Here is a 72,089-nt window from a genome sequence, read left to right as displayed (position 1 = left end):
AATTGCTTTCCTCAGTCAAAAGCTCACTTAATGAGAGACACAAGTAATTAGTTTATCGGAACTGGCATTGCAAGGACCAGCTGGGAGCAGGGCAGGGGCAGGAGGGCACCCTGAATTTGGGACATTTCCCCTTGAAATCTTCTGGGCTCATCCTGGCTTGGTCAGCTGCGCTGGTGGCCTCTGCGAAGGTGATGTCAATGCAACAGCGTCATCAGGGAGCATGAAAACAGCACGTGCCCTAAGGAGCAGGAGCTGCTGTGGCTGCGCTGAGCGTATGCAGCTCTCAACCTGTAAGGGGGTGTTGATGTGTGGGTACCACTCACTCGTGGCAGAAATTTGCTGAGGGGGTTGTTTAGCGTGAATATGCAAAGGTCATGTTATAGAGATGCTAGTGCTGGCCTGCCTGTAACTAATCGGGGTCTCCCTGGGAGCAGAAAGGGCTGAGAACAGATGGACAAATGGCCCCGCTCGCTTCCCTGACTAGTGGGCAGAAGGGGGTGTTCTTCTGTTTCTTGCTGGAGCTGGGCCACTGGTTCACCCACTCCCAGCTGCCGCAGCCCCCAGGAGATGCCCGAATGGTGGTGGGACTCTCCCTAGCTGCAAGGTGAGCTGAGAACACACCACAGGGCTTTGCTGTCCTGAATTTTGGAAGATGAGGTTGCATGGGGAAGCGCTGGGTCACTGGGATAACTCCTCAGCCACCGCCAACGGTCCAGCTGGGTTGTTTCTCTGCAGTGATGCTATGAGAGGACCACATGGTGCCAGCCTGAAGGGTATCAGCCAGGGGCAGGTTGGACAGACCTTGTTTCTGAGCTCAGCTAACAGCCTAGAATAAGTAAACCACACTCTACAAAAAGAAAAGAAAAAGCGACATCTCAAGCATTGCCAGAGCATAATAATGAGGAGGAGGAGGAGGATGATGATGATAATAATAATAATGTTGTTAACAGCGCCAAAGAAAATAGTGCTGAAAATATTTGAGTGCTAACCTAAAAGCCCTGCCTTTTAGGTTGCTGCACCCCTGTTTTGGCAGTGTTTCGCAGCAGTGGCATCTCCCCACAGCCCTGCTGCTCTAAGCTCATGATGAACATCAGGATGTTTGATTCAGGCAGGTTTTAAAGCAACAAGACTGAAGTTGACTCTTCAACTATCAAGGCCCATTTGCCTGCTGTTAGCCCAGCTGGAGAAATACATCAACCTTATTACAACCCAACTGACAGAGCTCCAGTGCCAGGAGCTGGGGATGCCCACCCGTGCATTGGAGGAGGTCACAAGAGCTTTATGCTTCTCCTCTAGCAACTCTGGGCAATCACTTGGACCTCTGGGGAAAGCTACAGAAAGGGCATAGACTTGCTTTTCTCTGCCCAGACAGAAACCAATCACTGCCCCCAAATCATCATAATGATTACACCACAGCTAAAAAGAAACTTTCCTACTTAAGCTTTGGTTTCCTTTGGTGTCTGCAGTGTGGTGCGGTCAGCAGGTACCAGGAGCGCAAGGACTTCCCAGGGTCAACCTGGGACTGGTGCTGGCAGAGACAGGATTGAACCTGAGGGATCAAGTCTCTCGGCATAGTACCAAAGCCATCCTCCAGTAACACCAGATGTTTCAGCCTGAGAAATGCCCATTCAAGCCCAGCCAGCTGGCTAGGCACCACAGCCGTGGCACACAAGCATTTTTGCCAGGCAGATGCCTGGTGTCTCCATAAAGCTTTGCTCTGATGTTTGTCCCCTGCCCCCTTCCAGGCCTAGGGAGAAATTAAGCATTTAAACAGTGCACATGGGTGCACGCCTTGTCTCATAGGTGCTGCCCCAAGCTGCTAGGCTGTTGTTCTTTCTATCTATCTATCTATCTATCTATCTATCTATCTATCTATCTATCTATCTATCTATCTATCTATCTATCTATCTATCTATCTATCTATCTAACTATCTATCTAACTATCTAACTATCTAACTATCTAACTATCTAACTATCTAACTAATCTCATTTGTTCCTATGTAATAAATATTAAATTCTGTGTGCCGAAGCCAGATGCTGCTGGTTGGAGGCAAGATTTGAGTTGTGCCCTTTGGCTGCCAGCACCATCCTGCTGTGGCTGTACAGTGGCTGTACACAAGGCTGGGCTGGTGGAGGGAGCTTGTGCTGGGAGGGTTTCAGGGCTCCTGGTGAAGATGGATGTACTGGGGACCCTCCCATCACAGCATTCCCCTCTCCCCTAAATAACCATGCAGAGAAAATATCTCATCATTTTGCAGCAGTCCTTCCCCAAGGCACTGCTGCCCTGGCTCTGAGCCCTGCTTATAGCGCACACTAGAGCCCTGGCCCCCGGGGCTGTGGGCACAGGCGTACCTGTGGTGGGCGAGTGGTGCCGCGGCCCTGGGCATGGGCAACCGGCTAGCGGGGGCACCACCAGGCTGAGCCACTGCCACTACCGCTGTGCCCGTCAGCAGCCGGTGGAGATGAGAAGGCTGTCAGGCAGCCATCAGCTGCGACACCGGAGCCATTCTCTGAAGTCATTCTGAATCAAAAACTAATGATAGTTTTCTTTGATAGCTCGTTTTTGATAGCACAGCTGGAGAAAAACCAGCCACAAAGGGAATTCATTTTTTTTTAAATAATTAATTTGACTCTCTTTACTAGACAATTTCTGGGTATTTTCAGTCGTCTTTGTAATTTCACTCTGTAAAACATGAAGGAAGAAGTCTTTGGCAAATAAAATGATTGTCAAAGTCCTAGGCGAGGGAAGGTGCGAGAATGAAAAATTTCCCAATGTGTTGATCAGCCTTGCTCTCCATGGACAAAAATGGAGCAAGTGGCATTAGACCCAGACAAAGTGTTTGTTTTAAAGACCAAGGCTGTTTTCATGAGGAGGAGGTTGGCTGGATACTTGTGATGAAGGTAAGAAGCAGGATGTGCTAGTGTGCAGGGGTCCAAATATGGCACAACACAGATGGAGACACCTTAACCAGCTGTTGTAAAACAGTTACATTTCCCACTCACAGCATTTAGCATGTATTCACAGGAAATGTGTCTGTCCAGGTGCTTTCCCTTCCCCCCCTCACCTTCTCTTCTCCTTTAGAAGTTGAAGCAACCTGGGGCTGCGAGTAGCAGGCGAAGCCTGTGGCCAGTTTTGGGGCTCTTGCTGGCAAGAGGCAGGGCAGGGGACCACAAATGTCTTATGGGTAGATGGAAAAGTTCACTGGCATGAAGGACAAGCAGAAGTGCCTTTGAAAAATCCTCTCCCCAGCAGCTGATCATTTGCTCACAATAATCAAATCAATGGTTAATTTGCACTTGGCGCTACTCATGTGCACAAAGACAAAAGGAACATGCCCAAGACAGAAGTGTTCACTGTATAAAAGTGTATGGTGGGTCTTCTGATACACATTGTTAGCTTAATGGTGTCTTCTTTTCTGCTGTTCAACTTTGGGATCCCCTAATGGAAAGACCAAAAGAGGTGTGATATGATATGCGTGATAGACCAAAAGCTATGCATATGAAGATCTTGACATGCCACATCTAACGTCAACCCACTCATACTTGACACATAGTCAATTCTCAAATTTTGGGACAGTCAATTCTAGCAGAGCAGCTTTAGCTCTCTGCTGTGGCAGACAGACACTTACACCAATCTGGATAGTCTAATGATCATATTTAAACAGGTTAAGAATGATTTAACGTATTACTGTTGAAATGCTTTCTGTCCAGATCATGTTTAGTCTAAAACCTCCCCAACCCAAACCACTCTGATCATGGAGCATAAGCAGAGTGTGATAGGCATCAGCCCCAGCTGATGAATACTGTGTTCAGTTTTGGGCCCCTCACTACATGAAGAACATTGAGGTGCTGGAGTGTGTCCAGAGAAGGGCAACGAAGCTGGTGAGGGGTCTGGAGAACAAGTCTTACGAGGAACAGCTGAGGGAACTGGCGTTGTTCAGTCTGGAGAAAGGGAGGCTCAGAGGACACTTAATTGCTCTCTACAGCTACCTGAAAGGATATTGTGGTAAGGTGGTGTCAGTCTCTCCTCCCACGTAACAAGCAATAGAACAAGAGGAAATGGCCTCAAGTTGCACCAGGGGAGGTTTAGATGGGATATTAGGAAAAATTTTTTCACCAAAAGGGTTGTCAAGCATTGGAACAGGCTGTGCAGGGAAATGGTTGGGTCACCATCCCTGGGGGTATTTAAAAGACATGTAGATGTAGTGCTCAGGGACATGGTTTAGTGGTGGGCTTGGCAGTGTCAGGTTTGCAGTTGGACTCAATGATCTTAAAGTTTTTTTCCAACTTAAACGATTCTATGATTCTATGTTAGCCAGGTAGCTTTTGTTTCCTTATCTGCCCCATCCTTTCCTGCTCTTCACTGGTGTTGTCCATCATTACTCTTGCGAGGAGGAAGAACCGCCTCTCCATCTCTGCACTATCCATCATCTTCAGTGCCTCGGTGCAACGAGGTTTCCTGTAGGGAAATCGCTTGATTTCTGAGGCAGCCTCAAACAACTTGTCCTCCAAGACGGTGCTTCCACAGCTGGGTTGCCAGTGATGGCCGTGGACGCAGGACATGCAGCGACTACAGAAAATACAGCCATCACGCTGGGAGCAGAGTCCTATTAACTTTCAAGTGGTAATTATACGGAGAAGTTGTGATACTGTGACATGCAGAGAATGGGGTGTTTATTGCCTTCCCGGCAGGAGCATGCTGGGTGTCAGGGTTTGTGAGAGCGCTCTACAAAGCCTCTCATTATTTTCATCCTCTCATTTATATTATTTTGTAAAAGCTCTTTTGGTGCAGAAGGCAGTGATGTTATCTTACTGAATTTTAATGTTATTTTGTAATGGAATGGATTTGTTCTGTCCTTGTGTCGTGGCCACTTAACCGTCAGGGCTGGCAGCGTGCACTCTGGACCCTGGAAGATTTTTGCCGCAGAATTGCTGGGGAGGTCAGTCACGAGCCAAAGATAAGAAATAAAAAATGTATTCAAGCTTCAGAATAGAATGTGGAGATGGGAATAGAATGTAGGTCTGCTAATCCTTCTGCAAAGGTGGAAGTGCTTTGTGATAGTTCGACATCTTGCTTGTGTAGTTGTTTTGCAGCAGCATCAAGTATTCCATGCAGATGGGACTAACATGAAAGCATTCACGGGCTAGTGGCTGCTGCTGTTTGGTAGCCCAGTGAGCACGAGGGAGATCCTGTACTGAGGGAAAGGGAGGAGGGAAGCAAGTCCTCTCTATGACCCCTAACACAGATCAAGGCAGACATCGACACCAGCCCCTGCTTTGCTCAGCTCTACACACGTGTTCAGAGTGGAGAGCTATGCAGCCTGATGAGATGCTGTTTCTATTCTGGGCACAGTTATTAAATACAATATTAGCTTTACTGGACATCAGCTGTGGCTGCGTTCCATGTATGCACCAGTATAGTAGATTTTTCAAAAAAGAGAGGCTGATGAGGAAGGCTGGGAGTGGTGGGGAATATGGAAAGGAGAAGATCTTCCTAACATCTTTTCCCCTTCATCACAACAAGTGTTGGGTTATTAGATATAAAAGGTCAATCTAGTTATCAAAAGCATAACCATCTTTCTGCTTCAGAGATGGAGGAAAGACGATTTGGGCAATTTCACCCACTGAAACGTTGTAATCTGAAACTTCCCCTCAGAACCAAACCTCCTGCAGTTTTGGTTTAGTTTATCCAGCCGCAGAACGGCCACGAGAGCCTTGGACCATTCCTATCCCCACAAAAAGGCAGTGGGGGAATGCATGTGTGCGTGTGAACACCACGCCCCAACTTACGCAAGACTGCAGCTGAAGAAGGACGTAAATGGCAGTAGGCAGAGGATGCAGCTTTGAAGGGGTGGGAAATACATGGCGGGGGGGGGGGGGGGAAAGACAACACTGGCCAGGTGAAGCAGGGGGAGAACACGTTTCTTTGGAAGCTTTTGAAACAGAAAAACTAAGTACCTTACTACAGCCCCTACTATTTTTAGAGTTTTGGGCCAAGAAATTCTTGGGTGAAGTGTCAAAAATCCATCCACCTGAAGACTTTTCCATGACTACTGCAGAAATCCAGTTCAGACACTAAAGATGATGCAGTTTGGTGAGTTTTACAGTTGCTTTTTATTGTCCCATTAATTAAGGGGATAATTTTCATGGCAGAAGAGTAAGAGGCTGTAAACTGCTATTGTGGGCAATTAAAGGTTGAAGTGCAGAAATAATTTGAGAGTACAATTCAGTACTGGGGAACACAATCCATGTAATAGAAAAAACCCCCAAAAGATAGAAATCCTGATTTCATATTAGGCTTGAGGAGGTTGGCATTAATGTCTGGGCTAGCAATAGCTTGAATGAGTAAGTTTTTGATGATCGAAGAAAAAGAAAATGAAGCAGATAGTAGACTGGGCTGTGTTTCAGAGAAGAAAGTTTCCATGCTGCAGACTGCAGTTTTGCCCCCCAAAACATTTGGGTCAGGCATCAGATCCAGCTGCTCCCAACTACAGGTGCAAGCCCTAACCCTGTGAGTGACAAGCTCGTGCTCTGGGGACTACAAACTGCCGGTCAGGAAAGCAGTTACTGCACGATGATTGCACCATGGAGAAATCAGGGCCACAGAAAAAAAAGTCAGCTTTAATGATCAGTCAACTATGTATGTTGTCTCCTCCGGGTCCAGCAGAATTCCCTCCTTACCTCTGGCAGTAATTGCAACCCTGCGTGTGGAAAGGTGATGCCGTCTCAAAAGAGACCATGAATGGGAAGCAGCGATGCTCGTTTCCCCAGCTCTGGAGCACTGCAGAGGCCAGCAGAGGCACAGCTGGGCGCTGGGTGAGCCTGGAGCTCCGTGGCTCAGAGGCACACAGGTGGCTTTCTGGAAGAATTTAAGAATTTCTGAAAGAACGGCACCAAAACCAAGACTTTTAACAAAATACTTTTAGTTTTTGTTGAGTTGCCATGTTCCAACAGAAATATTTTTCCAATCAGTTAAATTATTTTTAAGGCTGAACTTCTGCCAGCTATTCTAGAGAAGAATAGCCAGGAAAGTAGGGCTATGATCCCTCTGTGTACAGGTACCATGGCTTTCCTAGCACTACAAGCAACAGACCCTAGTTTGGAAGAAACGGGAGAATTCGCCTGTTTTCGTGTGTTTGTGTATCTCCATCTTGGAGAGGCAAACCAAGACTCTTCTCCCTCAGAGTGACAATTCTGGGTAAGGGTTTTTAGGTGCCGATAGGCCCACTATGGAAAAGGGCTTTTTTCCTGCTTGTATTTGAAAGTTTCCTTCTTAGTCCCCAGGCCAGTTTGCTGTCCAAATCACCAACGTAACCCCGAAGAAATCTCATCGGGTAAGGCTTTCCAGTTTGCAAGAAAGATGACAGCGTTTGCAGCACCCTGCTACAGTCCTCTACTGCTCTCAGATGCTGCTGGAGGACACTGGAATACTTTGCTACATTACGTGCAACACACCAAAATGGATTTCCAGGGTGTGCATGGATAAAGACAAAACCCAAACTCTTCAGATGGTGAAAATAAGTATTGCTCCACCGGGAAAGGCAGAACATCTTTCACATGCCAGCCACATGTATCATTTAACACCCGATTTACACACTTCTCACAGTCATGCTTTCGGCTTCAGTGGAGATGTGCTTGCTGAAAGCTGAGTGTGTTTGCTTCCGACTCCGACTTCTCTTTGTAGGTAAAATCATGTTAGAAATGAATTGAGTTATGAGCAGGAACATGACTGGCCAGAAGAGCTGCAACTGAACATGAGCTGCTCACTTCACGAGTGACAGGTGCCAGCAGTGACTCTCTGACTTTCTTCTCCCATGCCCCAGCACCCCCACGGCCACTTGCAAACTGGGAGTGTTGGCAAACCTACGTTTTCCAGGGTTGTGAAGACAAACTATTCAGGAAAGGAAGGGTGGGGGTTGACTGTACCATCAATTCCATTAAAAGTTCAACTTGCTACCCAAGTACACATTGAACACGTGAATAAAATATCTGGGGGTTTTCTATTATTAGTCTCCTCACGAGTGGATGAATATATTAAAGTTTATAAGGCTCTGAGAGATTCTGCGATGGATGCTGCTCAAGGAGTGCAGCACACACAGACAGATCATCTGCACACATGTAAGTGATACTCATTTATGGAAGTTTTTTTGTAGGAACTGCAAAGACTCTCCCTCGGTTAATGACATTGACATTGTTCAATCTTCTCAGATTTCTTCATAGACTTGCGGTAGAAAAGTATTCCCTTCCCCCTTCGGTGCTTGTTGCTAGAGGCATCCTGATAATCAGACTAATCTTGGGACCAATTTTCAACTCCTAACAGCTCAGTAAACTAAAATGCTTAGGCAATTTATTCTCTGTATATTGTCAGCTAGGTAACACTTGATTTCTCATTCCATGACTGCATTTTATTGTTTTAAACTGAAATCCAGCCTGTGTGTTTCCAACAGATTATCTCCATAATCACTTTCTTTTTGCTGTGGAAATGATCTGAAAATCGTTCTTTGATATGAGAGAAGAGTTCACTAGGCCACACTGTACAAAAGCTCGAATCGTGCAATTATCATTTGTAAAGAGAAACTGTTATCAAAGTAACTGCAGGGGACACCTCCAGGACTCCTCTTAGAGTCAGGAAATTTGAAACATATATTTCTCTAACATGAATTTCACTCCAAACTCTTCTGAATAATTCATGAGAGCTGATTTAATGTCATAGTTAAGTCTGGCACTCCGGACGGGATCGGGGGCTTCTGCTGCAGATGGAGGATTTCGCCACTTCCTTTGGGATAAGGGGGATAGAGCTGGGGTCTCATCACTAGGGGGGCTTTGCCACCCAGGTGCCTTTGATTTGGGAACATCCCTTCCCCATGTCGTTCGGGCTTGCAGGGAAAGGCTGGGGTGGAGGTGAGTACCTTCCTTCTGTCTCAAGGTGCCTGCTGGGGAGGTGGGAAGGTAAAGGGAAGCAGGAGCTCCCCGTCCCCCTGCCTCGCTCTGCCCCCAACCAGTGCTAATGGCAATCAGAACCAGGGCCTCTACTTTTCTTAAGCAGCATCAAATTACCCACACTGGCAGAGGACAGATGTTATCTGTTCTTTAAAAGAAGAGGGCACCTTCAGATGAGAAAACGCCATTTTGTCCTTCATTCACTAAATGAGAAGAGCTATGAATTGCTGGAAAATGGTAGTTTACAAAGCACTAAAAGGAAGACCTGCAGTCTGGCACGTGACCAATACTGAAAGAGTGAGTCTGGTTTTAACTGTCATCTTGTGTGTCTACAGGCAGGCAAATTAGCTGAAGAGATGCTCCTTGCTTGTACTTTTTACTTGTCAAAGTCAAGGGGTCAGAGACAGCTGTGCCCTGAGGGCTCGCTTCACCAGCATGACTGCTGCTGCCAAATTCCTGCTCTCTCCCACCCTAGGTTAAGAGAGCTAAATCTATGACGGAGCCCTTTCCCCAGGCTTTGGGGACTTTTTGAGCAACACAGACTCCCGTGAACTCAGGATTTCACCCCACAGGGCTCTGGTATGTTACTGTGCTAAAACTATCCAGGACTTGCATTCCCATTACGCAGTGTAGCCTGAAGACAAAATGCCATTTGACGTTGCCGGATTTTTGGAAGAGGACGTGGGGAAATGGAAAATAACCATTTTATAGGGACTTCTTAACATTTAAACCCAAAGCACTTTTCTAATGCCAGGTGTTCCTTATTTTTACAGACAGCAAAACTAACGCATATGTATGTTGACCAAGGTCAGAGAGTAGCAAAATACTCAGGTTTTGTTAATTCCCAGAGGCCAAATTCCTCCCGTTAGAACAGGGGGCTGATGCACAGAACCATGCTGCTAAGTCCTTGAGCAGTGCTGTGCGTAACTGTGTATGTTTTTTGTAATACAACAAGGCTAGGCTGCTGTCACTGGTAACTCAGATGTAAAACTGAGGAGTTGCAATACAAAACTATGGCAGTTTTATCCTTGGCAATCTCATTTTGCTGAAATGCAACAATCATGAATACCTGTTAATTATTCTCTTTGTATTATGCAAGATTTTGTATTTAAATGGGAGTCACAGGTGGTTATTACTTACAGATATTCAAAAGCCAAAAGGTTGTGTTTAAGATGCTTGAGGAACTGGGAAAAAACACAACCGTGACATGGGAAATTGGTCCTAACACATCTTGTTCTAAAGCCTCTGTATTTTTCAAATTTTAATCATTGCCTAATGCTATAGATGACACCTACTGGGCAAATGAAGGCCTGGCACATCCAGCATTCCACAGCCTTCTGAATACTTGGTTACCATTTCCTGAAATTGCTGGCAAAAACAACTCCCGTTTACCCTCTGCGATAAGATTTTGTTGCACCCTTTACAGAGGCAGGCAATTCGTAACAGGCCAGAAGTACAAACCCTCAGCTTGCTAGAACCTACAGGATAAAAAGTGGCTCGGTGTTTGGCAGAGGAGGGGATCCCTAAATTGCCCTCCTGAGACTACTACTTTTACTGAAGTCTAAATAGTCCCTCTGTTTTGTTAGCTTTGTACAGAAGCAGGAAAACCAGAGCATTAGGGAAAATACCACTTACCTTTTAACCACTGGTTAATTTTCTTTTCCTTCACAGGCAACTGTTAACAATTTCATTACACCACCCCATTACCAATCAGTGTTAAACAATGCAATAGCAGTGTTAAGAGTTCATCAACTACAAGCGATATTAATGGCACAGTTAGAAAGAAAACACTGAAAATTCTCCCTTTATTTTGGCTAATTATTCACATTGGGACTAATAATAGACTTTCAATGTATAAAAATGATATCAGGTGTATTACCCAAGTTGTTGCTCTTACTGCTTTCTAGAGAAACTCATTTGAAGAGCAAGTTTCTATAAACTCAAACCACAAAAGCATGCAGCCCAAACCTTAAGTGTACTCTTCTCAAAGTTAGTCTATATTCTGTATTATGCACTCACTGATATAACGCCACTGATGAAAATTCCAGGTATTTAGAGAAAAAAACTGTGTAAGATTACTGTTCCCCATCTGAACTTATAAGAAAAAAAAACTTCCACACACTTTGCATGTGCAGCTACAGTGATTAACTGTGTATATTAGATATTTGCAAGCATAATTAGTTAGCTGTCTGCACAACCCAAATTACCCAGGAAACACTTTACTCTCCATGGTAATTGCAAGCGTGATGTGCCATCACTGCCCATACCTTTTTGTGTAAAAGGTGACACTTAAATATACAGAAAATTAGCTTAGAAGTTTTAGTATCTTAAAAATTTATTCCATCTTTATTAACTTAATAGGGAAATTTCTAACAACCTTGTATTCAAATTAAAAGAAAATGAAAAAAAGAAGAAAGCTGTACATTCAGGAGTGGTCCAGAACTTAGCTCTGCCCATGCAGAAAATAATGCCACGTAGTAAGGTCTCCAGATCCCCAAAGAAATGACAGACTGGCACGTAGTATCATGATTTTTTCTTTTACAGAACACTTTTTGTCAGCTGCTCAAGTTTAATAAGGGGATTCATTTTGACCTACTGGTCTTTGAATCTTCATGTACATATTCTCCCCCATGTGATGCGAATATATGGGGCAGTGTGCTTCTGCCAACGTCTTTGGTATTTGGAAGGCTATAGAAACTTTTCTCTGTATTGGAAGTTTTCTTCACAGGAGAGAGCCCTGGAAAGCTCTCACCAGTTGAGGCACAGAGACCTTTCCTTCAGGCAGCTGTACTCCATTTTCCTTTCTGGGAGCATTAAGGTAAGATCTCACCAGGCACTGTTCGGGAGTTGAATATATTTGTGTAGAAATCTATCAGTAGTTCAGTGAAGAGATTCAGCGGTACCAGAGCACTCAGAGAGACTGTTCCTTTCAACGGCCAGATCAAATTCACACCAAAGACACAGGCCAGGCTGGATGATGTCATTCTGTTATATATGCTCTCCTGTGAAACCTGGAAAAACATAAACATGAATAGGTATATGCAGACATGTGCCCTGGAGAGTGAGAGACAAGACACCATCCTGTACTGAGGATGAACCAATGATGGGAGTAGACCCTGGCCACAGGTACATCACTGGCTTCTTAACAGCCTCACGGCTGACTAGGCAGCCTAGAGCTACGGGGCCACTGGAGCCTGTGTCCCTCAAGTACAAGAATAAGTCAAGTAAGTCAAGCAAAAAGGCTGAATTGTTTCCTTATGCTAGGAAAATTAATTGTTTTCAATCCTTCTATATGGAATCTATTGTTATCTCTGCTGGGTGGCAGGGAAGGACAGCATAAACAAACAGCTACACCATCAGCTTCAGTATTAAGTCCTCTATAGAATAAACCCTGAGGACTTCTGAAGTTATTTGCAAGGGTTTAGAAGGACTTTATTTTTTGTCCCACCAATGCATGACTTCACTTCCAAGTACCTCCACAGCCACTCAATTCCTCTAAATCAATGGAGGTGAAAATGGGCTGTAGGTAAAATACACAGCACTGAAATCTGTCCTGCACCTGGATGATTTGTCCTACTTCTATCTGTGGATGTGAGCCCAAAACTGGGTAGCAGGAGTATTTTTTTTCCTCTGGGTGAACTTGGCAGGGAATTTGTGTGTGTTTTGCTCTCCTGCATTGGATGGCTAGTATCTAAAGCCCGATATGGTCTGGGTGTCCTATCTGACAAGTTCTCTGTTTATTGTAGAGATCCAGCAAGCTGAAGGTGCTCTTGATTCCTCCTGACCTAGGTAATTCAGACAGTTCTTCTCAGGCTGATGGCTGCAGTCACAAAGCGCAATGTACAGGTTACTCTGAAACTGTCACCTCATAACAGAACAAGGAATTATTGGGCAAAATCTCCCACGTATTCTTCCTGCTACAATTTCCAGTGGAATAGGAAAACAAAAATTGTACTTCTCAGTGTCTCTCCATTTCTGCCTTGCCATAAAGCCTCCTGAAAAGGCAGCTCTGTAGTACTATGGAAAGCCTGAGGGCACTAGGAGAAAATCTAAGCAACTTCATGATCATGTGAACACTTCTTAGCATATGCATAAATTCCAGTTGCCCTCTGCCCTGTAACACAGGTTTCATTCCCCTCTATCTCCTACAGCACATTCCCACCCTCGTTGGTGTTTTACCTAGCAAGGAGCCTATTTGCTCAGCCATTAGGGGATTATAATGCCCTTTAGATACGTGCACAGGATGGAAGTCTTTTCCTTGGGGGACATGAAGAAACACTTATGTGCCCAAACGCATAAAATTTTCTTCCTAATCATCTTAATTTGTCCAATAATAAGTACTATTTTCCCCTCCAATCTTTGCCTTACCCTTCTGGGACACCAGAGCTACCATGATGCTACTTGTGCTACAAATATTAAAGGCTTCAATTGTTTTTAAGCTCATGAAGCAAGGCTGGACGAAGGAGATGTTGGTCCCATAACCACCTTTTCAGAGGACTGACCTCACAACTTGGAAATAAAGTCGTCAGATTAAACGGCAATGCTTGCTTCATGACCTTATGCAAAACCCACATCATTCTCTCTAGAGCACGAACCACGTATAACCTGCTGACCTTCACATACCACTCTCAATGCATTATTTAACTACACAGAAAAACCAGCAAGCCCATCTTGTTAATTTAATCTGTTTCAGATGAGATCAGCTCAAACAAGAGCTCCTTATACTACAGCAATGTAGCAAAAGCTAAACTACTGCCAAAATAACTGATAAGGGAAAACAATTAGGACAATGATGAATTCCCTGTTAACAAGGAGACATAGACCGAGGTATTGCCCTGAAGGTAGCTGGACAATGAAGCTGGTGTTTGGATACTAATAAGTATAACAAGGTTAGGGACTGCATTCTGGCCCTTGGATCAAGTGGCTCATACTGGCTGCATCCACACTGTGTAATGCTGTATGTGTGAAACCCCTCTGGATGGAGGACAAATTTTTTTTTTGTGTTTCTTTCAGTTGAAAGTCTCTAAAATAACCTGAAAGCTACAGCCCATCACATTGTGTTCCTATAGCACAAAACCAAAGATACATGCTGTATATCCTAAGGCTGGTACCTTAATTGTATACAGGGCAGGCACCCTGTGATGGCACAGGAGCATGTGGTAAAGCACTGGAGGACAGCAGAGGGTGGAAGGGGTCAAACCTGTTGCACTAGTCTTCCCCTGGGTTTTTGAGGGTGCTCCCTGACACACTCCATCCCGCAAATAGTGTACAGGTCCTGTCTTAAGTTCTAATTGAAACATATCCAGCTTAACCTAGCTGCTGCCTTTGAAGGCCAATGTTTCAGCTCAAAGCAACACCACCGTGACTTGCTAGTAGAGCTACGTTTATTTTCTCTCTTTAGGCCAACTATTTCAAAGAATGTTTCTAACTCCAAGATGAAACCATCTCTTCCCACACACCACCACTACGTGAACATTTCAAGGAGACAGTCAATGTTGAAATGATCAACAAAAATACCCATGACACAGCTTCTCCCTGAGAGAAAATCCTTAAGATAAAATGAAACAGTGATTGTATCATCTGAGGCAGAGGAACACTAAGCCTTATCTGGGAGTCATCAATGAGGCTGACATTTAGGAATTCAAGGGAGACACTGCACGCTGCTTCACTCCAAAATGCACAGCAATCCCTTCCTCAGCAGATCCAAGAAAAAGTGTGAATCCAACTCTCTCCACAATAATCTTTGCCGGCGCACCAAGAGCTGCAAGTAAGGGAGCCTTGTCACACCAGTGATAATGGCTTTATCTCTCCCTGAGGAGATCAGGCTTCACACCATCTCAACCCCCTCATTACTCCAATGCCAGTTTTCTTTCTCGAATGACAGGAACACATCCACTTCATCTACAACACCATCATGAGCAGTTGATGTTTTCGTCTAACACTAGACCATGTAGGGGCAGCATGCAGTCAGCCAACCTCTTTATGGGCTTCCCTTCTAAATAACTGCACCCCAAAGCTACGTTCTATCTAAGAAACACAAAGGACATCTTTAGCATTTGGACTAACCCCCTTGATTCCTTTGATTCCCTCACAAAGTTATTAACAGTCATCTCTGTTTCAAGTGAAAATACATTTGTTCTGTCAATTTGACAAGCTAATAAAAGACAATTCTCCAAAGACCTAGATTGTATCTTTGAAGGAATCATCTGAACATCACAGAAGTATTACAACAAAGAACTACACAGCTCCAGTTTGTTGGGTTTCCCTCCCTTTCACTGGAACATGTATAGAAAAATCATTAAATGATGACAGCCTACACTGAAAGAAAGTCCTTTAGAAAGAGAAAACTTGTACATTGCAAAACTCATCACTGGCAATAAACACTGAAGATTTAGTGCCACATAAAAAAAAATGCAAAATATACACCTTCACTATCCCAGAATAAACACCGAGCTTGTTGGATTGTTGGATTCCACATACTTGTGTCCCAGCACTCTCATGGATGCTGCAGGCGTGAAACCAGACAGCCACTACACTACCTAATGAACTTAAACAGTGAAATACAGAGGGTAGGAAAAGCCAGTTACCATCACATTTTAAAAATATAAGGACATCACCATCTCTTTGGTTTGTCAGTCACAATGCTGAAAGGAGCTCCATAAAACTTTTTCAAAAGAAAATTACTAGATATTAAAACACCCCCACAAACTGACCGGAAATAAATGTTTCTATCCCCGACTCTCAGCTACCTTGCAGACGTGCCAACTGCTTGTATCTGCTCCAGGAGGCTTAGTCATCTAATCCTTCCCAGTGTGCCCCATCATCTCCAGCAACCCCCAAACTTTGCTGGTTGCTAATTACACTTTTCAGCTGGACAAGTGATTGAGACAAAACATTAATTTAGAGCATTTTTTTTCCCCAGCTTATACTTGGCTTTAACTTTGCTGCTTCAGTTACAGGTCTGAAGCGTAGCTTATGGGCCTCAAAATCTTCTCAGTTTTTTCTAGTTGGTCCAAGTTTGATGTTTTGAATTTGGCGTGTTTTTGCAATGGTTCTTTCAGCCAAGTCAACCACTTTTCTGCTGCATCAGGCATGACTGCAGGGAGAGAAATAAGCAGCAGAGTGGGAAAGTATGTAAGCATAGGGAGGGGACTGTATCAGCTGGTACCAAAACCAAAGACATGGCAGCAGAGTGGGAAAGTATGTAAGCATAGGGAGGGGACTGTATCAGCTGGTACCAAAACCAAAGACATGGTTTTAAAAATGCAACCTAGATATTATTGCCTCTACAAACTTTCCTGATTGCTTAGCCTTAGACTGTCATGGAAAACTACAATTATGGTTTTCTACTAAATGGTTTCTGGTTTCAAAACTGGGTGACTGTAGCCCTCAGATTGCTTTGCCAAGTTATTTACAAGAAGATTTCTTTGGGCCCTTTAATTTGCATATGCATTCCTAAATCCACTTTACTGCACGTGTAACACAGGGCTTGTGGAACACACACACTTGTTTGTGCGCACTCATGTCTTGTGTGATCAGCTGAGCAAGTACAGACAATTTTTACAGACATAATTCACTGACTGACTTGTGAAAACTGGCCTTTGTTTTCCCTCTTGCCTCTGGTTGCCCAATTCTGCCTAGGGACCTCAGTCTGCTGTAGCTCCAAGAGGACCCTGCAAATCCCCCTCTAGTGGAGATGGCCAGCTTGTACCTTTCACAGCATGCTGGGCTCATTACTGGCAAAATCCTTGCTAAACTAAGGTTTAGCATTGCTAAACTAGTTCTTTAGAATTGGGACCTATTTTTGAAATTCAAGTCTGTTACTTCTGTAGGAGTTGCACTGAATTGCTATAGCACCCTTGGACTAGAAGGAGTTGTTTCATTAAGCAAGAGGGTTGAGACTGCAGAGAAAATAGGAATATTTTTTTTTCCCCTTCTTCCACAAGCCTGTATCAAACTTGGAGCGTTCAAAACCTGTATCTAGTGATTACAATTCATTCCACTTCATGAAATTACCACAAGTACCTCTTGCACTACTCAAGGCTGAGCTCATGGAAGAATTAAATTGCCTCTTATATGTAAGAAGGTTGATGCTTTTGCAGGTAAAAAGTGGGATTATTGGTAGAGTGGTCTGTTCAAGTTTGAATTGTGGCGGCTTGTGCAGCACTCGGATCTGCAATGAATAGAAATCTCTAGCTCCCAGATTGTTTCATGTTCCCTTGACCTTTCCAAATGCAAATATTCCCTGAGACATTAAGGATGAAAAGCCATGGATCAGCAAAAATTGCAGATCTGAGCACTAGTATCAACTTGACGCTGTGCTTTACATAACAAGGCATACTCAAAAATAATGCTAGAATCTGTTGCCCAACTACAAAACACACTATGTAGTACTTTTGCACACCTCATTAACACCTCAAGTGCTCGCCTCTTAAGCAGTGTGTTGAGATGGTGCACCTATTACTGGAACAAAGTCACTCACACGATTCATAACACTAAGGAGAGATATCAGTTGCTAAAATAACAGCAAACGACATAAGGATTTCCTTAATAGCATTAGAGTTCAGCTAAGCAACAGTAAACGAACGCGTGGGTACTACAGGAACCTGGCAAGTGCTGTCTGAGTGAGGGCTGTATCAACGTGTTTCCTTTAATGTTGTTTTTCTCTAGTGTTTTGCTAGAAAAAGGGATTAGATGTACTTGTTTCTGAAATATCCTACTGGCTAGAATACTGCAAACATGATTGCAGCCCAAGAACAGTTACTGAGGACTATTTAATCCACTGGTGAAAATGTTCGCATCATTCCACACACACAATTGCTTTGGTGGGTTCTTAGGACTCCTAAAGGCTAGATCACTTTATTTAGATGTCGGCTATACCATGACCCTCAATTTTAGGCACCTTGGATTGAAAAATGCAATCTGGAAAAGGCAATGCTTTGGATAAGGCAGAAAAAAGGGAACTTTACACTCCTATTACTGTCTTTTCCTGCACATAAACTGGCAACCAAAGGATGTCACTAGGCTAACTGTAGAACTATTTGTAGTGGATGTTCCCCAAACCCTCACACTTGTGGGGTTTCAAAAAATGGGTTAAAAAAATCAGCAAATCAAAAAGTACAACAAAAGACATATGATTTCATTTATCTTGAAGCATACCAAAAATCCTTGCAAAATGGCACATTCAAAGTTTTTCATTTATGACAGTAGTAAATTACAGAATGAAAGGCTATTTTAAACAGGAAAATGTTATTTTAAAGATTTAATATAAAATATTTTGCTGATTGTTGTTGTAAAGCTCATTAATATTTCTATCATTTTCTAAAATAACACTAATTTATTTGGTATTTTAGTTGCCCAAGATTTTTACTTTGGAAACAAAAGGGGGTTTCACCTAGTTTTTCTCCGGCACTGAAAATTACACAACCACTATTTTCAGGCTTTTTTCACTCCAAAATAGGAAAAAAACCCAAAACTAAACCAATAAAAACATGTATTTGTGCATGTGGAGGGGACAGGACTTTTAAATAGTCCAGTGCAGGCACAGTTCCACTTACTAAATTTGCACAGTAGTTTTCATTACATCTAAATAATTTCATGACAAAGGGATAGGCAGACTATTGTTTAGCACTGACTCTTATTAGTACTGGAGGGTCCTGCATCCTGAGTTCACTCCATCAGCGAGTACTGCACAACCACCTCACCATACTTTTTAAATTATGCAGTTTTATTTTCTGTGGAGATGTTAAATGTTGAATTAAAAAGAACATTCAGAAAGATCTATTTTTCACTGTTTTTGGAAATGTTGCCTTTACTTACCATATGGAGAAAGCATATCAGATATTTCAGAACAACATAATTGTGTTCAGGAAGTCCTTGAATGATTTGTTTACATCTGGTGACTCGTAAACTGCTCTCCACACCTGCAATGTCAAAGTCAGTCTTAGCTGCAAAACATCAAAATATTACCAAGAAACAATACCTTATTTATATCTACTGGAATTACTTTAGATATCCTTCTGCAAAAGTGACTACAAAATTCAGTTCTACTAACCTGTACTACCTCTTACTAACGGTAACAGGGTTATCCCTTTGAAAGTCCCTATCATATTTCGTATTATTATATATCTGGCTAAGAGTAACTTCCAGAGTATTTTCTCAATTTGGTGAAATAGCCAAAATAGTTTCTTTGCTACAGAGGTGTTGATTTGAATCCCATTATCTCTTCATACACTGAATCCAGACATTTACTTTTTATGCTCTGATTTTATTCTTGCTGAGACATAGTCCTGCCCAAAATGCTCTTTTGGTACTCTACTAACTTTAAAAACACTTTTGTGATACTGCAGGAAACTATTCTGTCTTCGCAAAAATTTATGAGATGGCCACTTGGGTGGGTAAGAATTTTCTAGAGATGAACCTAAGCAAGTTCATTAACTCATTTCTATAGATGGACAAAACCAAAACTGCACCCCAAATTCCTTGCATCATCGGAACAGTCAGGGGGGGAGGGGGCAAATTACAGTAACACTGGATTATATTTCAAATGCTGTACCAAGTGATTTTTTTTTCCTGGAATATTGTAATTATTTTAGTATTTTAGTACTGGAAGTTTAACACCGATTTGGAGAAAGGTCTGATGATGACAATCATGCCTGACCTACCCAGCCCATTTGTGATGATGTTTTTTCTGCATTTATCGCATTTCTCTCTCCCTCTCGCTGATGCAGCTAAAGGTGCGCATAAGTAAGTGTGCATACACCAAATTCCAGCATGTTAAATGTTCCCTTAAGCTCTGAATTAAACACATGAAGCTCTACTGTGGTGAGCTGTGTTGACATTTTTCCTACTGCAAAGCTACCAGTTCCTGTAAAACACAATAATCTGAGTCCCAAGAATTTTTTTGTCAGCCTTCTGCAGAGTAAACAATGCAGGAAGTGTGGCAAGACTGGGTAAAGGAACCCTTGTTAGCAGTTTTCATAATCAAAGAAGAAATTCTTTGACAATTATAAGCTTCAAGGTTTTATTAATTTTTTTAGTCAGTCACTCGGCTAATTTATTTCACAGCTCTCATCAATAACTCTTTAAAAAATGTTTCAGATGAGACACTAAAGAGCAAAGTTTCACTATCATTTCAAAGTACTGTAAAGAAGAGATACTGTATTTCTGGGTTTGCAGGTTAAGAGATGTAATAGATGTATCACACGCTGCTCTGGTGTCTTCCAGAAGACAGAATGAGAATTTTCAAATCATCCCAAGACAGCTGTCTGCGATCACACCTCTTCAAAGCTCCCTTCAGCACTACATTCACAGAGAATATGCCTTTGCTGCAGTCCAGCTTGACTCTCAAGCTTAAGATCTCTTAAAACCAGGATATCAGCACAGCATTAAGAAAAGACAGTGGACATCACACTGCATAACAAGAAAGCTCAAGGAGAAATTCTCTTAAACTCCGCTTTTCAACATATTTTGTCAACATTTAAAATGCCAGTAAAATAACATAGAACGAATGTTTCACAGGCGCTTTGCCCAGCAAAACCTCCCAGTGTTCCCAGGACAATGCATTGCTCTCAGATTCTTTTCAGACTTGTTCTCATTTTTCACTTAGCTCTATCACAGAGTATTATCATGTCCAAAAAGTCAGCACAAGATTAATTCAGTAAAAATTAGCATTTATACATCCTTTTTCCAAATTTCCCCCATTTTTTCCAGTTCTGAGTGACTATCCTTAGTACCTCCATTTCTACCACCTTCCTATTTTTCTCGATGCCCTGAGATATATATTGTGAACAGATGAATCCGTGATTTGGAAGGTGGTGATCTACAGAGTTGCAAATAGCAAAACAGTACAAAACTTCAGAGGATTCTGAATATGAGCTGATTAAGTTTTTTAATGGAAATACATGAATAAAGTTAATGATATGAAACAGTATGCACAGATGCTAGTGATAGGCACAGTATAAGAATTTTACCTAGAATACAGTTTATCTAGGTACAGTAAACTTGCTTTACTTCTATACTTTACAAACATGTAGCAATTGAGATTTATCACCAGTCTGAATTATTTTAGTGCCCTACTCCAATAGCAACATTCATTATAGTGACGATAACCTACACTTTGCAACAGCATCAGCCCATGGTTACCAGAGGTATGCTAACGGACTCTGTTGCAAGCCATACTCCATTTAGATGTAATTTCCTCAAAAAGCAGGTTTTAGAAAAATGTGTGCTTGTGACTGGAAGCCCTATGGGTTTCCTGCTAGCTTGGCTATAGCCTGGCAAAATATCAGTTTCTGCAAGTACTAGGTACTAACTCCCAGATATTCTGGGATCTCAGATATTCAAGCCCCATGTATTAGGGGGCTGGCTTGCCAGCATTATAAACTCCTACTCCCTGACAACAGCCGCTTAATTAAAGTTTTATAATTCATAGTTTCATGTGGTGCCAGACCTTTAGATAATCAATGTCTTCTCTTCTCATGGCTTTAGATCCTTTCTTCCCCAATATGTTATTCCATGGGAATAGTTGAAATAAAAATAATTCCCTTCCCACAAAAAAAAAGTGTACAAATGACCAACTACATTTTGTTTCCACAATTCTGCCATTCCTGCTGCTAAAACTAAAGCTGCTTTGACGTAACTTGTATCATTGAGACTGTCATATGCTGTGCCATGACATAAAAATGGTGCACTGACAGCAAGAAGTCCAATCCAATTCTTAATAATACAGTATGATATATAGATAAACCAGTAAACCTTGTAAAAACCTGACCACTTTGCTCTGGTACAGCTTATGAGGTTGTCCATACATGGCTGCAGTGAAGCACTAATTTATATTAAAAGCACCAATAATATTATATACCCACAAACTGTGGCATGGTCAGCAAACAGCAGTGATTATGAATTAGCCAGGTTGAGTTCAACTTGCTGTATAGATTTTGCTAAAACCTATTTATACTCACTGGTGATTCCAAGGATATGATCATAACACTCAAATGTTAGTAATGGCTGAGGGAGTTCCCTAAGGAAAGTCTTTAGGATAACAGCAGGAATATGGATATCATGATAATCATCGAAATTCACAGACTTGCCTAAAGGGAGAAAAAAAGAAGAAAAAAAGGTGGTCATTCGTATGTTTTACTTTTTCTTTAAACTACTACTTAAAAACTGTTTCACACTACGTTTTGAACAGAAAACCTTTTGGCTTTCTGCTGCTGGTAACTTTTGGCATTTTATTTTTGTATTTTTCATAGACTTATTAATCTTGCTAAAAGAGATTCTTCCCATAAAGGCATTTCATAAAATGACTTCACACGGAAGTCAGCGACTTTCAAAATTGCTTCACTACATTTCATAAATTATGAGGTAAAATCATATTTTTTTGCCATAGCCATGGAAAAACACCAGAGGCAAAAAGACAGAGAGACATTGTACTTTGTAAATACAGTAAAGTACATAGAGGCAGTACAAATGTTTATGAAAAAATAGACCATTTTTGATTCAAACCTTATCATTCATTATCTGCTACAGATTTTGTAAGCGCTGGTCTGACATCAGCTGATGACTTGCTGTTGGCAAGTCAATAGCAATTCAGTGACGGTTAAGTGCCTGTTGCTATCTTTCAGGTTTCTGTACTAGTGCTCTTATTATGTTACAAATGGTATGATTAACTAATTATAAGAAAGTTAGCATTTCTGCTTCACTAACAAACCAAGATCAACAAAGCCCTCACACTATTACTGGCAATGGTATGATGACAGCTTACCCTGATTGTAGAGTTTCTGAACATCTTTGATAGTCTGGATGCTGGCTGACCTTCTGAAGACACCCTCTACTTGCAGTCCTGAAAAAGCATTTAATGCAGGTCTTATCTGTAAAAACTGTCACTTGCTTGTTTTTCCCTATAGGTTCAGTTGAAAACAGAACAGAGGGAGAAGGCATGGAAACAAAGCCACTTGATACACTCATTTTTTGGAAATAAAGTCCTTAAGAATAGAATGTAGGATCAAATCATATTTCAGCATTGCCTACAGCACTTTCTTTAACGTGTCTCATGGAAATACTACCACCTTTCCTTTAGAAACCTAAATACTACCACCTTCTTTTTAGAGTCTCTTGCCAACCACAATTTTTCTTTAGAAGTAGCTTTCAATTGCACCCAGTGACATAGAAACAGGAGATTTAGATTTACCGGGCTGCTTATCCACCCTCTCTCAACCGAGTGTATCTGCAAACTGAGCCCCAAACCACACCTGTAAATCTGCTACTCTCCTTGCCTTAAACATTTAGCAAGCTAAAGAGGGTATTTGCAAAGATTCCCTAAGCTCCCTCGTCTGCTAGTGGGTGAGACAGGATGTGTCAGGCTGGGGAATGTTTCACAGGATCTTTGGATGGAGAAGCCTATTTCTTACCATTGAAGGGCTACTGGCCTCCCCAGCTTAAAGTAGTTTGGGGCAGACCGTTTCTCCTTCGACCTCTCTCTGGACGTCAGTGGGACTTAGCACTCTGCCTGTCCATGGTATTTTGAAATACCTGGTTCTTAGTCTTGACGCACTTCTGAAATATTTATTATAAATCTCTTAAGGGGTATCTATCATAATTTGTTTTTATGTTGTGGACTAACTGAAATCTGACTTCAGCTACAGAGGAAACAAGTCAATAAAATGCATCCAATCAAGGATCTAATTTGGACCACAGCTTTCAAGGTAAGTTATTTATCTGAATTACTATGCAAAACAGGATGGAGACAAGAAGTGTTACTTTTCTTGAGACTTGTGGTACTTCTTGCTTTTGAGTTTGGTAAAATCCTCATTTCCCTCTCTCTTTCCTTCTCTCCAGTTTGTGCTGTTCCTTCCACCCAGCAGGTAACGCAATTTGTCTCACACGTAGTCTGAATTGGAGATTCCTACCGGAAGCAGAGTCATCTAAAATATTAGCCTATGCTGGTCTGACAAAACATAAAATTGCTGACGTTTTGAGAAGGGTGGAAGACCACCCACCGACTTGGAGGGACTGCTGTAAGTTTCTTTATGTGCGTGTGGAAGATCAGATTTACTTTTTTTATTTTTTCATGCTTATCTTTCAGCAGGTAAGTAGCCAGACTGAAATCAACGTTTGTGTATTTCAGCTAAAGTACACATGCATCTATTTACATGATCAAGAATCTTTACGGTGTTCTAGAAAAAAATTGAATCATATATTAATGGAAGATACTCAGTCGTTCTTGTAAATTCATCCAGGTTGCATGTGTATTTTATACAAGAAAAATTAGTAAATTAATACAAAATTCCTTAATAAACCCATTCCTTAGAGAATAACATTTAGTATTTTGTTCATATTAATTCAGATCAGTATACTAAAAGAACTGGCAATGCACTATCGAAGTAAATTTTCATAGACATGTTTCAGAGACTTTTGCAAAGAATCCCAAGCTCTGCTAGAAAGTACAATATCTAAGCCAGACATGTGTGGTTACTAAAGGAACCAAATGGACAATAATTATGATCTATTTGTCCGCTTGCTTTATTCCCGACCAGGCCATGTTTCAGCTGAATAAAGTTACGACAAATGGCATCACTGTAGTAAAACTGTTCCATTAGATTTATAGCACAACCTGTCTAAAGACATGGTTCTGGAAGTGGCAGCTGTGAACAGCTAGCTTGTCAAGGCATTGCCCTCAGCAAACAAGAAATACAATAATTTTCTGAGAATTTGTAGAATATTATGCTGGCTGTCAATGGACCAGCAGTTTGCTGTAGAAGCAAGTCTTCAGAAAATGGACATCATAAATGCTTGCAATTTGATTTGCAGGAATGGCTTTAATAGTTAATGCTTTAATCTGATGTGAATCTCACTGTATAAACTACAATGTAATAAATATCAATTCTTAACATGTTTATGCCTTCATTGGCTAAGGTTTCAAGAGTCTAATTAAAGACATTAATCTGTAGCATAGACAGCAGCTATACTTGTCTGGCCCTTCATCCCATCAACGTTACTGTAACGGCACATAACACCAAGCTCTTGCTGGATATGTTTTTTGGAGGTCTGAAGGGGGGAAAAACAACTTCTATGCCTATCTGCAGAAATCTGCGATATGGGCAACTACCAAAGCAGGTATCTCCAACCCTTCTTACATCTGTGGGCAACCTAATCAAATGACGTGATGCTAATTAAATGTAGGCTAGTATAATTGTTAGGAAGAAAGAAAAAGCTATATTCTCCTTCTAAAATAGAAGCATGACAGCAAGAGCGCCACATTTTTTTTGCATAAAAGATGCTCAGACCAGAAAATAATATATTATGGCAATTTTTACATAAAGCATGGGTTATATCTTCAGTCTACTGGTAAACAGAAATATGACTTAACAGCAATCATTCTATTGAAGGGAGAAAACAATGAGCCTGGGTACAGAGAAAGCCTTTTTGCAATATATTTTTCTGACTTCTGAGAAGCATTCAAACTGAGCAGGATATTTATTTAGAAGTCTGTAAGTCTATTAATTGCTCTCAGTGCTTTCTGTGTTTAGGCAGGGAAGAGAAAAGCTACCCGAAAACATGATTTGATTGATGGTGATACCCATGTCACATAATCTGAACAGCACTAGCACATACCCCCAACTGGAGTCTCATAATAAGGGATGGGCAGGAGGAAAGGGACCTGAAGCCTCTCGTTGGTTATTCTACTGTGATGGATAAATACACAGCCTTACACACAGCCAGGAAATACTTTCTCCAGACCTGTCTCTTCCTTTTCAGACACTAGGGGGGAAAAAAAAAAAGGTCTTGGAACTACCATACTTAAGCTAACACAAGGTACCCACACTAAAATAAAATAACTTTGTCTTTTTTTTGCAGACAAAATACTTGCCCACAAAATACATGCCCGAGCCACCAGAGTTACAGGATGAGGAAACAAAATTGGCTGAAGACAATCCTGGTCACTGCAGCTCGAAGCATGCATTTTTGTCCTTTTAAAAACATAATTTTAAAGTAGCCTAATTAATTTTTGTTAGTAGTGTTCTTCAATCAAATCCCATTTACAGCATGACTCCAGTCAGCTGTGTCTCTTCAGAGAAATATTTTTTTTCTATTTGCCATTAATAGCATGGGTAACACAGTCCATAGAGAATACCAACCCTGGAGCAGAGCAGTGCTTGCCAGAACACTGCTAGGGGTTGACTGACATGTGCAGCTAGCCTGGGCTATCCAGTTCTGATAACACGCAGCTGCATCTCACTCACGTATTCTACCAACACTGCAGAGCCCCTGCTGAGATAACTTAGTGCAAAGTGCTCCCTGCACCTCACAAAAAAAAAGACAGACAGATAGATATGGAGATCAGTGGACTTTTGCTACCCTGCACTAAATTCTCCAGACCAAAAAAAGTCCAATTTTACTTCAAATATTAAGTGCTATACAGAAAAACATAGTATGTGACTAGTGAAGGAGCCATCTGTAGTCAATGAAAAGGGATTCTGTGATTGAGAACTTAACTGAGTAATTATTTAAATGTCAGTAATCATAAATGAAAACAGGCAGGCACTTCATTCCACATTGAAATAAGTTGGCTTTTACCACAGTAGACAAAATTTCACAGTGCAATGACACAACTGTGTCACACTCCAAATTAATAAACTGTTGCTAAAAATACTTAGCCCCCTTATGCCCCCCCGATCAGTTGTCCCACAGGAAAGACATAGAAAATCAAAACTGATAAAGATAAATTAAAGCAACACATGCTGTCACATTGCTGCAAACTTGTCAACGAAAGAGAGATGAGAAAACTACATTCTTTTTCTTTCAATCATCCTTGATTTGAGGGTTGCTGGCATCAAAAACCTTTGTTAATTTATCTGCTTTCAGAAGAGAAATAGCAAAGAGTGAGCATCTGAATTCCTTCTGTCCCAAATTGAGTTTGGAAATGTTTCTTTTGACTGGGGTCCTGCCAAGTCTCAGGAAATGTCCATCCTGATTTGGAAGTGGTTTTCATTCTCATTAATACAACTGATTTAGGCATTTTCTTGCAGATTACCTAATTACAGTAAGATTCCTTTTTAAAGATTAGAACTAATTTATTTCTAATGTGAGGACTGATGAGCTTATGGCATATTTTAATTGTCCATCTTCAATGTAACATCTTAAATGCCCAAAGTGTTGGCAACTCTGAATTTTTATACTTAAGACAAATTTGAGTTTTTTTTTTAAAGCTAGAATACAGTAGGAGTTTGAGGAGGAGAATGCACACCCTTCCTTTCCCCTGTGCTCTGTGCAATGAGTAGAGAACAAGTGAGTGTGATGTCTGCAGTTTGTAAAGATGATTTACACTGCAAGAAGGTGCACAGCAGATCAAGGGCAGGGGGGAAGAGAAGGGACAGTTCCAGCCCTACTGAAAAGCTGACCATCAGCAAGGACGTAGAACTGTGAATCCTCCACAGAACCCAAAGTGTATTTGTGTCCGTGCAGTTTTGAACAGCATAGTCTCTAGCCTTTGGATTTATGAATGAATATTCTCAGTTTACACTTGGCACCTCTGAACATAATTTATTTACAATGTCTGAGCACCAAAAACACAAACTGTGCTTATTACAAGGTTCATTTTTATTTGATGACATACGAACCAGTCTTGGGATTTATCTCATCTCCATGAACCCTAGGTAAAAAACATTCACATGAAAACAAAAGAGCCAAGAACTCAGAAATGTTTATATGGCCAATGTCAAGCTTTCCCAGTGTTGCATTTTTAAAAGATATTTGATTGATCACAAGAAGTGGAGGCCAGGAGGCAAACTCGCTAAGCTGCAGCAATCCAAACATATTCAGAATAATGCATAACCATCTATCTCTACCCATTCTGACTATCACCACCAGGATGTATTAATTCACATTAAAAAATGGAACCAAAACTTTCTCCATCAGCAAGATTTGTTGTGCTTCACGGAGGGGATGAGGAAGAAAGATTAATCACTGTTTACCACTGCTTCTGCTATTGAACAGATAAAGGACAGCTTTAGCTGTCACTATAATCATACCATAGGACATTTATTACTTTATCATTAAACCTCTATAGCATGGTTATTACCATTTCATTTAGAAGTCTTAGTCATCACCCAGGACTCTCCTGTGGTACCACAAGACAACACTGAACAAAAACTTTGTGCTGCAAAGCACTTCCAGTCAACAAAAGAGATGAGGTAAGAGAGAAAGACTCAGCAACAGGGGCCACTGCGAGATAATTTTCCTATAGGGGACTATGTATCTTTTCTGCTTTATAATTCTGTAGTGAAACTCCTTCACCATGAGTTTATTGTTCCATTGCTTCTGAGCTGTTGCTGATCTCACATGGTCTCTTTAGTTATCAGTTCTCTGTGCAATTTTTTGGTAGCTGTTTCCTTATATGGCTATTCTCTAGAATGCAAATGTTATCAAATTTTTGAAATTTTAGTAATAATCCAAGCAGGTTATCTTTGGTTTTAAATTGTTTAAGACACGGACAAGCATGTCATTTATACCTTTGGGGATACTCTCTAAAGCATAAAATAGATTAACAATAATAATATTACTCATGTATTTCAAACTGGTCTTTTGCATAAGACCAATACACATAACAGTGTATTAATATTTGAGATAGGCTTGAGCAACATTGCTGCCCTTTGTAACCTGATATCTTCATGCAGGTCTGAACACTGCAGTTTGTACCCACCACAACGTCAAATAAAAATTCCCTCAAAAGCTGTTGCCTGACCTCCAGATGTTGAGGGGATTGCAAAGAAAATATGGGTTTTGCCATGCAGTTTTATTTTTAGTGTGTTACCAGTTAGTACACTCAAACTGCAGGTCAGAGTTTAAAAATCAAGAGAGCATGGTGAATTATACTAATAGTGACCTAAACAAACACCAAAACCACCAGCCACACACCACCTAGCTTTTAATTTATCGTAATACCTTATATCCCGTCTGTAACCTGCTTTTCTAGAAAAAAAAAAAGCCACATGTCGGTAAAAGACACGAAAAGGAACTTCTGCTCTGACATCTTATTAGAGTTTAAAAGCAGAAGTGCATTTCTGAATCCTAAAGCCTACGACGGATAAAACTGCCCCAGAGGCTGGGCAGCCCTGAAGCGAGAGGGCCCCTCTCTGCCCTGCCGGGTCGGTGTGGCAGCACCAGCAGCTTCGGCCACCTGCACAGCCCCGTCCCTGAGCATTACCGAAGCCATACACACAAGATGCATCCTCCAGAGCGTGGCATTACTTATATCCCTGCTTACCAAAATGGTCGGTTAGAAGTGACAGCCCCCATTTACAGTCTCATTTCAGCACAAAATAGGTTGCTGAGGACACGTGGGGACATGTTAACTGGAGGAAGAAAATTACCACCCTGTGGCATAAGCTGGGCTTTTTGGAGAAAACGGCCTGTGAACAAAGCATGAAGATCATTACCGCCAAAGGAATGACACCAGGTTAGAAACACTTATAAATTGTTCTGACAAGAGAGGGAATATTTAATTAAGCAAGGTAATTTCTCACAGCATGGTAGAGATAAGGTAGCACACAAAAAAACCCCGAAACTTATTTAGTGCAAGTCAAGCCTTGCATTTATAAACCAGACAGATGAACAGGTTGTCATTCTGAGGCTGAGCATAGAAAAAAATGTCCTCTGGTTTGCTGGTTACTATGAAGACCCAGTCACAAACAGGCCCTGTTAAACCTACTCTTCCTCTTTGGCCTGACTAAATCACCAATTGGGTTCAGGATGATACCAACGCCTTACTTCTGAAATTAAGAGCACTTGTCTGATTTGGTCCAGAAAATGAACTCTGAGGTCTTGATGAGATGATGATTTTCTCAGATACTCAGAACTCATTTTAGGAAACCAATTCTTCCCTGTGAAGGTTAGCAGGAACTGAAATTAAGTGTCTTTAGAAACATTTTTTACTCTAAAGTGGAGCTAGAATGAAAGTGGTGAAATGGCTATTTGCTCTTCCTTTGTTGAAAAAAAATCCATGAAAATTATTATAGAAATTAAGAAGCTTAGTTTATTGTGTTTATTGCAATAGTGTCTGAGGCATCAGCCATAATAGATCTTGTTTATATCATACAAACAATGTAGAGGAATCTCTGCTTATGCTAGATTCTTTAGAGACTGTTAAGGTACTGGGTGACTTACTGACTGGACCCAGTGAGAGCCATCTTGCTCAGAAACAGCTATCTAAATATCCAGTTGGACAAACATGAGAGGAAGAAACCCGCATCCACTGTCATAACGCTAATTGGGCTGCTGGGGATGAGGACATGCTTGCTGCTGTCAGAGCCCACTCGATGACTTGGTACAAGAAAGGGAGTTTTGGCTCATTTGTACAGATGAGGATGCCTCCAACACTAGGAAGAACATGTCTGCCAACAGTGTTGTCTGAAACTGAGGCAGAAAATTTACTGGGTGAACTTTAGAGGCTGAAAGTTTCCTTAGCCTGGTAGCATAGTATTGCTGGCTGGTGCCTAGTTTGAATCCCACCACAGCTGCTACATCAGATCTGTTCAAGAAACAAGAGCCGGAGCAGTACAGAATGGACTTAATGGATGTCAGAAGGTCTCTGACGTTTCAAGAAATCTTAACCCTGTTGGTGAAGCATGATCTTGCAGAAGCTTTTGTGATCCAAGTCAGAGTTTCAGAAACTGATTTCAGGCACACAGATGTCAAAATGTTGCAATGGGAAGAAAGAGTGGAAATACTACATGTAGGGTGAAAAACAAAACCCACTCCCTGCTAATTCTGCGAGGCTGGAAATGATGCCAAAATCAAATGGAATAGGGTAATGACAGTGAATTTTTGTCACTTCCGGAAGATGAACTGAAGCTCTCGCTGTGCTCACGGCCATGTCTGGAGTGCAAAGAACACTGCCAGTCAGCCTCCCGGGGCTGTCAGCATGGGAACCGACACTTGCTGAAGCTGATGGCAGAATTCAGATATTCCAGATTTAGAGAAAGAGTTAAAATTATAGCAGACAGCAGGTACAACAGATACCTGCACACTTATAATCAAGTGCAAAAAAATGCATGTCTATCACCTACTGCTTAACAGCCTTGGCATGGCAGGTACTTGGCTTTCAAGCATCAACTGGCTGAGAATGTCAGAAAACACTCCACCTGACAAGCCATCCCTCCTTAGAAATCTGGTTTGTGGAGATCTCCTTATGATTGGGAATATGACAGCTCTGAGCAAACCTGGGCTTGGTTGGAAAATATCAGTGCTGACAGTGCCCATGCCCTTCATTCTGGGGGCACAGAAGGAGAGCGAGCTGGGGAAAAAAATGAGATAGTCCAGCTAACAAGTGCATGGGCTGGGCTACGTATTGGTGCCCAGCATTACCATGCCACTGACTTGCACAGATGCACAAAGTAGGACAAGTGCTTTGTTCAGAAGTATCACCACATTTCCTCAGAGACTATTCTTTATAATCATCACTGAACAGATGAGTTTTTAGCAAAATAAAAAAAAGTTTGGAGAAAACCCAAGGATGATTACTGCTTTCAGAATAACAAACATGTCATCTAGGAGAAATTCAGCAATGACAAGGTTGAGCCAACCCTTTTTTTATCACAACCATGAGAGCTAAAACTTGGGTTTTTTACCCTGTACTGCACAGTTGGGGTTGCTGCTTCAGAAAACTGTGGGTATCTGAGCTGGGCTCAGCAGTTGTTGAGAGGGAAGGGTATGGGACTGGTGCAATAGTGATGAGACACAACACCCAGAAAGAACATAAGCAAGGCAGGGAGGAGGTTTTGTGTCAGATCAGTACAAGAATGACTAGATACTGGTCACCAGCACAATATAATGATGGCCATAAATGTCCTGTTTCTTTAAAATCTTTAAAGAGGTCCAAGGAAGTGCCAGATATGCAAAGCCCTGCTCCCAAGCACAGCCAAAAGTTTAAATTAATTAACATTTTAGTGACTAAATTTTCACTCAATTTCTAAATAATAACAGCTGTGAGAAGTAATGAAATTTGTGCACATTCATCCTCATTTTAGCTCTCTTGACTCCTGTGATTAGTGAGGAAGAGGTATTTGCCTATTAAGATAAGTTAAATATATGTAAGGATGATTGTTTCACAACAATTTAAAACATGAAAAAGTCTAGCTTTCATCTGCAGATGGGGCATGCACTGATAGACTACACAAGCTCTAATTACCCACTTACAATTATAATTACAGGGATTGTCTCACGCTGCCAGTCACTTGCCTTCAACATTCTTAGTAGTGAACTATTTACATTCTCTGTATCCAACCATAATATTAGATACAAGCTACACCTGCAAAGTTTTCATCATTAGCACCAGTCTGGAAACAGCAAATCCAAACAGCTTTATGGGCTTGAGTGGAAATCCTGAATTTGGACCAAAAGGCCTTCAATAAAGTCTATTAGGAACTCTTCATCTACTGCAGCTCAGTAGATACCTTTAATGGCAGAACTGGCCCCGCTCCAGTATTTGGCCTCGGCTGCTGAAGGTATTTTGAAGATAAATCAGCAATTTCAAGAGGCGAGGAGCTAGCTGTTCTATACGCAAGCATCCCTATAGATGCTATGGTCCACTGCTTGCAAATTGTAAGCAGGTATCCACTGCAGTGGATATCTCTCTCATTCTCCAACGCATTCATTAATCAGCTTCACTCAAGGTATGAAAGCCAAACAAAAATAAAACGGGCAGTTATTTAATGTTCTTATTTACCATGGGATAAGCTAAAATATGAAGCAGCATAGCCTAGCAATGAGGGCAAGACATTAAGAGCCTAGTCTGTCCTCATTTAAATCAGTTTCATCTTGCAATAATTTAAATGAAGCCAGGATTTCTCTTCAGAATCAGCAATAAAGCTGCAAAGCAACATTCTTCTTGCCCCGGCCCCACCTCATCTTCATAAATGTGAAACCTATTCAGTACAAGTTTTTTAAAAGTTTGAAATTTCTCACTTAGGGTTCAAATAAACTCAAACTCAGACCGAAAACCCTTGTAGCAACAGTTACAATGAACAGAGATCAATGATGCACACTATTTGAGTACTGAAAGCAAAATTTACCTTGTTCAGAATGACAGCTCAAGGATGCAAATTAAGAATTGGGAATACAGGTTTTGGGTGAGCCTGTCTACAAAAGACTGTAATTTACTCAAAATTTATATTTTAAATTATTTGTGTGCTGTCAATACAAATGAGGAAAAATTCAGATAAAACTCATTTAACAGCAATATAGAGATCTGAGTCTTTTTTGTCTTAACAAAAATCATGCTGATCCTCAAAATTTTTTCAAATATTAACCAAACTTAACGGCATATTAAACACCAGTTATATTTCCTTTTTTTTTTTTTAATAACTGAAACAAACACATTTTGATTTTCTTCACTTGACATACCTATTAAAAATTCACACCTTCTTTCATGGTTCTTAGGAATCATTCCTAGTTCTATCACTGTGTAATGTTGTGCCAGTCACATAACTGTGTTATGCTCTGTTTCTGTTCTGTCACCTGTAAGATAAATGTTCCTAGGCTATAGTATCGTGAGATTTAGCAAACATTTGTGAAACTCTGAGGCCTTGGAGCACAAAAGGCTATGGAAATGTTGCTGTGAATGCCTTAAAAATCAGGGATCAAAACGTAACATCACATTACAGGAGGAAAAGGAATTTCAAGACTGCAGCCTTATCTCTGACTTTCTCCCTGCATGTGCCTTTGTCCCTCTGTAGGGAATACAGTGCACTTACCCTACAGATCGCACCTGATATTTGGTCCTTTATGTTGGTCAGGTATGCACTAGGGAGCTCGGTGGTATAGCCAGCAGTTCAAAGCCTACCCTCTCTTTGCCCTGTACATGAAGGCAAGATAGGGAAATCGGATTTGGACGCTCCCATTTTAAATATGGGTCTTTGTAATCTCTATCTCTATATATAATGTAACTATAAATACGAACTGCAGTCAAATGTTCTATAAATGCCAGTAAAAACACTTTGTGAAGGGAGGACTTCAGGCTTACTCCTGCAAAACACGTTTTTTCAACGAGTTTTTATGGCTACTGGTTCTATAAAAACAGAACTTCTCATTGATTTTTACTGGGAGTTCTACTTAAAACCAACGATATGATACAGGCTGACGATGTGTATTTCAAGACATGTTCTCTCGTTTGCTATCGCCTAATTAATCCTAAGAGCAAAAAGGTTTGTTTGTTTTTTGGGGTTTTTTTTTCACAGTGGGACAATAATCTGATAATAAGTATTCCCTACCCATCAAAGCTCTCAAGGCAGTGCCCAATAGCTACTCAAGTTTTCAGGCTATAAACATATCCTGTGCACCTGTAAACTTTGCTGAATCAGGCACTAAGCGTTATATAGTTTCATACTATTGTCCCTGTTCTGAAAAACATCCTCTTTTGACACAAAACTCACCTTTTCTTTTTAGGTAGGATACAGTTTCCTTCATTACTGGGGGGATTAGTTCACCTTTATTTTTGTCCTTGATACTGTTAAGAAAAAAGAAAAAAAGTAACAGTCTTTAAACAGCATTTATAGACAGAGAGTCAAAACCAAGAACAGTCTCAGCAAAAACCTGAGAGGTATCTGAGAGCATACATTAAATTCCATAAATTAAGGAGCCCACACCAAACACAAGAGTCCTCCACAACTCTAATAGGCGCTGAACGAGCGACTGAAACAAATGACTTGGACTTCTATTCAAAGAGCTGTTCCTAAGCTCTTTCTTCTTGCTAGAAAAGCTGTATAACTGCAATGGCACTGAGTAATAAAAAAGTGCTTTTTACAGTACTGAAGAGGAGTCAAGGACAGAGCAGCAGAATGATGTTCCAGGCTAACTTTGCCCCTACTCAAGATTGGTTTTGCTCTAGTTTTGTTCCCCTTGCTCGGCACGCCGCAGGAGGGCTGCATTTAACCATGACACGGTGATGGCAGTGGTGGTGGCTCCGACTGGATTTGGTTAGACACCGTTGGTGGAACGGGGTTTCAAGGCAGCTTAGAAGCAGGCAAGGAAGGAGTTTGCAGCGAGTGCTTCCTAACAAGCCTTGATCAAGGGATGCTGCAAGTTTAGGAGCCTTTTATCATGCAGATTTTTCTTTGTCATTTGTCTCTTTTTAAGCCACAGTGTATGTGTAATTAAAAGGATATTGTACTACTTATTTTGAAGGCAAAGCGATACAGCGAGATTATTAACACTTTGAATGATTCCCACGAAATGAGATTCCTTTCTCTTTCACGAGTGAGCAGTTGAGGCAAAAAATCAAACATAGCATTTTCTTGATCTCGACAGTGCAGAAAATTCTGCAATTATCTTCCTTATTTAATAAAAAAAAGTCTCTGGCAGTTTTAGAAAGTGTAACAAAAGAGATGGTCAGTATCTGCTACATTTTTAATCAACAACAAAATAAAGGACCAATCTCAGATTTTAAAGTAGACTTAATATATATTTGTATGTACAATTTCATATTTGATATTTTAAAAGTGACCAGCTTTATTAACAAACTGTAAAGCACCAGCACAAAACAGCACAGAGATCTGTTACTCTATCATGAGAGGTTGCAAATGCTGCAGCTCATCCACAGAAAATGCAAGATGTTTATACAACATGTAACACAGCCTTAACCTAGCGATGCTAGCTGAGGCTGCACCTGCAGAGGAGAATGATTCTTGGAGTCTTTTTCTTTTACAAGCACTGTGATTTCTTCTCTTTCTGTCTAGGCTTGGTTATTACTTTATTAATGTAAAATAGATGATAATAACTGGAATGTATTTGATACAACTTCTGTAACATTGTTGCATGGAATGCGCAATCCAGTATTATAGTTTGTGTTTAAAGTACACATAAAAACGATTTTAAAATCATGGAGGGGTAGGGAAATTGTCAAATCCTCCCCTCCTCCTTGTATTTGTTTTCCCTGTGCCTATGCCGGGAGTTAGAAGAGGATATCTAGACTGGCCAATTTTGGATCTCCATGCTTAAGGAAGTTAGTCATCCCCAGTCACCCCCAGCTTCACGTATGGGCGCAATAGGGGTGTTCCTCCAACAGGAAAACTCAGAGCAGGGCCCTGACTTAGGTACTGAATCACCCTGTGGTTTTGCCTCTCTTACTCATAAACTGACAGGGGAATGTACTTCATGCTATTCAGTCATTCAGCCATCAAACACTCTCATCTCATTCATCACTCCAGGGACATGACACTGAGCCACCATTGCTTCCAGTTACAGTTTTGTTGCCAGCCCAGTCCTACTCTTTCTCTTTGCTATTTTCCCTCTTCCATATTTCGCATGTCACTTCCCATAGTGCTATATAAAACAATGCAACTTGTTACATGCTTGCAACAAACTTGTTAATGCAGCTCCCAGAGCACCTTCTACTATTGCAAATACCTAGACCACCCTGCTGTTTGAAAGGAAATAAATTGTTCCTTCAGCTGCAGAACTAATGGAGTTGATCTACCATGGCTTTATATCCTATGTCCTACCTGTTTCCTCATTGTGGCAATCAGAGAACATTTCCTTATGTCTTCTTATAACCTCACTTCCCTTACATAGTATTTTCATTTCCTCCCCTCTTTACCTTGTACTTCCTCATACGGTAAGGAGTAGCCCATAATCAATCACCATCTAAACACTAACTGGTGCACCAGCAGAACAAAGACAACAGAAAACTGAACTCCTGATACAGTTTCTCTCCTTCCAGCCAATGATGTTTAAAAGCTTGTAGTATTTGTAAGAGCTCCACTCTGTCAAATTTGGTTGACAGAAGCCCATTGACATTAGCTCTTCTGTGAATCTAACTAAAAATCAGTCAATTGAACAAGTTTCTCCTGTTCTTTTTCAACAAAGTATTCATACTAGAATCTAAAGTGTACAAAATTCAATTCATACTGCTCTATGCGTGGGTTAATACTACTTTGTTGACACTGCTGTATCTATATCTATCAGGAACTCTTTAGAAAAGGGGAATTTTCCTTGATGTAAACAGACATAAGAATTTTGACTTAAAAATATAGCCGAGTTTCACAAAACCATGTTCACAATGTGATAATTTTGACATTTGACCAAATAAATTCTACAATGTATGCAATGCACTTGCAGAAAGCAAAGCTAACAGCAAGGAATGAGTTTAATTCAGATAATCCTAAAGTATGATCTTTTATACATTAGCAATTCTCCTAATTTGCTGCTGCTTGCCAGTAGGATCTTTAGATGAAACGATACAACTTCTTGTCCTTACACACTGTCAAGACCACATTAATTTCAATATGAAACAGTACTGCACTTGCTGGAGTAATCACTCTCTGCAGTATTATAACAACATGATAACGGCCAGAAGAAAGATTTATGATCTGACTTGGAAGACCAAGTCCAACCTCAATCTTCCCCATTATCACAGACATGAGAGCTAAACCAGAGGCCGTAAGTACATTTCATGAAAAAACCTCACTGACTACAGAAGGCCATGGCTTGAAATGCTACCAGGACCAAGTTTATGACCTAGTTCTCAGAGCAGCATCCTCTTCTTACCCACAGGGACAGTCAGGTACCTCCGTAAAATATCTCTCCTAGCAGCAAAATCCTCTCAGCCCCTTTCAGGATCTATATCCCGTCACTCTTAGTCTCTCCTGCTCCTTCCAGCTTCAACAATCTTACGGCAGTTCCATGCATGCTGGTGACACGGTACAGCAGAAGGTCAGTGTTACAACCATGCAGGAATTGTGCAGCGCTCTCAAACCAGCTCTGAGACCCAGGTTGTTCTCCTCTTCCCCCAGCCTTCTATCTAAACCCTGGAGAGAAAAAATTAATAAGTAACTGTGCTCCAGTACCATGAGCTCTCATACCAGCCCCTGAAAAAGCTGGCCGCAGCACAGGGAACAGAGCCACGCAAACACAGAACACGGGAAGCCCCGGCCCCGAAAGACAGCTTCTGTATGTGAATTATTCTCTCTCGCAGCAGGTCAGTGTTGTGTAACAACCCTGCTGCAACAACATAGAACAAAACAGGCAGTGACTGTGCAGCCCCATTAATGAATTAGCCTTGCTAATAAACCACGCAAGGAAGGAAGTCCTAGGGGTTCTTCGCACAGCATGCAAAGTTGAAATCCCCAGTGAAATTATTATCCCCTGGTAAGGGTCCAAACAAGAAAAGGGGCTGAGATGAGGTCAGTATCAAGGTCAATGTTTGGGATATCAGTGAAGAAAAGGCTGCAGCAAATCAAGATAAGGGAAAAAAATATATTTATTTTAGCCTTTCTAATCGAGGAGTTATAACACACTTCTTGTGTGTCAAATAATTTTGCTTCATGTATTCAGATCAGTACCCCAAACATTTAGGGCAACTTTTATTAAAATTAGTTGAAAGCCTAATTCACTTAAATGGGAACATCATCAAGACTTTAATTTGCTTGGAAACTGTTACATCTTTATTATTGACAATTTAAGCTCATGGAACCCATTCGCAGTCTCACTGTAGTTGCACTGATTGTTTTTACTTTCTTACAGCTGCTCACTCCAGAGGCACCAAATAGCAACCCAGCAGCTTTTTATAAATGTTTTCTAATTATTATTGTTAACCATAAACGTGTTTCCCATTTCAGTGTATAAATAGCAAACTGATTATTTACAGCACTTGCTCCTGCTGAGCACTAGTTTATCTGTCAGAGGTGAGACAAATCACTGGGCTATAATTTGTAATAATAAAATCTACACATCATTTTTCTTTTTCTAGGAAAAGAGATACAGTTTCTGCACTTCTACCATTTTCTCCAGGATTCCTGTTTCCCTTGAAAGAAAGGTTCCATTCCTGGTACAATGAAATTGGTCCTCAAGATAAATGGTATTTTAAAATAGAATAGGATATTCAATGAAAGTCACATGCAAAGGATTGTTCTGTTTCTGCAACACTGGGGAAAGCTGGGATGCATATTTTCATAGCATTTCACAATGTGGGACACAGTGTTCAGTTTACTGGACCTAAGGTGACGGAAAATAATAGGGACATTACTTCAGCTAGTGTAAATCAGACTGGCTCAGAGGTCAATGAAATTACACCTCTGTCCTCTCTTTGTGGATCCTGTCAAGCAATCTGCATTTTTCTTGCCTTGTTCAGGACGGTGTGATGAGCAGCTGTGCTTTACGATGGACAATGCAAACTGACATTGGAGATCAGACACTACCCGTGGCCAATTTGAAATGAGAGATCTCTTACTCTTTCTGCCTAAGAGATGAGCATAACAGAGCACTTCAGTGCACAGTATAGTTTTCTGTAACTGATTCACAGATCTGAATTGTATTGCAGCAACATGTCAGATTCAAGAGGGATCTATTCTGGTAAACACAGTAGCCAGGGAGAATGAGTACTCCTCAGTATAGGATATATGATTAGTTACTGCAACACATTATAAACCAAATGACTCATTTCTAGACAGTGGACAGTTACCATGAAAAGCCTTTACACATTGTTCTGAAGTGTCATTAAGTATTCTTGGCTGATAGTCTTTCTCTCTCTCTGCTTTTCCTCTCCTTTTCATTTTTTCCCTGCCAAGACATGCTGAGATTTGGTTCAGAATGCATTCTTCCTCCCTGGTCATGCATGCACCGCATGCACAATCGGAAAGATTATGACCAAAAGGAAACACCCTGAAATGTTTGTGATAACAATTCAACAAGCAAAGGCTGTGCAGCTGTGGCAATTTTGTGCATTTTCTCTGCCCCCTCTCCCCATCCATGGCAGTAGATAGAAACCCAAAACATTTCCTCTCTTCCCACAAAAGATATTTAATTTTAGATTTTAAAACCAATTGGAGAAAACAGAACAGTGCCAATAGCTAGTCAAGGTCAACTCTGTGCTCTGTGCTGGAGCTCAGCTGTAGCCTTCCTTGATTACAGAGGCAAATGGGTGCAGCAACAGGGGTTTACTGAAGCTTGCTGAAAATACAGCAGAGGACAATGATGCCGCTTGGCCCACAGAGTCAATTACTAATTCCTTTAAAGTGTTGCAAACTTAGGAAGCTTCATTCATGCATTCTAACCATATTTATCTGATCAACATAAGCAGAGGGTCCCCCAAATTTTTCCTTGTCTTTTTAATCACAAAATCTTTACTGATGGCTTTTAGAATAAAAATCCAATTTTTCACCCCGACACTCAGTGCAAACTAGCGAGGATATGTTCTGAATAGCTAATTCCTGCTGCTTTACATTTTATGTGTGATGGTAGCATTGCTGAAAGAACAGAAAAATACTTGTGCTATACCAACACAATACAGGAACGTTCTTTGAAATGTCTGGATTTATAAAAGCAATAGCTACTGGTGAGTAACATAAAGTCATTTTCATAGTACTGCAGTACTCTCCTCTGACAGTCTCTGATCACTACAAGCTGGGACATTATACCCGAGGAAGTATCACTGCACACTTGTCCTGTCCTAACGCTGCTCCCTGCTAACATCTGCTATTGCCCTCTATTGGAGACCTGACACGAGGCTCGATAAAGCTTTAAAATAGCTCATTAGGGTTGTTACTCTCCTCACTCTATCTGCACATAAGCAGCTTGAATTAGCAAGTTAGAGAAGGACATAATAAACACTAAATATGCAAACTATCCCACCACTCTGTGCTACACATTCTTAACGACCTGCAAATCCAAGCATGGATTCCCATTACATTACACCTGAAAAATTAAGTGTGGACAAAACCTCCTCAGGAGGACTGTTCTGTCTGATACACCCATGAAAATGAACAATCATTTCAGTTGTGTTATTTTATATTTTCAAGAAAATCACACAGCTTTTAACATGACTTCAAGCCTTTAAAGGTGTGATCTGGCAACCAGGCAATCCAGGCTGGGGATTAGAAATGCTATGGAAAGACTGTCATTCGGTAAACTGGGCAAGTATGCTCTGTACATGTAGGCATAAGGAACTAAACAGGGAGAATGCAAATCTTTTTTAGTTCTCCACACTTTATTCTGAAGACACCTTATAAGCCACCTTTGGATGATTTAACTGCCTTTATTAAGCTCATTTATTACTGTTTGGATTGGCGTAGTTCCAGTGGAAACTTCAGGACAACTTGGTACTAAAGTGAAGTTCTAGCTGCAAAGACGAAATTATTGAGTCCTCACAGGAGCTCACAATGAGGAAGGTTTGCCACTTCGTGTCTGTGCCTAACATAAAGTACACACTTAAATCCCAGAAAAGTTTTTATTTAATTTAAATAAAGCCAGATAGACACCTAAGATTAAGTCAGATTGGTGTGTGTTTGTTTTTTCCTCCCCACAAAGAGCTTAGGATGACACTGAGGGGTTAAAGAGGTCAAAAGCAGCCATTTTAAATTCAGATTTTGGATCCTGAGCGGATAGGGGCAACATAAGAAAGAAAAGTTTTGAACTAACCTTATAATAAGCCCTTCATCTCACTCATAAATTAAACTCAATTTGTATAGATTTCATTTCAAAGAATTACACTCCCAGCTCTCACAGATCTTCCATGATTTTTAAATGCCCAGTTGCCTTAGATAATTTTGAAAACAAAACATGTTTTCCCCTCCCGGCCTGCTGGACAAAAGTGAGATATTTTGAACCAACAGTTAGTCACTTTTTGCTCTACTCGTTTTTAATTATAGCTCTGGAAAGCAAATGTATTAACCAATATAAACTGAGAAAAAAGTTAAATGAGAAAGTGTTATCAGAGACAGCATTACCTGCTGCAGTTAGGTAGGCACATTCAAAAGGGTATGGCTTTACCGTCTTCCACAACCAAAAGTCATTGGGATACCATTATCAAATATCTTATCAAAGTTTGGCCACCTGTAAGGGCTTTGGATAAATCCCATTCATCAACATTTTACTGACTGAATAAAAATCATCACCCCAGAAGTACCAAATCCGATGAAAACTCAGGCCTATGGGCCTTACTGTTTCTTTCCTTAACCTAAAGAGACTCCACAGAAAAAATCCTTTAATGACAGCAGCTTTCTCTCAGCAGCATCCCTGACAGCACAATTTTTACTAACTCTAATGAAATACAACACACATACATTCCCATAAGCCTATACAAAATAAAATCAGGGCCTCCCTGTAGCGCTCTCCAGAAAAATGGAAGAGCCTCATCCAGGAGAAGACTTTAAACCTGCTGCTTTGCTAGACAGGTGGGAGGTCACAGCCATTTTGCCATTAGAGTCTACAGAAATCATAAAAGGAGGGGAAATTAGCAAAAGCAATTAATTCAAGGTGAAAGTTGATACTTTTTTGTTGTTGTTCAGATTTTAGAGGCTCTCCACACGTATCATTCCCTCTCCTCCAATAACTTTACCTTTCTTCACAAACACAGGTTAAATTAAGTCCCTTATTTCTCATTTAGAGGTTGTAGGGGGTTTGTTTGTGATTTTATACATGGTGATGCAGCACTGTCTCTTCTGCAAGAAGGAATCTGGACAAAGGTGGGCAAACAGAAGGAACAAACATCCCTGTGTACGTCCATTTTGGACACCCGAGAGCTGTGAGCTGCACCCACACACAGAGGGTGTCCGACCGTCAGCGCCTCCATCACCAGTGCTGGAACCCTCTGGGTTAAAAATTATAGTAAAGCCTTGCTCAGTGTTTCTCCACCCACAGATTTTCCACAGAAAAGCTCTTTATAAGTAGCCACCCTTTTCATACTTCGGAAAGCTCAGGCATGCAGCAAGGTCGTGGTTTGCTGATGGTAACACAGCTGGAAAGCGGTAGAGCCAGGAAGGGTGGCCACCGCACCCTCGCCACGTGCAGCCCAGTGAAAGACACTGTTTACTGTTCAGGCACAGACAGAGAAATAAAATATGACCAGCAGATGGTAAGAGTGGCACACAACACGCTGTCTGATCGCATAAGCCTGTGAGAAGTTTGACAGAGCTGCTTGAGCAGCCAGGCTGGGCTGGAGGCAAGTGACAAGAGTGTGCCCTGATGGCTACAAACAGTCCCAGTTTTACTGAAGTGGCCACCATAACACACTGTCCTTCTTAACGACCTGGTGGAGCCCACCTAAAAGATGCTCTCTGAGTTATGGAAGTGAGTTAGCCATGTTTCAAGTGTTAGGGTGAACTCTAAAGAAGTATCACAATAGTTAATGCCATAGTAGCTCTTACACAAGAGATATTGATTGTTCTAATTTCAGGCCTTCCAGAGAGGATTAATGCTTAACATTTAACCAGGGGAAAATTGTATTTTATATCTCATTTACAGCTGAATCATTAGAACCAGAAAAGTTGACTAGGAGTGGGAGGAGATTCGACAAATGTCCATGTATCAGACAGCCTAAACTGTCTTTGCTGAATGTGAACAATATTCTTCAGCTGTTTTTGAGAAGGATGCCATAGAAAGATGACAGAAATGACCGTGGGTAGGAGGCTAAAAGGTTTTGTGGGGTTTTTTTTGTTGTTTTTTTACCAAAATTGAATCTTGCAAGTACTGCTGCCATCCCATTCCTTGTGTAAAGTAAGTAATTTTTTATACCACATACAGTGCTGTAATCTATGTAAACAGCTGTCAGGGCGTTTCTGGAAGAGAGTGATTTCATTCATTTCATAAAACTCTGATCAGAACAGTATGTGAGCAACAAAACAACAATATATAAAGGCTCAAGCATCCATTTTAGCTTTATGCAGTCCTTTCAGAGTCTGAAGCTTTGTTTTGGCTTTGCTATCCACCATCTAAATATCTCTGAAACACTTTCATATTGCCAGCATCCACCAGCAACAGATTAGCTTGGGGTTCTGTGATATATGGGCAAATTTCTGTCCACTGGGAGAAAAGTTGTGCAGCTGTGCTGGCACTACCACAAAGATACTGTAAACACGAAAACCAGGCAGGTCACAGGGACTGAGACACCTGTCCTGAATTCATAAAATCTATTGTCTTGCCTCATAGTTTCATGGCTTCCAAAGAGAATGAGAAACTAAATATATAATAAACAAAATATTTGCAGACATTCTGTTCGGTCAATCTGTACATTACAGAAGGCTGCAAGGTATAGAAATCTCACGTTTTAGACATCTCATAGCTTACTATTGCAGGCTGACTCCAAATTGCTGGGTAGGTAGAGGTGGCCGTGGTGGAGGAACCTTAACCACAGGTGGCAGTTTTCCCTTCTGTTTTCCCCGAAGATTTTCATCATGTCTGCAAAAAGCAAGAAATCATCAATTTTCTGTGCACCACAGCTGTCAAACTATACGTATGAACAACTACCATAGAATCAGAGAATAGTTTGGGTTGGAAGGGATGTTTAAAAGCCACCTAGCCCAACCCCCCTGCAGTGAGCAGGGACATCTGCAACTAGACTAGGTTGCCCAGTGCCCCATCCAACCTGACCTTGAAAGTTGCCAGGGATAGGGCATCTACCACCTTTCTGGGCAACCTGGGCCAGTGTTTCACTACCCTCATTGCCAAAAATTTCTTCCTTAGATCTAATTGGAATCTGCTCTCTTTTAGTTTAAAACCATTACCCCTTGTCCTATCGCTACAGGCCCTGCTAAAGAGTCTGTCCCCATCTTTCTTGTAGGCCCCCTCTAAGTACTGGAAGGCTACAAGAAGGTCTCCCCGGAGCCTTCCCTTCTCCAAGCTGAACAACCCAACTCTCTCAGCCTGTCCTCACAAGGAGAAGTGTTCCAACCCTCTGATCATTTTTGTGGCCTCCTCTGGACCTGCTCCAACAGGTCCATGTCTTTCCTGTGCTGAGGGATCCAGAGCTGGATGCAGGACTCCAGGTGGGGTCTCACCAGAGTGGAGCAGAGGGGCAGAATCCCCTCCCTCGACCTGCTGGCCACGCTGCTTTGGATGCAGCCCAGGACACAGTTGGCCTTCTGGGCTGCGAGCGCACATTGCCAGCTCATGTCCAGCTTCTCATCCACCAATACCCCAAATCCTTCTCAGCAGGGCTGCTCTCAATCCCTTCATCCCCCAGCCTGTACTGATATTGGGGGTTGCCTCAACCCAGGTGCAGGACCCTTGGCCTAGTATTGCTCAAGATGCTGATGTCCTGACAATAATGTGTATGCTGCAGGTCTTACAGAACTTGCATTTAATTTAAGCATTAGGGCAATTGTTAAGTAGTATTTGTGGTAGAATACTTAAGCAAGACATAGAAGAGCTCTTTGTATTTGTGGTAGAATACTTAAGCAAGACATAGAAGAGCTCTTTTGCTTCAGCCAATGGAGTATAACAATAAGTGTGTCCAAAAAACAGGCACATCTGATAATTTAACAGCAAAATTCAAACCTGTTTGCTGCTGAAAATACAATTCCCCTTTCTTTGGCAACCATGCCATCCAATTTATAACCTTAGAGCTATGAGGTATTTTCTGTTATTCCATATTTACACAAAAGGTGTGTAAAACCCACCAGGCATCAATAACAGTCATAATCAAAGCTTCCAGTTACTTTCATTCAGCAGTGACATAAAATCACTTCCTGTCAGTACATCAAAGCATTTCCATGCAAAGCCCTGTGTTGAAAAGACTGTTACTGATACTAATACTGGCACTTGACAATTCCAGCCCTATGCGTTTTTCTTTTCCTCTCCCGCCCCCTCACCAATACTCCTCCCCAACACACATCTGCACACAATATAAGAGTAATGTATCTGTTAACAATAGACATATCCATAAATTTTAAAATCAATCAACACTTTGCTGACTGGGAATGCTCTTAGTAAAAGGAAGTCCCTTAATCTGTGACAATATGCAAGCAATGAGGTCAGGATTACATTTTTGCCTGTGAACATTAAGTGCTACTCATACGCAGTAATGACACATGGATTGGTTTTGCTAACACTCACACAGAATCTGCAATTATACTAAGAAAATGCTCCACAATTGAGATGGAGATGTTGCAAAGCTGTAGAAAACCAGACAGCATTCTCTTCTCTAAACACCTGATGCACTTCAGCATGTCCTTCATAGCATGCAGCTTTCAGGATTAAATCCAACCAAGCACAAATAGGTAAATTAAATTTCTAATCATTGAAGAAATAGGGTTAGATTGTGCTTGGAATACAGTGAACAGGATGCAGCTCTACCCAAGAAAAGGTGAAATAATGTATTTTAAACTTGCCACGTACCGGATGACTTCTTGAGGGATGTTTAGCTGGTCATATTTGAGATGCTCTCTCAGGTCACTTAAATAGTTCAAGTAGGTGATTTTTTTCCCAAACTTATGGCTAAAAAAAAAACCAAAACAACAACAAACCAAACCTCACAAAGAAGTATAAAAATCAGCATGGGAGGAACATTTACGAAGGGTTTAGTTTCTATTACAAAAATGTAAGTGCTGATGCAACTCAAAATTAGACTGTAATTGAAGCAGCAGGAGACATAAGATGTATTTCGTTTCATATGATCAAACATATACAGTGCATGCCTGGGAGTCTGATTTGAATAAAAATAACTGACTTCCACCTGAATGTTTTGTGATTTGCATAGATATGAAAAACACTGCTTTAAAAGCCAGTGAAAAACAGCTTTCAAGCAGCATTAGAAAGCTCACTAAAAGATCTGTTAACTTTGGAGAAAATGTTACACAGCCAACAGAACAACATGTTTGTGTTATTTAGATATCCCTCCCTGCCAAAAGACAAAATAATGGGGCTGTAGACACAAACTATAAAGTAGTAAGCGACAGGCAAGATTTTCAAAGCTTGGATAGTGTATATCCTTGAAGTGTTGGGCCAGCAGCTTTATTTATGTTGAAAAAAGGCCACATAGCTTCTCGGAAATATCCCGAATAACAAGTTTTTTCTGAGTTGTACAAAACAGACTTCCAAATTTGAAGCACCAAGTACCACTAGTTAGGTCTTGAATTTCAGCCAGAATACACTACTTACAGGCTGAGGTGTTCAAACAAGGTTCAGCAACACATTTGTATGCATGCTGTGAAATAATTTCATATTTTTCCACAACACAAAATATCTGTTCTGTAATGAAGTGTCAAGCAAAATAATAGGTGGTTGTGATAAAAACTGTACTTCACTGCAACTTACTTTGGTAGTAAAAATGGAGAAAAATTCTCTTGCATTAATGTATTTATCCCCAGATTGTCAAATACACATACACACACTCCCTCTAGTGGAAGATAGTATAAATAGAAGTCATTCCAGCATTTTAGAAGCTTTTAATTTAAATGAGCTAAATTTTGATAACAGGCAAGCGATTTTGGGACACTGAAGGATATCAGTCTGCACGTGTACAACTTCAAAGCTCTTCAGTGTGTCTTTTAAGCAAAGCAGCCTGCAATTTCAACATTTTACGTAAGTCACGGGCTAGTACAGAACTCTCTAACTCACCTGTGAGTCACCTCTGATACAGGACGTGTTACAGAACACGTAATTCGTAACCAAGTTGTGGGCAATTAGGAATTACTGCTGTTCATTAAAAATGCCACATCACCACCTAAATGTATATTATTTTGATAACAGGTGGGTGGTTTCTATTAGCTCACACATAGAAATGTGCTCTTCGTACATTTTTTTTGCAGTTTGGAGAAAATACATGACACAACACATTATCTTCTTGTTCACCTCTTTTGGGACTGGAAAGGAGATCAATCAACTTCTGGAGCTTGAAAAATTTAAAGTATTTACTTTTTCTTAAATACTTTCAAATACAAGTATGCTAAAAGACTTACTACTTTTGTTCTTCACTCTAATAATTCTGTCATTTATCCACTTCTTAGCAACAACATTTTTCATGTAAAAGTACTTAGGCCATGTACTAACAGGTACCAAATGTACCAACAGATCTCTGAAAAATAAATATATGTTTCCTGGTAATGAAATTTATTTTACATCTGTGATTTTTATTGGAAACGCTAAAAATGAGCCTGGGCTATAATTCAGCAAAGCTGGGAAACAAAGTCCGAAGGATTCTTCTCCTTTCTTTTGTGAACTTTGGTTTAATATTGACACTTAAAGAAAAGCATGATCTGCTACGATAAGATTATTCTAAACTGGAATGGTGAGCAAATTAAAAATTGTAGTATTCTAGAAAATTAACAATGTTAGTAAGTTTTAGTATGCAATGAGAGTACAATTTAGGCAAATTGTATATGGGCATTTTCACACTTCAGTTTTAAAATTGTATCCTTACCTTTTCCTTCACTTGACAAACCCAAACTTGAGTCAACCTAAGGCACAAATGCATGTGAGCATTCAGTAATTAAATCATTTTAAGCAGTAAAGAGGTTTTTTTCCCAGCTTCCACTAATTCCTGCCTTCTGGCTTATGGACCTTTCCAGAGTTTACTCATACTTTCAATTATTTTGTCAGTGCCAGTGTACAAATATCTTTGTTTCTGTTGGTCGTGTATTTTAACAACAGAGCGCAGAGTGTTGCTAAATCACTCTATTCAAGTGCGTGTACTCACAAGACTAAAATCAAGTACCCGGGTACACGCTGATGAAAGTCAAGCACAAACAAGAACGGCCAATCCTGATGAAAGCAGGGTGTTCAGAAGGTCAAGATGATGATGCATTTAAGATGACAGGCTCTGGTTTGAATTTTCTAGGCCAGATATGAATGCTTAAGCTTATCAGGATCACTCATTTTCACATCCAAAGTAAACGAGGATTTAATTGCCAGTGTATCATACTGTTCCAAGAAAAAAAGTATTCATCTTCTTTACACAGACATAGTAAGATCCAGGGAAAATGAGTATTTGGAACAGGTACCTGTAAATTTTTCTTTCATAAGAATTAGCAGCCAGTCATTATGCTAAGTCAAACAGCATGGCTGTTGTCCAGCTGTGGTTCCACTGACTAAAATTAACACACACAGACTGAAAACCTTTGGTGTCCCAAAACCACTTGCCTGGAGCTATTCCCAACAAATTCTCATCTGCTTCTGAGAAAGAAGTTGGTTTCACCTAAGTGTTGTAATTTTTCTGTTTTTCTGGTTTTATTGTTGGTTGGTTTTTTTTGGTTTTTTTTTTCCTAGAAAGCTCTCCATATCCATCCTACAGCAAATCGGGAACAAAAAAACCCCATCCCCATTCCTGAGGTACAATCAGCGCTGGACCTCCTGCTGCTGCCACACTTTTCTCAAGTCTATGTCTTGGATCTCTGGCACTTATTTGACTGCTAGCTAAAAATAAAGATCAATAGTTGGTCTTCTCATTTCAAGAACAGCATATTCTGGAATGTGTTTTAGCTGTAATTACTTTTCTATTTTCACATGCTTCTTACATGTTCTGATCTGTCTAGAAGTTAAACTTCCCCTTTCTAATTAATTAGCTTTCTACCAGTCAGTAATTAAATCAATTGCAAGTTACTGTACTAAACATTTTTAGTTGGTTCATTATGGCTTCTCAGGATAAGCTGTTTTCGTCCTTCAGCCCTGAGGACATTCATAATATAATCTGCAAAATGTTAGAATTACTTTTGAAGTGACAAAGGTTCAGGAGCAGAAAATAAGAAAGCCCAACCATCCTAGCACTTAGCGATATCTGCCCATTGTTGCTGGTTCCTTGTAGGTAACATCAGTTTTACCATGCAAAGAAAAAGAATGCACCAGTAAAATACATCTACCTTCACAATTATAGCCTCCATCTCAAAATTCTTATGGGCACTTGAAGGCTTATCCATTAACCTTAAACACACAAGTAGCAACATTCCTATTCATCTCAGCACTTGAGATCAGACTAAAGGTTAACCATTTATTATCTGCTTTACCATCTCACCTAGTAACTCCAGTTACGAACCCAGTTCTATTGTGCTAAAGTGCTGTCAAACAGGACAACAAAGTCATTCATAGCCCACAGAATAACTATGTTTTAAAGTGATATTTATTTTAACATACCAGTAAAACTGTTATGAATTGAGACTCCCTTCTCTTCGAAAGGAAAGAACTATTATTCATACTCAAGCTTACACTCACCTTACTCATTAGGTCAAGACAGTTTAAATGGGTATTGTGCTGTTACCTGACATATTTTACCTCAAGCCTTCATAAAAGCAACTTATTAGAGAACAAACGATCCTTAAACTGAACAGTAAAAACAGTGTTGAATAAATTGCCAAATACCTTATAAGAGGTTTAAAGATATTCCACAGAATTTTTATGAAGTTGGTTGGATGTACAACGTAGAGTGCTTTAAGGTTTTTCTTATACCTAGGAAAAGAAAATGAAATTGTTAGCAGACTTTTGAATACCACAGACAGTAGAACTGAACAGATACAACTGAATGGGAGGTATTATTACAGAAATATTACATAGCATTCTTTTCAAATGCATTAAAAAGACCTAATTCAGAAGAAACTGAATGTAAAATGAAAAAAACCCAACTTTAAAAAATGGTCAGTTTTGATAACACAATTACGTTCCTAACCAATGTCTGCTGTCTCATAGACTTAATATCAGGGAGACAGAGGAGAAATTAGGCAACTTGAAAAAAAAAATTGAGAAGAGAATGAAGAGTCTCTAAAGAAATCTGTGATATAAAAAATTATTTTCCTTGATCTCCCTTTATTTTCTGCTTACATGAGTTTCACGTTGGAGAAAATGTTTTTTATCACTACTTTTGTCTTGTTTTGCTAGTAATTACTAAAAGTGAAGTCAACTGCACGCTGTTTTACATTGGATGGTCCCCTTTGTATGAAACAAAAACCCTTTCCCGTTATAGCATTGCTTGATTCTACAGCGTCATATTTTGATACACAAAAAGTAGATTCTAGGAGGCTGCAACTGAAATGGAAACTAGGCTGCATGAAAAGACTGCTCTTATTCAACATTACTGCAAAATGAAACTGAGAAATGCATAATGAAATATCCTGCTTTTATATATATATTGTTGCTTATTACTTTGCCAAGTTTGCTTCCCAGTAGGAAGCGCCCCTCCCAAGTGTTCACCATTCATTGTTAGAAAAACAATGATCATGGAAAAAGGTCATAGACTCCTAAGAAAAATCCTCTTGCAATAGGTTATGGTAAGAGGGGGAAAAAGGAACCAACTCAGCAATTACAACAGTTTCTCCTTTTGGGTTTTAACTTGGCCCATACATTTTTGAACGAAAAAGGCACTGTTTTCACAAAGCCACTATCATACACAAGCAAACAACTGTCCCTGTGCAATTGGCACCACTGTGGATGAGAACCCAAAATCAACAATAAAAACTAACAAGCAAAACACCTGAGTTGCTTTACTGAAGTTTCCATTTTAAGTTTGTTTTGTACCTTGAAGCAATGGGCGTAAGCCGTTGCTTCTGTGGAAGTTTGTGTGCTTCATAGTTTCCTAGATTACAATTAACTGCCCACAAGATGCTACTGAGCCTACGCTGTAAACCTTCAAAGCAAAGTCTATTCTTTTGAAACTATTCCTGTTGAACGTTTGCTTTCATGATGCTAGCTAATTACTATCGTCTCTTGTACTCTCCTTTTTTCGCTCTTTCCTTTGACCCCTAAAATACAAACATGGAAGAAGTCTGAAAGGTGCTTTTTTTTCCCCCCCTCTGGCTAGTACAGCAGAACATACATGCTGGGCTATGAATATTGCTTTGAGCTTCTCAATGACAGTATGCTAAGAAGTTCCGGCTGTGAATAAAATGATGAGTGTATGGTTGCCTGGTTTTGCAGGGGCTTCTCTGGGATTCTCTGTTCCTCTTTAGCTCTCCTGCTTTCTGGGTCAGAATGGAGCAACAGAAAAAACAGATTTCTGGCATAAATGGGAGTGACTTTGTGCACTTGAGACACACGCACGTCAGAAGGCAACAAAACTGAAGAAGATATTGCCCTCATACTGCCTCTCCTCATTCAGCAATGGTAAATTTGGCTTGGGATTCTCCTAGAAGCAAAACAGTACAGTAAGGTAGGCTTCCAACTCCACACAGTGCTTGTTTTCAGGAATTGTCAGTGTACAGCAAAAACACAGTATTGTAGTACAAATCTCTCTCACCAAAGACAAAATATAAGAGATCCTTTACCTTTCTTCTCCCTTACCCAATCCCAGAAATAAACAAGTCTATTGTACCAACCATATTCAGAAACCTACTAGCAAAACCAAAAAGCTTTCTCAGTCTGTTGCTGAGTGGAGAGCAGTATCTCCTGAAAGCAGTTAGAGGCTTCAGGTGGCAGCTTCCCACTGCAGGTCTGAGGGCTGCTATGCACAACCTCATCCTGCTTAGTGGGTTTTAGAGTTTCAGGAGGTTATTGGATGAGATTCAAGAGTCTGAGCTCTGGCACTAGACCACCAAGAAGTGTTGTGCACATCTCAACTTCAATTTTCAAAACAGGGTGTGCAGTCCTGTGAAATGCTCAGGCATTTATATCCCAGTCTAGTCTATAAAACACCCAATAATCTTTTTCACGGCATTTCACAGATTTGCTTCTTGTTCCAGCTCCGAAATTGAAAAGATTGGACATGTATGTAAAATGCACATGCATATACATTTTCACTATCACAAAAGAACTGTTTGTGTATATTTTTGCTTTCAGTCATGTTGCACTCTTGAGGCCACCTTACAAACAAGTAGATCAAGTAACAACTCGCAAACAAGACTAACCAACTTCAACAGGAACTTTCAGGTCCACTGGTAAGTATGCATTTTCAGAGAATAAACATCACAACTTTAGTTTAACACTGTTAAAATGCTATTTATCTTGGAGCTTTGGTCTCAACTGCACACTAACCAACTAAAACATGAAAGCCATGAGCCGTAGCCATTGTTACTCCAAAGGTCAGGCATATACGAGCACAGCAGTCCCCTTGGGGCTTCGCATATAGCAACCAAAAAACGCTGCAAGGGTTGTGAGGTACAGACTGCTAAAAACTAATCTCTCCTTTTTTGTATACAAAATAACCTTAGGATGACCAAAGGTTCAAAGATGACTGTGAGATAATTGAGAATGATGACTAATAAGATATCACAGGTATCTTGTTAAATAATGCACAAAAAAGGCAATGGCTCTTGGTTTTGTTCCCAAGGCTTTTTATAACTTTGGATAACCACTGCAGCACTCAGGTCATTCCTTAGTACTGCGCAGAAGACACTTAAAAGACAACCAACAGCAACGTTATCCTTACAAGAATTTGCAATAGTAAAATGAACTCAGTTAGCTGGGGGTGGATCAGGAAAGATATGCTTCCTTCATGGCAGTTAGTTACAGACATTATACAACCGGAAAAGTAGACCAAATATTTTGGAGACGTACTTCCTGTCAAATTCTTTGTAGGCTGTTTGTAACCATTTCAGAGATGGTTTATTTAGACTCTTCAGGCCATAGTGAAAGTAGACAACCGTATAATCATTCTCTACATACTGGTCCAGAGTATACTTTAAGTACCTGAGGAGAAAGATGACATTTTAGTTTTAAGCAGTTTTTAAAGCAGTAACTGAGAAACAAAATGTACTATTTTTTGCACAGTAGGCTAGTGACCGTAAATTCACATCTGCTTCAATGTATTTATCTAACAAGTTCATCTTCCTCTAGTGGCAGTGTTGCTAATAATTCCACATCACTGCAAAGCCTGAAATTTGAAAGAATGTATTTAGTTACAAAAGCTATGGTGCTCAAGAATCACTAAAAGACAAAGGCAACATGGGACTGTGTTTTCCAAGAACATTTTAAAAATATACATCTTAACTGACAGCTACTTCTATTTTGCTTTCTTCTGGTCTTTGTAAACTCATTCCTTTTAGTCAAGCAAGCTGTCATTTCAACTTTTCAAAATAATAAAGAATAAATCTTGGGTTTTCCTCTCAACTTAAAACTTTCTAAGTTCTTGAAAAATCCATTAGCCCTAATTACTGCCAATTACAACTTGTTACTGTAAACTGTTTTCTTGAATATATTTCCCTTTCCCTTGCTTGCACAGTGAGGACTGTGTTCATAGATCATTTCCCTCAAAACTAATTTAAAGAACTACATTACTTATCCCATCTTGAAATAATACTGCATGTTTTATAAGCAGATTTCTGTGTGTTCATTCTTTTATGGTATAGTTTAAGATGCTTTCTCTTCCCTTTGTCCTACAATTGAGAACACTGTATGCCCTATTACACAGCTCAACGATTCGAATAAATCAACGATAGAGGAGTACAATTTGGCCTCATCTCTTGCTGTGTCAGATTTCAACTTTCTCATGTCATTCTCAATGCTATCTTATTATTCTGTGACAGAGCCACAGCTATTGCTCTTAATTGTGTGTAAGCAATTTTCATTCAATATAATAGGTAGTTCCATGTGCCATTTATTAGGTTGTGGATATCTGCAAGTATCAAGGCCACTTTGGCTATCCACCTTTGCATGGAAAAGACCATAACTTTACTCTTACGCTATACTCCCACAGTCTCATTTATCTGCTTATTCCCTCAGCATACTGCAAATCTTAAGACTGTGAAGAGCCTGGGACAAGGATGGCAACTGCATTTAATATAATGCTGTTTTGATCCCTGACTTAAGTATTAATGGTATTTTAATGTAAGAAGTAGTTCTAACAGTCATTCAACACTTTCTAAAAAAGAGTTTGAAATTAAAATATACCTAAACAGATATTTTTACATACAGAGTGCCTCATGTTTTATGTTATAGCATGTAAATTCCTTGGCACATTGCATAGAAGAAGGCCTGTATTTCTAAAAATAATTAAGAGTTTTGTGGGCATAAAATAACCAGTATTTTTGCACAGTCAATTATCTGTTCCAAGGCTCTAACAGAATTGCAGGGACACTACAGATGATTTACCAAATCAATTCTTAAAGTGATTTCATCACAGAACACCTACCAATCCAGGCCTACTCTGCAGTTTTTTCTCAAAACTCAACATCCGGGTCCAACTACCCAAAAGCAGATCACTTGATAGTTATATTGCTAGCTTCACATTCAGACACCTGCCTTCAGTTCTCTGTTAGCACAGACCTTCCAAGCGAATTTGATGTGGGCTCAGCTACAGGAAAACATCTAAGTGTTCAAATCCAGAGGAGTCTAAGGGCTGGAAATCCTAGTTGCATCAAAGCGCCTCCTCACAGAACTGTGGAAAGGTTCTTAGATCTGGTAGCAACATGGTTTGTCACACTCCTTTCTTTGGCATTTCCTATTAATCACAGCACGTAGCTCCTCTAGGTGAGGAGCTGACCTGTGTGGCTCTTCCTCCTAGGTGCTAACACTCCCTCTATGCTACATAGGAAGCTCTGGCTTAAGGCTGTGGAAAGACCCTAGGTGTGAAGAGCATAGAAATCATGCAACATGTTCTCAAACACATCTCTTCAGTAATCTGCCTTCTAAATCCCTCTCTGTTTCTGAAAAGTTGAGATAACAGCACTTCGGTCCTTTCTAAAGGTTGTGGGTACTGACAGTTGAAAGGTGCTCAAACATTTTGGCAGTGGAGGCTGTACAAGAACTCCAGATAGGTTTAAAATGCTTAATAAGGACAGGACTCTCATGACACAACAGATCTCCTTGTAGTGACAAACTACAAGGTAGAAACATGTCCTGGTACCAAGTTTATAAGGAAGAATGTTGTGATTTTACGCATTCACAGCCTCTTTTAACACAAAACTCAAACATAACAAAGTGAGAGACATATAAAAATGTTCAGCCTAATATACTATACATAATACAGCTCTTTTTATAAAAGAGGAAAACCACTAAGATGTAAATAACTAACCAATGCTCTTGTTGAGTGATTTAGCAGATAAAGTATAACAAATTAAGGCAAACACTACTATTCATGAGAACATATGTACAGAGCACTAAAATACTAGAATTCCTCTTTCACTGGTCCTCTTCATAAATTCCATTTTTTAAATACAATCAGAATTCATTAATAAAATCAAAACAACAAGTTAATTTCAGTACACAGTGAATTGCTGCTTCTAGTCAAGATTGCAGGTGAAGCAACTCAGTTTCATCCACATCTCATTTACTTAATATTAACACTAGTAGGTCTTACATCCTTTTTTCATTTCACCCCTTGCCTCCTGCTTCTCCTCCCTGAAAGATCATGCATATGGAAACAAGCTAATAGAAGTTCACATAAAAAATGTAAAGTAGTCCACACAGGAGACTGAGAGAAACTTACTCCAGCAACCTGGTGTGATTGAGCTGATGCGAGGGGGGCATACGGCAGCAACTGAAGGTAATCACCTTCCTTCCAGAATTGTCATCACCTAGTGAACAAAACAGTTAGTAAAGACAATGCTCATTTACTTATGCAATGGGACCTCAGTGATCTGAATGAATGGCTTGTATCTTCCGATATTTGGGGCTACCTCTATCTCCCATTATTGCTCAAAACACACTGTGAAACTTCATTGTCAAATCACATGTTGCCTATGGAAAGCAATCTGCCCACCACTGCAGTGAAATGAAGCAGCCGGTGGGCGATGAGGAAGCTAAGCTGAGAAAGTCATATTCAAAGGTGGTGGTGCTCAGGTCCTGACAGGGAATACTTAAGTCCTCCTGCAGCATTCAGTCATAGAAGAAAACAGGCCTGCTTTCCCTAGTAGTCTTGGAAGTGACCTGTTTTCAAACTCTTCATGCTTTATTTCTGGAATTTATCAGAATACCACTCTTCCTGCAAGCACTTTGGGCATCTGCTTTGTCAGACTTCTAAGTCAGATTTTTTTTTAAAACAACTTAAGCTTTCTTAGATTCCAGACGCACTGCTACATTCAGATCACATTTAAAACACAACAAGCAAGGCATACAAGTATGCTTTTCATAACCTGAGGATTCCTAAGTGTCCATCCCTTAGTTCCTCTGACAAAGCATGTATTACTTCACTCAAGTACATTTAACCTTTGACTCATGACAGCTTCACCCCCACTGTCTGTATAGACAAGGTTGGTGTTCATGCCATGCCCACCCCACACCCAAGTTCCACTGTCTGGAAAGCCAGGTGCAGAGGTTAAGTCATGCTAGTACCGAAGGTAGCTCAGCACTGAAGAGTGTGAGGTGTTAAGATTTTAACATATATCTACATTAAAGATACTAATCCTGTTAAAGCAATACAGAAACATCCCAGAAAATGTTTAGACTGAGTTCATATTTCAGGCATTCTTGGTCTAATCTCAATGTTCTAACTAAACGATATTTAATACTTGCTTCTATTGCTACTAAAACAAAGTTGGCTTTGGTATCAGTAGGAGTAGAATGAAGTTAAGAATTTGGGGCTTTTTCATTATAATTCTGTTGTTCCCCTTTTGCCCCTAATTAAGTAAGCAGCTTTAATGAATAAATAAATAAAAAAAGTAGTAAAATGGGGGAAGTTAAATCTATAATGGAGTCACTTATGAATAAATAAAACCATATGAGCATTTTTATGACAACTGGGTAGAACAGCTCCAAACCACTTCTTAAGCTGTTCTAATTTGTATTACTGATGTTGGTTCAAATTACTTGATCTGAACAAACAGAACTCTTCCCAGCTTTGCAAACACTCATTTTCCATGAAAACCCAACGCTGATAATAACATGCTTTCCTTCATTCAACTCAGGAAAAGGTGGCTGTCCTCACCTGAGAGACTCCACGCTAAGAAAAAAAAAAATCCTGTATTTGCTGTGTCCAGTTCCTAGCTAGTTGTGCTCAACAGAGGTTATGATGGTTCAGCACCTAAATAAACCCATTCCATTTCAGGTGCAGAAGGATAAAAGGGAGGGAAGAGGTGAGATTAACGCTTAATGACTTTTCACAGATGAACATGGACTGCGAGACACCTTCTGCATTATCAATTCCATGCCTCTTATCACCAAGAACCGTACCACATAATCCTTCCATTGATTCGTTGAGCATTATCTTAAAAAACAGTCAGGTTTTTGTGTTTCTTGCTCCTTCTGCTCACTGCTTTGACAATTAGCAATCTGCTTTCTCAATCCCAGTCTAAAAGTCATAGCAAATTTGTACAAATTTACTCATGTGACAATGACATCACTCAGCTGAAGCAGCACTTCTCTTTCAGTACTATTTACCATTCCAAAGGACTCTCTAGACAATAATCATAACCCCTTCTCAGCCTGTATTTTACTACCTGTAAACACGTTAGATCTTCTACCTCTTCCCCAACCTAGCTATTCATTATCCTGCTCCAATCTGAATGCATCTTTCCTAAACACAGATGACAAGAGTTAGATAATAAATCACAGATGAACATCACATACAGGACTTAAAAAGATTTCCTAATAATATCATTGTCTTTACTGAAAACCAAGATGAAGTATTAATTTAGTTTGACAGTTATAGCTGGATTATCTCTGATGGCCACCCCACTCATTCCACAGAAGATCACTTCTCTCTTTTTTTATTTTTATAACCAAAGAACCTTTTGCTATTTGCTTTAACATCCTTTAAAGATCTAACACAGCTTGAATTTTGGTAGTTATCACTTTAGTCCTATAGTTTTGACTTCCAACATATAGCTTTCTCTGCTGGCTGGTTCTTTTTTGTCTGACTGCTTATCTTTATTATCTTTCTCAAAGGGGTTTTTTCATCCCACAAAGCCTGGTGTCCCTTCCCACATTAAACATAAATTCTGACTGCTGGGTTAAATAAGGTGCTTGAGCATCACTAAAGGAAGAATATGCACAACATCACAATTATATGTACTCAGGTATGTCTGCATATTGTTCTTAAACAGACCATAAAAATAACTTCAAGAAATAAATTGTCTTATTTGATATTCTCAGAGTAGTTATAAAGACATTATAATGTGACATGCATTAGTATGAATGATGTATTAAAAGTAAAACATTAATAAAAGATTGTTCTCTAAATCATTAGTTGTTTGTGAAAAAAAATGCTGTGTTACAATGCACTGTAGAATATAATTTATTTGTAAGAGACAATCATGAGCAAAATAAATCTAAGAAAGGTTTCCAGTTAAATTACTAAATGAGTCACTAATTATTACTGTTGGTCACAATTAAAAGCCAGAAAAAATAACCAGCTTTATAAAAGACTGCAAACAGATACACTTAGAACATAAACGTAATTGCCCAGTTTCAATAATGGAAAAACCAAGGCAGAGAAACTTTTCCAAAATTACCATCAGAGCAGAGCACCTTGTTCTCCCACCCTGCAGTGATACACATGCCACAAAAACAAACCAGAAAAGGTGACCAAGAACCTCAACTCCATTAAAACCTAAATAAAGCAGTGCCAGCTTCTCATTAGTGATGACAGCTAATGAAAGGAAAAGAGGCTGTTCTTTCTTCATAGGCATCAATAATGTTTTGAACAACATCAAATTTTAACGTGACACATGAAGTGCTGATCAAAACAGAAGCAGGCTTTCCTTGTCCTCCATCAGAAGGGCTGCGAAAATGCCCATCGCATTTGCTAGAGTGCTTGCTTCCCAGTCCAGCATAGTTTCAATCCCATGACCTTGAGGATCGAATTTTTACCCAAACATATGAAAGTTCAGTTTGAAGGGTAAAGTGGGGAGTGACAGTTATCTGCACATTCAGTCAGCAACTGGAAGTATGCTGATTTTCCATCTGCACCGAGTGTATTTTTATGCCACAAAACCCGTATTTCCCTCCTACTTAGACTTCAACAAGTTAGAACTGAAAGATGCCTCATTATCTACAGGGGATAAAGCAAAAACAGAAGTGCAATTTCAGCTTTGCTCATTGATGTTTCACTTTTAGGTAAAAAACGAGTTTTGTATTAACTTACTTTATTTCACAGTCACCAAACACTTTCAGATGAAAGCTGATAACTTCCTTTATGCTCTCCGGAAAATGTGCTCCTCCCCTCTTTCTGCACTGGTTTTGAGCTCCAAATATTCAGGAGGCATTCCCAAAAACTGAGTGTCTTAACTGCTTGGGCACTCACACTCCTCCAGCCACCTACCTACACCTTTTTAAAAGGTGTCTCAGATTTTGCCCTCATGCAGAGAAAAGGTCTAGTAGGCTTCTCTCACCCATGGGTAGGAGGCTCCTGCCTTTAGATCGGGCACTTGCTATCGTGCAGACGCATTCCCAGGCAGCCTCAGGATTATCAGCTGCGCTGGCCGCAGAGCCACATGTGGGAGCACAGCGCGGTGATGCCAGCCTCCCTGCGCTCGGTGAGTAAAGAGGGGTGTGTAGAGCATGCTGTCCAGAATAAGATTTACACACATTAAAATACAAGCTATCTGCTGGGGTTTTATTTGTCTGGATTTTACTGAAAGAGACATGAATCATACGTTGCTTTTGATATGAAATTTTGCAGTAGGAAAAAAGAAGAGTTACAATAAGACACGGGGAAGAGCAAGTGGGAAAAGGGATTGTTCTACTTAATTAAGAATTTGGATGGCACAGCACTTCCTAACTGCTTCTTGCAAATGAAAAGTTTTTTTCTAATGATACAGCTCATTCCAATTTGCAAATGAGATCTTTTGAATGCTGTAATTTTAGCATGTCTTTTTAAGAGCTTTTGTTCTGATGACACTAAACACTACTATTTTATAAGTGAAAAATGAAACATCATTTTACTTCACTGAAGCTTGTCATCATCACATTACAGCAAAGTGAGAATCTAGAGTCAACAGAAGTTTTGCCATTGGTTTCAATGGGAGTAGAAGCAGGGTCAAAATCCAGGGGACTTGCCACAGTGGTGGCAACACTTGCTCACGTATTTGTTTCTTTCACAGAATTTAAGCTAGAGAAGACGAATCTAAACCTCAATTACACTATGTTAAATGGTGAGACGAACTGTGCTTCCAAGCCTCCTGCTATTCTCTACAACTCACAGAAATATGGGGTCGCAAAAAAAACCATTATGAAACTTCTGTGTTTTGCCGAGGCTGAGTAATGGACAGCAAATACATCCACAACTAATCCACTATGGGTCTAACCCACTATGGGGCTCCCATCCACAATGGCAAGTTAAGGAATACACAGCCAAGATAACACACCTGAGTCTCAACATTAGCAAGAGAAGCTTATACCTTTGGCTGTAGATATTTGAGTCCTCTTCTTCCTCGCACTGATCACCTTGGCTGATCATATGAAAATATATTACAATGGATATTAGTCAGCTTAAAGTGAAGTATTAAAATATCCATTGTAATGTTTATGCTTTGGGACAGAGACCAGATCCACCAAGGAAATACAGAGAATGACATCAACTCTATATTCCAAGAGTCAACTTGGTTTGATTTCACAAAGTTCCCTTTTTGCGTTCGTTCCTCTGGATTCCATTCATGTACACCTGTTTACTTAGAAATCAACTTTCTGTGAGAGGATTGCACCTGTACTGCACCTGGTCAATTCTGGAAAAAGCTAAAATTGCGATTAAAATCAAGTACACGCTCAGATGTCTTTGTAAATAGGAATGACTATAAGTGAATGTTCAGGAGATTTCCTGTATCAGGAAGCTTGTTCATTCCCCTCAGAAAGCAATGATTCCCTATCAAAGATTCCTTCATGACCAATTTTGCTTTTAAATTTTGTCTAAGAAAAATACTTATGACATAGCACATTTTCTTCAGATCATCCGAAAGCAAAAGGATAGCTGGATTTTTTTATGTAATTAATTATTTACATTTTATCTGTGCTCTTCTTGAAGTATGTAAAGTAAGTTCTAATAAGGGTGAGTTAAAGCCATTCCTGAAACTAACCTCTCTAATATCAGTACAGTTATATCTGGCTGACTCTCTGGACTAGAACAATGGTCTAGTCTTAAAGAGGGTACTGAAAATCAAAACTGCTTTCAGTCATGCAAAACTAAGTGTTCTGATAATTCACAGAAAGTGTAAAAGAAAATTTAAAGCCAGCAAAGAAACAGTAGAATAGGAAAGGGAATATAATTTACATTTACTTGGTAAAGGGGAAATAGTGCTAGGCTTTTCTTTTTAATAAGGTATATTCAGCTGCAGAATGACTTGTGGTATATTGTCAGGATACCCAAACCTAAAATTAAGTTCACATTCGAATTTGGCATTTTGAGCCATCGTTTATTTTAGCAAGCCTGTTGCTCTATTAAATGATGTTTAAAGCAGAACCATTATATTTTCTCAGATTCAACAAGAAAGCCCATCCACATATTATGTCTTTAAAAAAGACGCTACAGGTTACAATCTGATGTTCAAAGAGAGGAATCTGGTAAATAAGGATTTGTTTCTTTTCACATTCTGAGAAGAATATAGTTGGAGAAAGAAGCAACAAAACTGGTGCAGAATGTGGAAAACCCAAGTGCAACCCCTGCCTAAAGAATTTGAACCCCTGTTTCTCTCACTCAGGGAAGTTTCCTCTTCACTAGAGCAGGGAATACTTTTCATTAATATGAACATTTATTCTGGAGCTCCTCTCATAGCCATTGAGACAAAAACATGACAATATCCAAATAGTTAGGGCACACTTTGTGAAGTGCAAAGCCCACAAATCTGCTCTTCTGCTGCAAACAGGTTATGATCCAGAGCCCTCAGATTCTTTCTTGAAAAGTGCCCAAGTCTTGGGCCTCTCCAGTTGATTTTTTGTTTTCCCAAAAGGGTACTCATGAAATAATGTCAGAGATACTGAATTCAGGAATAGCCTTTGCAAATAAAAAGATCAACAAAGTACATCTTTTAAGGAAAAAAAAAAAAAAATCTTTAGCCCTGTTCTTTCCTGTGGCACTGCAATTTACAGACCACAGGTCTGCTCCTGAAGGTATTGCAAGAAGTAGCAAAGCTGCCACTGAGATGGACTGAAAATTATTAGGACTAGTGTCTTAGGCTTGTTAGGTAATTCACTAGTTTCTCCTTACGTGTTACAAAAACTAAATTACAACTTTACCTTTCACAGTCTGATCTACATAATACTATTCTAATCAGTTTCTAGTGCACTGATTCAAAATCAGAAAAGGGTATGAAATCAACTGGATCTTGAAGAAAAATACGGACAGTCTCTGTATACAAAGACCCAGGATGGATACCTGAAATCGTCAAATATATAGAGTAATAAAAGTCTAAGAAGGGAAATAAAGATTTAAAACAATAATGGACTTCAATTCCATTAAAAAGTTTTGTCTAACACATAAAAGGATGTCACTGGCAGTTAGTGAAAACACAAGCATCACAGACAGAGTCCTCATAAATAAGCAAGTATTCAAAAAAGGTACTGCAAAAAGTTGTCAGCAATCATACTATAGAAGCAAACGATAGAAAATAAGGAAGCTTGATGCATCATATATGCTTATACGTCCCTAGCTTTTTGCCAAAAAGAAAAATAATCTTGAGTTTCTTTTTAAGCAACAGATTGAAATTTCTCCTTCAAAATAGAAATAAAAAGAACCAGCACTGCAGCACTGTTCCATTTACATATGCTTAGTCAGCTGCACATTGGTATTAGTGACATAAATCAGTCCATAATGAATAAGGAATCATTAAAGCTTACATCTTTTTAAAATGTTCCCTATTCTTATTTAATTAATTGTATTTTCACACTGTATGAATACAACTCAAAAAATCTCCTTTGCATATATAGTCAAAGCTATTGTTATGGAAAGCAGGTACAAATCATTTTAATTTGTGAGATGCAGGAAGGAATTTTAGATTTTTTTTGTTTAAATTAACTGTTGGAAACTGGATGACTGTAAAAGATGAATAAATTACTGCAAATATTTCCACCTAAATTCTTTCTTTTTCTTCAATCATTTCAAACAATCCATCTCATTGTCTTTCAATCACAGAATTAAAACTGAAGGAACAGCTTTCAGAATTGCTTTAGAACAGCTATTCCAAACACTGAAATTGTATTTTGTCTTATTCAAAGGAATTGTTAAAATCATTATAAACCAGGTATAAATAATTTTATAATTATAAATTATAAATTAAAATATAAATTAATAATTTTAAAATTATTTCCTTCAAAAGGTACTGGCCCTTTCCAAGAGAGGAAGGAGATCTGAAGAGCTCATCCTTTCCTCACTCAAATCTAAATCCAGACAACGTTCAAACCTGACTCCACACCAGTTAACACCGGGAATAGGGAGGTCTCATTTTGTGGAGGTGAAGCATGTCTTTGGATCATATTTCACCCTCCCCGTGTTCTGCATTCACATGCACACCTTTGAGTTCTCTTACATCCCACTATCAGAGCTGTTGTAGAGGGTGCAGACTGCTTTCTGAAGCATGGCTCCTGGCTTGTGCTTCGCATTTAAATTGTCCAGTAGACTTGCAAAACCCCATCATATATTTCTGACTGAAATAGCAGCTAAAGTCACTCTTTTCTGAGCTTAAACAATGGGCAGGGGACACTTTTTCCCTACAAAGGGCTGCAGCGTTAAGGACAAAACCATCAGAGAGAATCCAACATTACAGCCAAGATTCATGATGTGAATATCTCTATTTGCTTCAGTGAATTTAAACCAGGAGTATACCTAATGTTTGCACTTTATTCCAAGCAAACCCTGATACAGAGCAAGTTCCAAGATGGAACTACGGATGCTACAGCTAGGTCTCTTTAAAAAACACTGTGGTTTTCACTCCACTGTACTGAAGCACATTCCCATTTTCTTACACAGGAATAAGGCATATGCATAATATGAAGCCAGGTGGGACTGCTCAGGAAAGGGCAGGCTGGTTATCATTCTGCCCCCACCACATGTTCTCTGTCTCATCATCAGTAAAAGCATGAATTTTTAAAAGGAACTGTTCCAGTATATTTCATCTTCTCATTCCAAAATTTTCCCCTTTTTTGAGTTCCCCCACCATTTTAACTCTTCCAAGTGAAATGACAGAGTCCTCCGAGACTATGAAAATTACATTTTTTGTTTTCCTTGGTAGTAAGTAAACTTTTATTTATTTATTTATAAATCAGAAGGGAATGTCTTATTGGCCAGTTGAGGAGAACTTAGTAAGATTGCCAGCTTGTTCCTTTTGCTCCCAGTATGAAGGGATGGAGAAGAGGAGCTTTGTCTAAGCACAGATTCAGGGGTTTCAGCTCATCGCCTGCCAGATCTGCCCATAGCTGCAAGAATGACAATGGTTCCTCCAAGGAAAATGAACACACAAGGACCCTTTAGAATTAATTATTTAGAACAAATATCAAGTGCTTATGACTTCAAGGGCAGCTTTGAGTGAATGAAGAACGAGAATCAACAACAAACATTTACTAAATACCTGTGCATGATTAAAGTTGAAGCAGTAAATACATGGCCCACCATAACTTGATGCTGACTATACCAGCAGGAGAAAAAAAAAAAAAAAGTCTTGAAGATCTCCTTTAAAGCACTATCATGTAGCTGTGTCTAATACAGCAGACGGGAGAGGTTCTTAGGTGGACAGTTACAGTGACTCTGGAGTATCCAGAGCGTCTGTTAACACATCTATTTCACACTTTGTCACTTTGACCTCAATGGTTTCATTAACAACTTTTCTATCTTGGTACTTCCCCCATCCCAAAATTGGTGCTTGAGTGAGAAACATCCTAGTGGGTTAGCAGGTAGTAGCTTTTGAATTGCACGAATATGAATCTTTTATTCCCTTGTTTATGGATTTGAGTCTTACGTTGGGGGGGTTAGTTTTGAAGAAGGTAAAAGGTAATTATTATCCTTAACTAGCTTCATGAAGAGAAGCTACTATGGGTAAAATTCTCCTCTCGCTATAGTCAGAAGTCAAATCACCACAAATTTCACTGTCCTAGTCAATCATACCTCACTAGAGGACTGGTTTTGCTGAAGTTCATATTCACCAGGATGACACCCTGTTTATGGCTTGAATTCAGGAAAGTGCGTATGTACAATCTGGGTTCATCGTTTTCTGGAAAAATCATGATCTAGACTCACTGAAGTAGGAGATACAAAAGTGTGCACAATATAACACAACCTTAGACTTCATTAAGATGAGCAGTGTTAAATACTGCTATTTTTCTCTTATTGTATACATTTCTTTAGTTCAGGATTGTGACTATTAATCCTATTTTAACACGCACATCGATGCCAAAAATAAGCCAAAAGGAAAAAAATATGCAATACATACTTTAAAAAGGTGCTTTTATATCATAAATATGCCTGCCTGTCTTGTATGTTGCCAGAATGTTTTAAAAATAAATAACTGTAAACATTCAATGATCCAATATTCAAATATGCTATGTACCCATAGCTTCTCTCCATGTCACAACAGAAAGTCAGGTGATAAATGCAGTTAACATTTATGTCAACAGTTTCCTTTCTGCCTTGTATAGTTTTTATACAGTAACCCATATCTCTTCACAGTTGCACACTTCAGGTTATTCAGAAAACAAAACAGCTTATCACAAATAAAGTACAGATCTGTTACAGCCACAGTTAGGCTTTAGATTATAATATACTGCTATAGTTATATTTTAAAGCAAGATTAAGCTCAATATTTGGCTCATAATTCACCTGTAGAAAAGCACTGAGCTCACATAGTATGTTCAGCTGCTTTTCAGGATGAAGGCTGAAAGCATCAACATGATTCTTATGCATCACCTTGAGGAGTACAGTAAAAAAAATGTGGTAAGGGGTCTAAGTAAGTGTGAAGCAGCAGTATTTTTCCAAACATACCTGCTAACTGGATGATGCCATGTCTTGCAACATCATAGTAAGGGTGATTGATATTTAGCTCAGGATCCTCAAGTGGTGGAGGCATAAATGTTTCTTCCTGTTCTGACCACGTATCTTCCGCTTCATCCTTCTGCAGTTCTGAAGGAGCAAACAAGAATGCTTACATGCTAATGAACAAAGAAAAACTTTTGCCTCTGATACATTATTGAAGGGTTGAATTTCATCTCAGTTTGACAAAAACACAGGCCTTTATCACCATTTGCTGCAGTTTCAAATCAGTTTCTTGCTTTTTACCCTTCTTCATGTTTGGGAAAGTAACCCTTCAATACCTCAAAGCTACCTTCACATCCTCCTTAAGATTACTATCTGCCATGATGCTCACAAAAATCTCAACAATAACCGAACAGCTGGCATGCTGTGACCTTGTTATGCACAACTGCTGTTGTCTTCTCATAATGTCCTACACTCCCACAATCTGCTTGCTGCATCCATCTACAGCTTCTTGTTACTTCAAGGTTGTCCAAATGGGGAAGTCAAAGTTTCAGTACGCTAACATGTGCTTTGACAGCTACTCCACATTAACACCCCATGTGAACGCTCTCAACTCATTACTTTGCATAAAGGTAGCAAATTGCAAAGAGATCTCCATCCCACCTCCCGCAAAACCCACTGTTTCCTTGAAATCCCTTAACGTTCTGAAGCTGCAATAGGCAAGGCAGCCAAATGCCGATCCAGCATATATTCCATCTAGAGGCCAAGCCAAGGTGTAAAAGTCTGTTCAAAAGCCCAGTGAAATCAATGGGCACCGTTCCCCCAACTTCAGTAGTTTCTGGACTAGATCCCTGAGTTAAAATCTACTCTGCACTGAAATCAGCAACACAAAGTCAACCAATGCTGTTCGAGAGTTTGCTTATTTTGTTTTGTTTTCCAAACTGTGCTAAGGTTCAAAGAGAGCTGATCCAAAGTACGTATCCAGATGAACACAGATTCTGGGATGATTACCACCATTAGCATTCCTACACTATTCAAATGAATAGTTTTCTAGAAACTGACTGGAAAAATATTATATTGACACATTAACACACAAGTGTCTTAGTGGCTTAAGAAAAGAAAAGGTACACGTAAAGAAAAAAAAATTAATGCTCTGATAAGGTGCACCACCCCCTCTATATCATCCATCTCTTTTATCATGCAAGTTTTAATAAGGTAGAATTAACAGTTTTATCTATAACAGTATTAGTGTCACTTTAAAAAGTACTTCAGGAATATTTTCCCTTCTGATCATCTGTGTATTTCGTATGTCTTGACCAGCACGAAAGAAACACTAGCACAGAGAGAATATATTAAGTATTGATTTCAGCCAGATTTATGTGCCAGTAACTAATAAGTGCTAGAGAAAAACTCTTACTAAGTATTTTGGAATGCTTTCCACTCACAGCTTCCCAGTATCTTTCTATCCTATAAACAACCACATGAAAGCTTTATTGTCTCATTTTTATTTTTAACATGATTTGTACCAAAAATGCATTTCACAAGGATGAAAAATGCCAGTAGTGGCTAGGCTTCTCAAAGACAAAGAAGAGTCAGGAACATATGTACTACTTTTACATTTCTTTAGGTCTGAATTCACATTAAAGTCTCCTCAGAAAATAAATTATCAGTCCTATAGGAAAAAAAAAAAAATATATATCTGCTTTTAAAAATACACCATTAGAGTCCTCCTCATACACACAAGAGTTAAAATTCTTATTAGCATCTCCAAAATGTGTATTTTTCTAGCCTTTAAAAGTGTAACATATATGAAAAGCTACACTAACCTTAACTGAAAAAGTATTCTTTCACTTTAAAGAATGTATTTGTCACAAGAACCAGGAATAACAATACAAACATATTGCAGTATATAAATTTCACATTTTTTTTCCTTTTTATATATTTAAGTCATGTTAAAATTCAGAATAAGGTATTTTGTCTAGTAGGGTGGGGTGAGGTTTTTTCTCCCGCCACATCTGAGCACAGTAACCACTTAAAGTAACAAAAAGTTGCAAAGGGGAGAATGAAAAAGAAATAGAAAATGCTAGTCTATGCCGATGTGAAGCAGGAGCTGCGAACGATTTACTAGAATCCACTGAAACTTAACAGGCCTGATTAAAAGTGAAATGTATATTCCATTAAACACAAGAGAAACATACCATGTTACCTACAGTACAGAGAGGCAGAGACTAACTCCTTTTGTAAAAAATTATTTTGTACTATGCATAAAAATAGACACATTTCCAAAAAGTAGGGGTAAGGATTTGCAAGCAAAGTATACATATCAAGCTATCTGGCTTTGCGATGTAGCAAAGAACTAGAGGAGCAAAGTAAATACACATGCCCAGTTATTCACAGGGACTAAAGAAGTCCCAACATCTACTGAAAAGCTAGTTAACCCTAACCTAGTAAAATAATTCTTTGCATATTCTTTTTCTTTTCCTGTTGTTTTGTTTTTTTTTTTAAACGTGAGCAAGAGGACTGAAGCTTAAGAGATGTTTCACAATAAACACAAATAAAAAAGATAATTCATTGTTCCAAACTGAGGGAGACCTCAGCTCCATTTTTCTCCTGTAAATGATAGAGGAGTTTATTGCCCTGCTCCATGAGCCATAGCAGAGGCTCATCTGTTACTACGCATGCTGTTACCACTGTTCAACCCAGGCTGGGAGACAACATGAGGTGCCTGATCCAGAGCGTGCCAAGGCTGAGAGCAAAATTGCTTTTAGTGGATTTTGAATCAGGCCCTAGGAATAAAAAGCCAGTCTGCTGCTGCTGAAAGACACAACATGGAGAAATCAGAGCTAAGGTGAGGGACAGGGAAAGGGAGACTGAGGTGGAGGGCCAGGGCCAGAGCTCTGGAAAACCGTTGCTCTGCATTTCAGGCTGGCATTCTCAAAAACCCAAGGAAAAAAAAAAAGTAACACTGATCTTTCAAAATGATGAGGCCCCTAATGCCATGGTCATACTGCTCAGCTCAACTAGCAACTTTGGAGATAACATATAATACAGCCATCTCTGTGCTCATTCAATACTTGTCTCTTTGGAGTAATGACTCCCATTTGTGCCACAACATGATGATGGTGATATTCCAATAGCCTAGAATTGCACTAGGAACATCTACCAATAATTCATAAAAGCTGCATGTATTAAACTAACCTTCAACCCTAATGGCTTTAATAGGGTACACATCAGTACAGTGGCTGTAACTCATATTGGATTACTCCAAGAAGTATTACAAAATGCTGGTGAAGCCTCTCACTTACTGAAGATGCTCTATTCAATCACCTGCAACTCTACACATATGCCATCTGAAGTAGAATAAAAAAGTATTTACCTATTTCAGCTAACTTCTCATAGTCAATCTCAGACATGTTTCTCCTTAGGAACAAGTCCATGCAGATCTTGCTAACTGATTCTTGCAGGATGAAATGGTCCTTGGGTCAAGCCTACAAAAATAAACACAAGTAGCTGTCATCACAATGTGGCATATTTTACACACTATATAGATGTAAAAAGAAAACACAAAAAACCCCCACAAGTCCTACTGCCCACTTACTGTTGAGGAACCAGCTCATCTGCATTTGGGCACCATTTTCTTACAAGAAGGACTATTAGAAAAGTATTTTAAAACAGTGGTCCAAAAAAAGAAAAGCTATGTATAATAACAAGACTTTCAACAAATCAACCTGTTTTTATTTCAGAGGGGTTGTTCTTCAAAATACTTACATATTACACATTTTTAATTATAAACATGAGAATTGCAGATTAATTCACCTCTAGAAACAACTTAAACCTTATTTTTTTCTTAAATTTATTTTTCTAATGAAGAAGATATATATACTCCATACCTTCACACCAAAGTCACTTAGCCTATAGCAGTTTTAAGTTTATTAGAGGAAATGTTCTATACCTCACATTTCACATGAAAGAGCTTCATGAAAATGTCAAGTGAGTATTAACATACAAAAAACTGAAAACACAGAAGTTCCTGTGCGTAATCACTGTTTTTTGTCAAATGCTCTGCAGAGCCCTTTGTAAACGCAATACTAAGTAACACACCCAAAGTGAGCATCAGGAGCAAAGCAAAGAATATGATTTAGAAGATCTGCTTTCCCAAGCAGCTGCTCCCAAAGGCAAAATGAGTACTTCCCTTAAATTAAAAATCCAGACTCGAGGGTGGACGTGAGAGAAATTGAGCTTTTATAACTGTCCTTTTAATTTAATTAAAAACCTGTTTCGCACCAGTTTGTTTTCATCTAAACACGCTAGACAAAAAGAAAACAGGCAAATTAATGGCTTGGTTGTTGGGAAAAGACATACAAAAGCATGTTTTTCTCCTCTGCCAAGAGGTTAGATTTTGTATTGCTACTTCAAAGCACTGAAATTGGGAAATTATTTTGGACCAAAAGAAAAAAAAAAAAAGACTAGCCAGTTTGCCTGCTTCTTGCTGCCCACTCTGCACATCCCACAACTTAAGTAGATCTATTCCAGACCCACAAGGCTGAAGTCTAGACACTGCCCTTTCTTTTTAACCACAGAACGGATATATAAGTAGTTTTCTAGAAATAAAATATCAGCATAGCAAGTAAACTTCTGATACTGCATGCCTGAACTAGAGATGGATCCTAACCAGCTAATGCAAAAGTCTGTCCTTTGGGTTTACCCTTTGCGTCCTTGCATATGACTACGGCTCCCAGGTACTACAGTAAAACAAGTCCCTGCTAACATTCATAATTTTTGAAAGAGCTTCTGATGGCTAAGAATCTTTTCCATGAATTTTCAAAATTTCACAGATCTGATACTACTGTAATAGTAATTATCACCAAAGGCAACCATGCATTTCCATAACTTGCTGCACTGCAGATAAAATATGAACATTGTTCTACCACTTTGAAGATTTTTCAAATGCTCATCAACTGTTTTATAACAATCTTATTTGTTTCGTGTTGAAAATAATTATCTTCATTTACAGGAAACTCTCAATGTAGAAGCACATACACAGGGAAAAGTCCCATTAAGTTCAAAAGAGAAAGTTTTGCAATTTCTCACTAAGCAACAGTTTTCTGAAGAAACAAAAGCAATTCTGGGCCAGATATATTTCATTTCATGTTAATTTTACCACATGGCATTCAAAATCATAAATGCCATTGTTGTTTTAAAATCATGATGCAAACAAATACTTAGGGATTGATATTCCAACCAGTAATTAATTTTATTATTATTATTCTGAGTGGTATTTAGATATTTCTAAAATTAACAATTAGCAACTAGGATAATCATGTGTTATTTAGCAACTAATTTGTGTCAGGTATTGTACATGACTTAGTAACTGATATTGTTTGCTCATAAGTACTTGGTATATTATCTGATCACGAGTATCAGGAGTAAATGGTACCTAAGTATCTACTTTGAATAAACAAAATTAAAAAATGTTTTTGAAGCAAAAGGTAGCTGCAAAATAAGGAAAGTTGACTTTTTCTACCTTACTGAACAATTTGTTCCCAACTTTTTTCCTAAGCAAAAAGTTTACATTTTGTAGGAATGTAATGATACTGAGAAGTTTTCAAGGGGCTCCAAATTCAACCTACAGCTCACACTTGTATTCACACTTCTTAGCCTCCAAGTCCACAAAGTATTTCAAGCAGGCCTTTCAGCT

General features: G+C 39.7%; 1 protein-coding gene across 1 annotated transcript; it reads right to left on the bottom strand.

Annotated features, from left to right (window-relative positions):
* Window positions 1-11,753: 11,753 nt before the first annotated feature.
* On the bottom strand, window positions 11,754-69,804 carry LOC309408651 (rho GTPase-activating protein 8-like; the record flags this gene model as incomplete). Its single annotated transcript, XM_082004546.1, has 12 exons — window positions 11,754-11,951; window positions 18,760-18,863; window positions 21,903-22,031; window positions 22,706-22,783; window positions 34,371-34,444; window positions 43,996-44,106; window positions 46,045-46,143; window positions 49,999-50,085; window positions 53,122-53,253; window positions 55,991-56,078; window positions 66,401-66,538; window positions 69,768-69,804. The coding sequence occupies 12 exons, from the start codon at window positions 69,802-69,804 to the stop codon at window positions 11,754-11,756; spliced, it is 1,275 nt and encodes a 424-aa protein (XP_081860672.1).
* Window positions 69,805-72,089: the final 2,285 nt, after the last annotated feature.

This window comes from Phaethon aethereus (genome assembly GCF_964289735.1).
Source record: "Phaethon aethereus genome assembly, chromosome: 1".
Classification (NCBI taxonomy): domain Eukaryota; kingdom Metazoa; phylum Chordata; class Aves; order Phaethontiformes; family Phaethontidae; genus Phaethon; species Phaethon aethereus.
This window is presented reverse-complemented; position numbering and strand designations above follow the sequence as displayed.